Source organism: Lactuca saligna, chromosome 8 (assembly GCF_052625555.1).
Source record: "Lactuca saligna cultivar CGN05327 chromosome 8, ASM5262555v1, whole genome shotgun sequence".
NCBI classification, from domain to species: domain Eukaryota; kingdom Viridiplantae; phylum Streptophyta; class Magnoliopsida; order Asterales; family Asteraceae; genus Lactuca; species Lactuca saligna.
In genome coordinates this window covers 10,799,815-10,871,903 of record NC_136424.1, presented here as the reverse complement: position 1 = coordinate 10,871,903, position 72,089 = coordinate 10,799,815, and the positions used below count along the sequence as shown (strand labels likewise).

The 72,089-nt window shown below is 35.6% G+C and overlaps 3 protein-coding genes across 10 annotated transcripts; 1 reads left to right on the top strand and 2 right to left on the bottom strand.

Annotated features, from left to right (window-relative positions):
* The first annotated feature begins 32,065 nt into the window (after positions 1–32,065).
* LOC145012529 (receptor-like protein EIX2) lies at positions 32,066–35,990 on the top strand. The gene is made up of 3 exons (XM_078971330.1): positions 32,066–35,238; positions 35,429–35,524; positions 35,642–35,990. Exons 1-3 carry the CDS (start codon positions 32,067–32,069, stop codon positions 35,713–35,715), a joined length of 3,342 nt encoding a protein of 1,113 aa, XP_078827456.1. The 5' UTR covers position 32,066; the 3' UTR covers positions 35,716–35,990.
* A 4,399-nt stretch (positions 35,991–40,389) lies between these two features.
* Positions 40,390–49,197, bottom strand: LOC145009033 (uncharacterized). 8 transcript variants are annotated; one of them, XM_078967691.1, is made up of 14 exons: positions 48,879–49,197; positions 47,708–48,011; positions 45,686–46,019; positions 45,146–45,540; positions 44,792–44,832; positions 44,543–44,689; positions 44,382–44,430; positions 44,231–44,313; positions 43,746–43,827; positions 43,048–43,112; positions 42,402–42,938; positions 42,222–42,303; positions 40,555–40,935; positions 40,390–40,480 (listed from the first exon to the last, which is right to left on the bottom strand). In XM_078967691.1, exons 6-11 carry the CDS (start codon positions 44,582–44,584, stop codon positions 42,804–42,806), a joined length of 456 nt encoding a protein of 151 aa, XP_078823817.1. In that variant the 5' UTR covers positions 44,585–44,689; positions 44,792–44,832; positions 45,146–45,540; positions 45,686–46,019; positions 47,708–48,011; positions 48,879–49,197; the 3' UTR covers positions 40,390–40,480; positions 40,555–40,935; positions 42,222–42,303; positions 42,402–42,803. The 8 variants fall into 8 exon arrangements, with proteins under 8 accessions (XP_078823817.1, XP_078823814.1, XP_078823816.1 ...); XM_078967688.1 differs by lacking the exons at positions 40,390–40,480; positions 40,555–40,935 and adding an exon at positions 41,894–42,064; XM_078967690.1 differs by lacking the exons at positions 40,390–40,480; positions 40,555–40,935 and adding an exon at positions 41,894–42,055.
* Positions 49,198–58,817: 9,620 nt separating this feature from the next.
* LOC145008401 (receptor-like protein EIX2) lies at positions 58,818–62,552 on the bottom strand. Its single transcript, XM_078967030.1, has 2 exons — positions 59,408–62,552; positions 58,818–58,950 (listed from the first exon to the last, which is right to left on the bottom strand). Exons 1-2 carry the CDS (start codon positions 62,542–62,544, stop codon positions 58,923–58,925), a joined length of 3,165 nt encoding a protein of 1,054 aa, XP_078823156.1. The 5' UTR covers positions 62,545–62,552; the 3' UTR covers positions 58,818–58,922.
* Positions 62,553–72,089: the final 9,537 nt, after the last annotated feature.

Below are 72,089 nucleotides of genomic sequence, written 5' to 3'. Positions count from 1 at the left end.
AATCATCCTTCAAGTTGCTATGGTGAAGGCAACCCAAAAGGACCATGCACCACCGAATATAGTTATAGCCTTAGACACTATTCCAACAGTCTCCCACTTGGATAAGTCTAGTAACTATACAAGTACAATACGGTTTGCAATCGTAGCTCTCAAAGACGCTGTCAACTCTGATCTAATCAATCTTGTCCTTTAGATAAGGGATCGTACAGTCCTCTGTTAGATATCATGCTGACAATCCTATGGAATGGTTAGTCTAGCATTTAGATTTCTCGATCTTCGATTTATTTGACATAGAACTTAATCGAACACATCAATTCAGTTCTGACCGGGCCCGGCACATAAGTCAAATCAAATCATCGAGTGGCCAAGATATCTCTTCTATCCTCTTAGGATAAAATTTACAGATAAACTTCGACTTATATGCATTTACTTATTCATTAACCAACTATACACAACAATGCGTTTTATAACATCAAGTTACTGATTTGTTTTCGCATTATCAATGCACAATCAATTAACAAATAATAAACCATATATCTAGGTTTTAAGACCATATGATATTATCGTCTTGCGATCACCTTTTATATCGTATTCCATAAGGTGATTCCAGTAAGCGCGGGTTTATTCCAATGCTCAAAACCAGTTCATAAGCACTCATGAACGTTGCAGCAACCCTTGCCATGTCTAACACCATTTAGACATTCTACACACCAATTCATGACAATCTTCATTCATATCTACTCCCAACATATGAACGATTGTGGACCATTTGAATAATTCGATTATTCCTAATAAACTCAATTATTCTGGAAGTCAAAACATGCAAAGTGAAACAATAGTTAAACAACTAACATGTGACAGTAACTTTACTCATAAATAAAACTCCTTTATTTAATCATCAAATGTTAATTACATTTATCTATTATACGTTTCTAATACTATCTAATCTATACTAATATCATCCTTCAGCCCAATACTCCTAGCATGCTGCAAGTGCTTAACCCTACTCAGTCCCTTCGTAAGCGGGTCTGCTGGGTTATCTTCTGATGATATCCTCTTCACTACGAGTTGTCCTTCTTCTACACGATGTCTAATGAAGTGATATTTTCTGTCGATATGTCGAGATCTACCATGATCCCTCGGTTCCTTGGTCAAGGCAACCGCACCTTCGTTATCACAGAAAATCTCCATGGGCTCCTTTATGGCCGGCACAACTCCAAGATCACCGATGAAGTTCTTCAGCCATATTGCCTCCTTCGACGCTTCGCTCGCTGCGATGTACTCTGATTCGCACGTTGAATCAGCTACGGTTTCCTGCTTGGAACTTTTCCATGTCACTGCTCCTCCATTTAGGGTAAAAACCCAGCCCGACTGCGAACGATAGTTGTCCCTGTCGGTCTGAAAGCTGGCGTCACTATACCCTCGCACCTTCAAGTCATCACTCCCTCCAAGGACTAAGAACCATTCTTTCGTCCTCCGAAGGTACTTAAGGATGTTCTTCACCGCAATCCAATGTGCTTTGCCAGGGTTCCCTTGATATCTGCTAACCATGCTCAAAGCGAAGGCTACATCAGGGCGAGTACAAGTCATAGCGTACATGATTGAGCCAACTGCGGAAGCGTATGGTACTCGGCTCATTTCTGCTATCTCAGCTTCGGTACTCGGACTTTGAGTCTTACTCAACTTGGCATTTCCTTGTATCGGTAGTTCTCCCTTCTTTGAGTTTTCCATACTAAAACGTTTTAGTACCTTCTCCAAGTAAGTATTCTGACTAAGTCCAATTAGTCTCTTACTTCTTTTTCTTACTATCCTTATTCCCAAAATGTAAGAAGCCTCTCCGAGGTCCTTCATAGCGAAGCACTTCCCGAGCCAGGACTTAACCTCCTGCAGAGTCGGGATGTCGTTTCCTATGAGTAATATGTCATCGACATATAGAACGAGGAAGCTTACTATACTCCCACTGGCTTTGACATATACACAAGATTCGTCTTCGCTTCGTACAAATCCAAACTCTTTGACTTTCTCATCGAAGCAAAGATTCCATCTGCGAAACGCTTGCTTGAGTCCATAAATGGACTTCTCAAGCTTACACACTTTATTCGGATGCTTCGGATCCACAAACCCCTCTGGCTGAGCCATGTAAACATCCTCAGCCAACTTTCCGTTAAGGAAAGCGGTCTTGACATCCATTTGCCAAATCTCATAATCATGAAATGCGGCAATTGCTAGCATCACTCTAATAGATTTAATCTTCGCAACTGGTGAGAAGGTCTCATCATAGTCAACTCCGGGAGTTTGAGTAAAGCCCTTCGCAACCAATCGCGCCTTATATGTGTGTACGTTCCCATCCACGTCGGTCTTCTTCTTGAAGATCCACTTGCACCCTACGGTCTTACGTTCGGGCACGTAATCGACCAAATTCCAAACTTGGTTATCGTACATGGATTGGATCTCGCTATCCATCGCCTCTTTCCATTTCGCAGACTCCGGGCCTGCCATGGCTCCCTCATAGCTATTAGGTTCATCAAGATTTACTAGTGTACCATCACTAATATACGTGTCCCCTTCGGTAGTAATATGAAAACCATAAAACTGGGGATGAACTCTAACTCTATCGGAACGTCTAAGAGGTAAGGATTCGTCAATCGGTTCAACCGGAGTTTCCTCCTCGGGTTGAATGCCAGCGGTAGAGGTTCCTTCATCTATCGATTCTTGAATCTCTTCAAGTTCGATTTGCCTCCCACTGTCTCCTTGGCTTATGAGTTCTCGCTCTCGGAAAACTCCTCTCCTCGCAACAAAGATAACATTATCTTTTGGTCTATAGAAGAGATATCCAAAGGAAGTTTGCGGGTAGCCGATGAAAATACATCGCTCACTTCGAGGTTCAAGCTTGTCGTGAGTATCTCGTCTTACGAAAGCCTCGCAACCCCAAACCTTGATATGTGCCAACGAGGGAGCTTTCCCCGTCCACATCTCGTGAGGTGTTTTGGCAACCTTCTTAGTAGGGACTCGGTTAAGGATATGGGCGGCAGTCTCTAAGGCATACCCCCAAAAGAAGATAGGTAGTGAAGCACGACTCATCATAGAGCGAACCATATCCAATAAGGTTCGATTACGCCTTTCTGCCACACCATTTAACTGCGGTGTCCTAGGAGGCGTCAATTGCGAAACTATTCCACACTCCTTGAGATAATCGTGGAATTCAAGACTTAGGTACTCTCCTCCTCGATTGGATCGAAGCATCTTGATTTTCCTGCCCAATTGATTCTCCACTTCATTCTTGAAATCTTTGAACTTTTCAAAGGTTTCTGACTTTTGCTTGATTAAATAGATATACCCATATCTACTATAATCATCGGTAAAAGTCACATAGAAGCGGTTCCCATCCTTCGTGGTTGATCTAAAAGGTCCACATACATCGGTATGTATTAGGTCTAATAGTCCCTCACCCCTTTCACAAGTACTCGTGAAGGGTGACTTAGTCATCTTTCCAAGTAAACAAGACTCGCATGTGTCATCTTCCCTAAGGTCGAATGACTCCAACACTCCATCCTTTTGGAGTTGGGATATGCTTTTCTTGTTGACATGTCCAAGACGATAATGCCACAAGGATGCTTTATCCATACTAGTGGAAGAATCAATATTCAAAACATCATTTCCTAAGTTATCAACAATCATAACAGTTTCATATATTCCATTACATGGTATAGCTTTAAAGTAAAAGACACCATTTAGATAAGCCAAAATAGAACCATTCTCATTATTAAAAGAAAATCTAAATCCTTGTCTATATAAACCATGAAATGAAATGATGTTTCTAGCCATTTCTGGCGAATAGCAACAATTGTTCAAATCTAAAACTAAACTATTCTTAAGCACTAAAGAATACACTCCAATCTTGGTCACAGGCGACGATCTTCTGTTCCCCATGATTAGATTGGTCCTTCCTTGCTCCACATCCCTACTTCTTCTTAGTCCCTGCACATTAGAACAAATGTGATAACCACAACCGGTGTCAAGAACCCAAGAAATAGCATGATTAGAATCGTTAGATTTGATTGCATATATACCTGCGAAAGATGGCTTGATCTTTCCTTCCTTGATGGCTTGCAGGTAATCCGGGCAGCTTCTCTTCCAATGTCCTATCTTGTGGCAGTGGTGGCACTCTGCCTCCTTCGGGTTAGAGCAGGGCTTAGAGGGATCAACTTTGGTCCCACTAGAAGAGGAACCATCTCGGGCTTTCACCTTTCGATAGTTATTTGAAGAAGCTTTCCTTTTCTTTCCCTTCCCTTGACCAATAGCCAAGACAGGAGCAGCGGATGGATTGGGAGTTGGTGCAACAGACTTGTCCTTGAAATTGCTCTCAGCAACCCTCAAGAGACCTTGGAGTTTACTTAGAGTGACCTCCTCTTTGTTCATGTGGTAGGTCATCCTAAATTGATTGTACATCGGAGGCAAAGAGTGAAGCACCATGTCGATCGCCAAGTCTTCGCCGAAGTCAACATTTAACTTGCGAAGGCGGTCGACATACCTTTGCATCTTTTGCAAGTGCACAGTAAGAGATTCTCCATGACCCATCTTGGCGGAAATCATGTTAGTGAAGATCTCGTAACGCTCTTGTCTCGCGTTTTGGTGGTACCTCTCCAACAAGTCTTGATGCATTTCGTATGGATACATGTCCTCGTAGGACTTTTGGAATTCGGAGTTCATGGTGGCGATCATGATGCAATGTACCTTCGTTGCATCTCGCTCATGAGTTTCAAAGGCGGTGATTTCGGCGGGAGTAGCAACTTCGGGGTTGATTTTCTCGAGCTTCTCATCGAGGACATACTCTTTATCCTCATAGCGAGCAATGGTGCGAATGTATCTTATCCATTCGCCAAAGTTCGTTCCATCGAAGGTGACCTTTTGGCAAAGGCTCATCAACGTGAAAGAACTAGCAGCAGCGTTGTTTGCGTTTGACATCTATAGAAAGGACAAAGATTGATTAGAATAAGAATCCCTAATTATCACCCAATAAGAAAAATTAGGGCTAGGATCCAACAATAACATTTACATACTAGAAAAGGGATTCCGTAATCTATCATGCAAATAAATTGAAGGTAAGTGAATGACGATTCACTAATTCTCCATCACAAAACTTAAACTTTTAGTCCTAAGTGTTTTTGAGAATTCCTAGATTCGGATGAGATTCATTGAACTATTCAATGGCATGTTTAAATCTCGATATGCCCCTCTTGTTTGTGACTGGGATGCCGAGGATCACAAAGTGGGTGTGAATTACCATGCAAATTCACATGGTGCCTTCATTGTAACGATCACCTATTCGATGTGCCGGTAAACCACACACGCTCCATCGAACTATGATGAACAATGAATCACCCTTTGCCACCTTCGCTTAGAACCAATTAGTGTGCCGGTAAACCACACACGCTCCACTAACATCTTAGCAAGGTACAAGGTGTAATTTCATGGGATTGCATCAATTCACTTTTCCTAAAGTAACTAAGATTGGGAAATTTAAAAAAAAAAAAAAATTTTAGTTACTTCGTATTTCTTATCATACTTTTAATGAGAGGATGAGGTTGCCCTATCCTACCCGTTCGGCTAACGACCCTCCACCAATCAAGCAAGCGGTGGGTGTGAGTGTACACCCATTAAGCGCCATTTTATAGGCCGCAACCTTATACCCACCTTATAGATCGGCTTCGTGAATGAGGCCTACTAGCGGTAAGACTAGCATTTAGTTATACATATATATATTAATCTAGTAATATCATATAAGTATAGGGTTACATTTTAAACTTTTCATAATTTAGGGTTTGAAATTTAAGATGTCTAAATTAAAACTTTTAATCACAAATATAAATTTCAAAACTTTAGGGTAGGTTTTAAACATTTAAAACATGAAGGATCAAATAACAAATAATTCCAATTAACAATTAATATTCTAATTATCTTTATTTGATTTATCTTGATTTCTTTGAAGATAATTACCAAAATAATTAATCATTATCATATAAGGAAATTAAATATTTTATTGGATGATAAATATCTTTAATTAGATCAAGATAATAGTCATATTTATCAAAAAATCGGATTTACATTGATCTAATATGATTAAGGTAAGTTTCCATAAGATAATTATGAAAAAATCCCGAATTTGGCCATTCCTGACGCCTAGACTCGCCGAGTGCACAAGGGGACTCGCCGAGTCAGGCCTACTCGACGAGTCCACCTTGGAACTCGACGAGTCAGTGACTCAAAACCCAAAAAATCGAATTTTGCAGGTTTGTTTCAGTTAATTAAGCAACAATTTAAAGAAAACCAATCTAGGCTCTGATACCACTGTTGGGTTTTAGCCATAAGAACTTTCCTATGTGCGCATGCAAAACCCTATTGCTTGGATCTAGGCTTTCTAATAAACATGCTTTTGAATCCAAGACTTCTAATGGCTAATTAGGTTAAACAACAATATTAAAACAGATCTAGAATCATACCTTTGAATCCCTTGTTGATCTTGTTTGTCTTGGAGCTTCTAGAGTCACAATTGTCACTCCTCTAATGGCTTACAAACACCAATAGCAAGCAAGATGATTTAGGAGAGAGGAGAGGGGAGGAATTCGACCAGAGGTTCCTTGCTTTAGGTTGTGTGTCGAATTCCCTCACCCATAGGGGCTATTTATACTATTAGACTCCTTAAGGGCTTCACCCTAAACCCTAATTGGATAATCTTCTCTTAAGGCTATCCAAATCCATTCCATAGATAACCCTATGGACGATTTTGAGCTATCCTAAAGCTCTTAGAATCCGTCCAAGGTGTATCCTAATGGATTTATAGTCTAAAGTCTAACTATCAAACAATTGACAGTTTATACCCTCTTATTTAATTAATCTCTTTAAGTCACCAAATTAATACCAATTAATTTATGACTTATATTAATCAAATAGCTAAATATTATTCCTTATAATATTCACTCTCTCTTAATAAATCATCCTTCAAGTTGCTATGGTGAAGGCAACCCAAAAGGACCATGCACCACCGAATATAGTTATAGCCTTAGACACTATTCCAACAGTTCATAGATGACATTCTAATTTACTCAAAGAGCCAGCAGGAGCATGACAAGCACTTTCGAGAAGTATTAGAAGTTCTAAAGAAAGAGAAGTTGTATGCAAAGTTCTCCAAATGTGATTTTTGGATTTGAGAAGTCCAATTCTTGGGTGATGTGGTTAACCAACAAGAATAATTGTTGACCCCACAAAGATTGAAACTGTGATGAAATGGGAACGACCAAATGTCCCACCGAGATTCGAAGCTTTCTGGGATTAGCGGGATATTACCGTAGGTTTATCCAAGGCTTTTCTTCGATAGTTGCTTCATTGACAACTTTGACCCATAAAAGAGCTACCTATACATGGAGTGAGAAACATGAAGAAGCATTCGAGAAATTAAAGAGGAAGTTGTGTGAAACATCAATTCTTTCCTTACTTGAAGAAGTTGAAAACTTCGCATTCTATAGTGATGCATCTGGAGTTGGGTAACATTCATAATACATATCTAGATAACAAACTTGTTTGAAGTGTTCATATGTGACCATTATGACTAGTTGTAACTTGCTACGTCCGATCATAATAGCTATATATAAACACTTCCAACAAGTTTGTTACCTAGATATGTACAAATTTTTTTTACCTACACAAGAACAAAAAAAACAAGTAATTACGATGATAAATATTACGGTTGTCAAAATTATACCACGAAAAACCAACTAACATGTTACCAACCAAATCAAAAAGCTGGTAGCCAACATGTTTGGTTGGTAGTACCGTACCAATTGAGCAATATTGGCACAGTAATAGTATAGAAGTTTGAATACCATGGTAAGACCATACCAACTAATTCATTATATATATATATATATATATATATATATATATATATATGTGTGTGTGTGTGTGTGTGTGTGTGTGTGTGTGTCATATGGTCGCATTATTCAATAGTTACCTCGTTAAAGCACAAAGTTAAAATGTTAATTTAGCTTTACTTCAAATGAATTCTTTTGCAAATAAAAAACACTACATAACTAATTTCTTTACTAAACGTCAAAATTATCTTATGTCTTTGTTTATTTATTCCTTAAAATAGAAAAATAAAATAAGTTGGTATATATCATTACCAATTTGTATCAATCAAACTTATTAGTAGCCAAACATATTGGTACTAGGGACGAGCATTAGGACCGTCGGAACCGGAACCGGATCATAACCGGAACCGGAATTGGTAACAAGGTCCGGTTACTGGTTCTCAATTTTTATGAAAACCGGAACCGATTTGACAATTTTTCCATTTTTTAAAATGTGCATAACTCACTCATATGAAGTCAGAATTATTTGATTTTTTTTTCCCAACATGTAATTCGGAGTTTGTAGTTCATTTTTTACTATAAAAACATATGTTTTTGTTTGATATTAAATCAGATACATGCCCCGAAAGAAAAAATATCGATGGTGCGTTTTTTCTATTTCAACATTTTTTTGTTTTTTTTTTTTGAATCTCACTTTTTTTAAATGTGCATAACTAATTAATATGACGTCGAAATTACATAATATATTTTTTTTTCCAACATGTAATTTGGTGTTTATACTTCATGTTAGACTATAAAAACAAATATTATGGTTAGATATTGAATCAATTATAGACCTCGGAAGACAGCATATCAATGCTGCATATTTTCTGTTTCAACATTTTTTTTTGGAATCTATCCCGCTTTTAATAAGCTCATATGAAGTCGGAATTATTTGATTCTTTTTTCATCATGTAATTTAGTATTTGTACTTCAATTTAGAATGTAAAAATCATAATTTGGTTAAATATTGAATCATGTACAAGCTCTGGAAGATAACATATAATCTATAATACTTAAATCGGTTCTAGTTTGAAAAATAACCGAAAAACCGGGACCGGAACCGGAACTGGTACTAGAACCGGTGGTTCGGTTCCCGGTTCTTATAAAATAGGAAAACCAGTTCCGGTTCCGAACCGGTCCGGTTCTAAAGCTCATTCCTAATTGGTACCAACTATACTTGTTATGGTTTCGATAACAGAAATTTTATACAAACAATAGTTGATACGGTAGACGGTTTAGAAAAAAAAAAAAATTAGTATCATACCAATTTCATCCCAATAATTATATTTTCTTCGATGAAATAGAAGTTGGTAAAACAAGACCACCCTTGTGGTGGTGTCATTTCAACGTCTAGACAATTGGAGAAGTATATTTCATTTGGAGAGGGTGTACGAAAAAGACAACTGTATTGTATTGAATTGTATGTGGTGAAAAGAAAGGCCACATGCCTTCAAATTTAGTCTTGTGGTGGTGTCATTTCAACGTCAACTTCCTAAGAAGACGGAATGAAACAAGTCTAAGAGAGATTCTCACAAGCATATGGAAAGTCTCCAACAAGTCAATATATTTATTGGGTTAACTTAAAAAGCTTACTTCATATTTTTACAATTTTACTTTATATATTTTTTAAATTACTTTTTATATTTTTTTAAAATTACTTGATTATAGCATTATCGTTCAAATACAAAACAAAATTTATTTTTATAATTATATAGATGTTTTACAATAAGGGAAATCTTCAGAAAATTCTCAATATTTACAGAAAAATTACACTTTAATCTTAAGATTTTTTTTTTTGAACGAAAAAATCCTGAAACCAGCAAAAATTTACAGTTTGACCCTTTCTAACCATTTGAAACCGGTATCAAATTAATTTATGATTATTTCGTAAACTAACAAAAAATATTGAGATTTTTCTGTAAACAAAAAATATTATGACTTTTCTGTAAACTAAAATATTATGATTTTTCTACAAACAAAACACTTATTATTATTATTATTATTATTATTATTATTATTATTATTATTAAAAATATTAATAAGAATATTATTTTTTGAACTTCTTATTATTAATATTGTTACTAATACATATAAATGCATTTAAATGAAAAAATAATATTAATGACATTGTTTAAGGGTGGCTGTGGTGCAGATGATGATGTTTTTAGCATTGAAATCATGAATGTTTGCTTGTATATTTTTACTTTATATATGGTCATTTCACATTTGTTATTATTGTTTTCAATTCAGAATAATAATACTTAACAATTTAAAAGAAGTTGCATATTTGTAAAATTGTTTAAAAAAGTTTAAAATAGAAGGATTAATCACTTTGTATACAAAAATGTTTAAGATAGAAGTATTATTTTCCTAATCCAACGGATCCACTACAAACATCTACATAGGTAGTCTATAACAAAATTCAAAAATATTAATTACAATATATTATTTAATAAAAAGTAATAGGATATGTTTTTTGGATTAATACTTTCGAATTTTGATTAATACTTTTAAATTAATCCTATTACTTTTATTAAACAAGATATTATATTTAATACTTTTGAATTTTGATATGTTACCTATGTAGATGTTTGTAGTGGATTTGTTGGATTTAGAAAGTAATTCTTCTACCTTAAACAATTTTATATCAAAAGTGAGAAACCCTTCTACCTTAAACTATTTGTAAACAATTTTACAAATATGCAACTTCATTTAAACTGTTAAGTATTAATATTCTAAATTGAAAATAAAAATAACAAATGTCAAATGACCATATACAAATTAAAAATATACAGGCAGACATTCACGATTTCAATGCTAAAAGCATCACTATCTGTAACATACACGTTCTGAAATCATGTATTGTTAGTATTAAAAGTGAATAAAATTGAGTGTTGAGTTCTAACATATAGTTTTTACTAGAAATGAAGTAAAACTATGTTTAGAACCACTCATAAAATATTGGAAGTTTTATGAGATTCCAATTAATAGCCAAATAATGAAAAGTTAGCGAAAATATAAATTTTGAAATAAGTAAAATTTTATTATTTTATGTTGTAGAGAATCTCGCTAGAAGTGTTTGGCGAAAACCTCGTCGAAATCTGAGTTATAACGAACAAGTTATGACCAATCGAAGATCCGCGACAAAACCGATACGGCGCTGAATGACGTAAAAAGTGAGTTTTTAATAAACTACATTTTAACCTTAGTGATATAAATTAAAGTCGTATTATTTGTTAAACCGAGAAATTCGATAAAAAGAATGCCAAAATCTGACTTCGTATGAGGAAGTTATGATTTTTCAAAGTTTCAACTTAGCAGTAGACAGCTAAAAACTCGAATTTTAGATCGAGTGATATTTGACCAATACATCCTAAACGAGAATCCAATGTCTCGTCATTTGTAGTACAACGGTAAAAAGTCTGACGAAAACGGATGTCGGATGAAGAAGTTATGAATTTTTAACAGATTTTCCTGTCCCTCTCTGTTAAAAATAATAATTTTAAAAATAAATTCAAAATTAGCCGACGAAATCTAAACGAAAGTTGTAGAGCGTAATTTTAGCTACACGTGCATATAAAGAAAGTTAAAAATAGAGCTCGTATGCGAAAGTTATGGATTTTAGAAGTTCGGGGCTCAATTTCCGAGAAATCTTGCATGAATAGTATCGGCCACGTCACCTCGCACGAAGCAGGTGCGTCACCGGAGTCGTGGCCTCGCCTCGCAGCGCCACCTACCCCTATGCATGTCCGAGTCTTGCTTCGCCACCGCCGCCCCCCTCTCGCATGTGAGCCACGTGTTTCGTTTCGCAGGAGTCACGTCCGAGCCACACAGCAGCCTCGTGCCCCTCGCTGCTGATGCCACCGAGTTGCTTCGCTGCCTGGTTCCTTCCCAGCCGACTTCGGATTCGCACCTATATAAAGGGAGGCTACGAGCCTTCCCGGGTAACTTTGAATTTTTGACACTTTTCACCTTTTTTTCCATATTTTCTTCATTTTGACTTTCCCCGAAGCCCCGGTATCAATTTTAGCACCCGAAACACATCCCGAAGCTCCCGAGAAGCCCGAAAATTTTATCTTTTCGGTTTTGAAGCCCTACCTTCGGAGAGCCCGGTTTTCAATTAATCTCCCGGTTTTCAACATAGAAAGTCATATTTAAAGTCGAAATGCTGTTCAAATTACTATTTTAACCCCCGGTTAATTTAAGGTGAGTTCAATATATAGGAACAATTGTATATTATGTGTTATATGTGCTATGTGCTTCTCAGTGTTATTATTCTGAGTTATTTTCCCGTGTTATTTTATTCGCTATGTTTATAGCAAATATAATACCTTTGACCATGTGATCAGTGAAAGGACTTAGATTCACATTGGTACTGGTACGTAGCCTCTAGCCATGTAGAGCATGTCTCTGTAAGAGAATGACTTCTATTCTATGGCATTGAAAGAAAGTTTGATAGGAATGGTATGTAGCCTCCGACCATGTAGAGCATGACTCCGTAAGGGAATTGAACTCTACTCTATGGTATTGGCAAATTGTTAAGCATGGCGTGAAAACCTGAAATCTACCAAAATGCTAAACAGGACGTGAAAACCTGAAATATATCATATTGATAATCAGAAATTATATGTCTTCTGTGCCATTTGGGCCAAAAATTTATTGATGCATATCAAGTATTCAAATCGTTATGTCTCATTGATCGTAAATCTTTGAATCAAATCTTGAGTTGATATTGAAAGCCTGACATATAATACGCATATGCTATTGTTGTTCTTGTTCCCTTTTGCTTCTGTCATATTGGTATATATAAGGCATAAGATTATATTGTATCTATTTATTGAATTCACTAAGCGTTATCGCATAAGATTATATTGTATCTATTTATTGAATTCACTATTTTGACTTTCCCCGAAGCCCTGGTATCAATTTTAGCACCCGAAAAACGTCCCGAAGCTCACGAGAAGCTCGAAAATTTTATCTTTTCGGTTTTGAAGCCCTACCTTCGTAGAGACCGGTTTTCAACATAGAAAGTCATATTTAAAGCCGAAGTGGTGTTCAAATTACTATTTTAACCCCCGATTAATTTAAGATGAGTTCAATATATAGGAACAATTGTATGTTATGTGTTATATGTGTTATGTGCTTCTCAGTGTTATTATTCTGAGTTATCTTCCGTGTTATTTTTATTCTGCTATTTTGATAGCAAAAGTAATACCTTTGACCGTGCGATCAGTGAAAAGACTTAGATTCACATTGGTAATAGTATGAAGCCTCTGGCCATGTAGAGCATGTTCCGTAAGTGAATGACTTATATTTAAATGGCATTGGCAGAAGATTAAACAGGGCGTGAAAACCTGAAATCTACTGAAATGGTTAAACAGGGCGTGAAAACCTGAAATCTACCGAAATGCTAAACAGGGCGTGAAAACTTGAAATATATCATATTGATAATCAGAAATTATATGTCTTCTATGCCATTTGGGCCAAAGCTTTATTGATGCATATCAAGTATTGAAATCGTTATGTCTCATTGATCGTAAATCTTTGAATCAAATCTTGAGTTGATATTGAAAGCCTGACATATGATACGCATATGCTATTGTTGTTCTTGTTCCCTTTTGCTTCTGTCATATTGGTATATATAAGGCATAAGATTATATTGTATCTATTTATTGAATTCACTAAGCGTTATCGATTATCCCTCTCAACGTTTGACAATTGCAGGTGATGAGTATCCAATATAGTTTTATACTGCTGAAAGATTTAGAATAGTTAATAGTATTTCTCTGTATTTTAATGTTCATGTACGTATATGAATAGTAGATTCCTGGGTAGACATGAAATGTAATAAAACTTAGTCGGTTTGTATCCAATCTTTTGTAATCATTTTATCAATTTAAATATTGTTTTATAAATATGCATGTAGCATGTTTTGAGGAAGTAACTTAAGAAATTTTTTCTGAAATAGTAGTTTGGGTCTTTCATAAATACGAAAGTTGGGGTCTTTCAATCATGGTACCAGAGAAATGGTTTAAGTGAACTAAATATCACAGATTGGTATTTAGACTTAAACTATTGGAAGCTCAATATATGAGCTGATTCATAATAAGTATATGGATACAAACCATAGGAAATATTTAAGTGGGGGGATTGTGTAGTGATAAACCCTAGTATTCTAAGAAATTAAGTTACTTCAGAATTTTAAGAAAATTAGTTTAAGTGAACTAGAAATTTTAAGAGTTTTTAAACTTAAACAAGAATTATTAAGTAAAGATGATACGATATATTTCAGGTTGAATACCTAATTGAGGCAAGCACTAGAATATTAAGAGGATAAATGCCTTATATTCTATTATGTGCTAAATGATAAATGAATATAGAGAGGAGATATGTCTTATATTCTATTATGTGTTATTATTTGAGAAAACTTAAGGTCTGTTGCCGACATTGGTTTAGTAAATTTTAAGAATTTTCATAATAGAATTTTTCGAAGTGATAAAGAGACTTATGATAGTTGACATTGATAAGTTTATAAATAAACGATCGCGAGATATCGTAAAATAATAAATATGAATTGTTATCGTAATAATTATATAAATACCAATAGAGTGGTAATATACATTTAAAGTATGTTTGATATATAATAACATCTTTGGAAGAAAGATGTGCGTTTGAAACACGTTTAGGCAATATAAATGTGTTGGTGCAAATCCATGAAGTTGTTCTACCGCTGTTCAGATCGAAGCAGTGATTGTTTAGAGAGTCGGAAGAACTGAAGATGACGATCAATACTTCAATAGTATCTCAATTGAAGTGGTACAAGATTAGAAGAATTAAATGAAGATTAAAAGAAAGACTAATGAAGTTTTCAGACTCAATCGGCCAAGACTTTGTGATGTAGTATGTAGTTCGAGTAGTAACCCTATAAAAGATGTTCAAACTTAGTATTTAATAATACTAAGTGATGATTGACTTCTATCCCATCCTTACAGAAGTTTCATTGTGTGTTAAGCCGAATTTAACATACAAGATTGGGATGGTGAATTGAGTCATTTAGTGGTAAATGGTTAAGCAACTTACTTGTTTAAGTAAGGTAGAATGCTTAATTGAAGAAGAAATACACCCATAGTATCGTATGAGAAGAGATGTTGTAGTTAGGAATGATAGAGAACCAAGTTGAAGCTAGTAGAGCTTGCTGAGATGCAACTAAGATGCAGATTTCTTAGGATAGACTCCTATGAAGTAGACTTAGACTTACTCATATACAAGAATAATGATGTCAAGGAAGAATAATGAAATGAACAAAAGAGCATGATGGATTGCATGAGTTAGAAGATGATGCAGGTAGTAGAAGACCGTTTGTCTCCATGCTGCTAAAGTAAATTTTGGAATAGTGTGTCTTGTAGAGTAGACACTACTCAAGAAAGAATTAATATGAAGAAATGGAAGTAAAATTTCTATCGACCTATGGAAAAGTATTAGGATATATTAAATCGAGCATATGCATGAGAAGAATCCTAAAAAGCGAGTATAAGTAATCCAATATATGTTTGATAGAAACGTGAAAACCGTAGTTGAGTCTACGAGAAACTATTGTACGTATTTGTTTGAACACATTCATGTGTGATAAGTTGCTTTGTGAAAACTTTTGAATGGTGACTCGGGAACTGCGAGACAATACTTGGGACGAGTATGAGTAGGTGTGAATAGTAGTAGAGGCATATACTACTGGAAGCACATGACTCACACTTGGATCAGGAAAAGTCACAAGGTTACCAAGAAGCTAGTAAATGATTCCGTTTTATTCATGTGTTTCGTTACCTTCGATTCGGTAATGACTAAGAAGACAAGTATTGTTCAACTCTTAAAGAATCGATTCTGATTAGTACAAATCCGCAAAAGGAGTTAATTGGTTTAGAGAACCATGTCTTATATAGTGACAAAACTTTAGTAGGAATACTGAAGAAGTAAATGGTCGAGATAGTCGATAGAAATATAACAATCTTCATTAAAGAATTGAGCAATCAATAGCCAGAGATGTGACATGCTATGTGGTGTTACTGGCCACAAGAAATGTATCCGCCCTACTCTTACTAGTCAAATGGCGGGGAGTCAAGTTTTCGTTCAACAATCAAAGAGTACTCCAACTAAAAAGGAGGAGGTGTCAAAAGCTAAAAGATGTGTATATCCGAAAGGATGAATTAGAGATACATGATGCTATTTTTTCTATTCTTAAGCATCCATGTGTTGATCAAACTCTTTTTGTTTTCGCTATTCTATCAGCTCAATTTATTCGATCTGATTCTAATACAAGAGTTTGGATCGTTATGTGTCTTGTGCGAGATAAAATCAAAGATCATTAGAATATGATCATTCTAGTTGTTGTTATAGACAAAGTAAAGACCTTATCTTAGGTTTAGTCTATAAACCAAGAAGGAGCAGGAGTCTGCAATGAGAATTGAGTTTTAACTCAAAGATTAGGATCAAATGTTCAATAGAGAATGAAGTGCGGGTGCAAATTTGAACACCGCTAGTAACTAGGAAGTTTGAAGAATTTGACAATCGTTTGGCAAACTAAAAGTTAAATATAATACATTTTAGATTACCACGGAGGAAGTAAGATAGGACTCGGATGTTGTGACTAGTAATTTTCTGGTAAACTTTAGATCTTCTCACATCTTATTTGATTATGATGCCTCAGATTCTTTCGTGCTTTATAAATTCGCACATTCTTTTCAAATTGCTTGTTACGCAATTGTCCAATCATTTCATATAGATAACATAGGAAATATATCATTACTTGTTGATAAAGCCTATAGAGTTAGTGTTATAGGAATTGAAAGTTATAATCTTCCTACTAACCTAATTCCTATCTTTGATATTATTCTCGACATAATCCCTTTGGATGATCACCTCGCAGAAGGCTTTTCTGATGGATCTGACTCTGAGCCTGAAGTCAACAACCTACCGCCAGTAGGTTAAGCCCTAAACAACAACCCACTACCAGCTTTCCCAGGTCCCACACCCTTATGAGCAACCAACTTGAATCGTTGGAGTGACGAACAGGGTCAACTCTTACCTTACTTTGGGGACCAAAGCTTTTACAATCTCAGTGAAGGTGGATCTGCGGATCGAGCTCTACCAGTCATTATCTGCAGAATACCTCGTAATGGTGAACAAGGTCGAGCAGCTATCGACCTAGTCATAGAGATTGATGCCAACTCTGGTGTCAACACAGTCCGCATCCGCCGTCTTGAAGAAGAAATGGAACGGACCAGGAGAACCAATGAGACCCTACAACAACAACTAGATGCCTCCCGAGCCGAAGTAATAGAACTTCGAGTTCGTCAAAAGGCTCATGAACGACACCTTCAAGAGGTGGTTCGTCAAGTGGCAGACCTCAGGGTTCGCCCGAGGAATTCTCATCGCCGTTAGAAGATGTCTAGTACATCTTTGTCTTTTGGTTAAGGAATATTCCTAACTTTAGTATCTGTGCTCTAAGTAGCACTTGTCTGTAAAATATTCCTAACTTTCAGTACTCTAATTAGAAATCTAGGAACTGTCAAACTTTTCCGTATGGTATGATGTAAGACCTACTGTTAGGTCGATTTTCCTTGAACTTATTACATCAGTAATACCAGTATATTAGACAGCTACCTAAGCTGTCGGAAAAATCTGTACACTTGTGTTTTCCTACTAATCTTCTATGTTGTGATCTCAAACACTCATTCAACTGTTGGGCTATGGTTAGTTAGTCCATGTGTCACTCTCACCCCACTTACAATTGATTCTTACCATTGTGTTTATCTTTATAAACTTATAGCTGAAAGATGCCTCCTCGCAAATCTCCCCAGAATAACCCTGCACCACCACCTCCTCCTCCTCCTCCTCCTCAGGTCATCGATATTGCAGCCCTGAATGCTGCGGTAGCTGCAGCAGTGGCAACTGCCATGGATTAGTATCACTCTACTGACGCCAGCAGAGGCAGAACCCCTGTTGACTCTATTCCTGCTGAAATCCCAGTGCACTCGAGAGAGTGATCCTACAAGGATTTCACCAACTGCAAGCCGAAGTCCTTCAAGGGAACCAGCGGAGTCATTGCCCTCTTGCAATGGTTCGAGAAGACTAAATCAGTCATCGAAATTTGTTCGTGCCCTGCTGCGAGCAACGTCAAATATGCCGCATGCACCTTTGAAGAAAAAGCCCTGACGTGGTGGAATGGCCATGTTAAAGCACTAACTCTCGTAGTAGCCAATGACATGGGTTTGGAAACCATGAAGGACCTCATGATTGAGGAATACTGTTCGAGGGGAGAAATCCAGAAATTGGAGCAGGAGCTGTGGAGCCTAACCATGAAGGGCTCCAACATAGTCGCATATACCGCCAGATTCAGCGAATTGGTGGCCCTCTGCCCCAATATGGTTCCCAATGAAGGGAAAACGATCGAGAGGTACATATGGGGGCTAGTGCCTCCGTATCAGGGAAATGTCCTATCATCAAACCCTGCTACCTTCGATAGTGCCAAGCGATTGGCACAACGACTCATTGACCATGGAGTCAAATCCCCATCAGCTACAACAATCCTAGCCATCTCAGAACCCTCCAAACCTGCTGACACTAAGCGGAAGTTCTGGGATGAGATGAAGAAGCAGCGAGCTGCCAAAAAGCAACAAATTGTGGCTGTGCATGCCGCAATAACCCCTGCTGCTGCTACTACTCCGGTGAGGCAGTATGCTGGAAGTTTGCCTAAGTGCAACAAATGCAACTTCCACCACAACGGCCCCTGCCGTGAAATGCAGTGCTCTAACTACAACAGGAAAGGACACACTGTCCGTTTCTGTAAATCTTCGGCGAGGCCGATCACCCTGTTGGGTTTTAGCTATAAGAACATCCTATGTACTCATACAAAACCTAATGCATGGATCTAGGTTTCTCTATTGTACATGCAATTCATCCAAGACTATAAACCCTAATCCTAGCATATGATAATCGATATTAACATAATAATGGGTTTAAGATATTACCTTGATTGTTATGTAGCAATAACAATCACAATTCCTCCTTGTAATGACTTTAGAAAGCTTAGAGTCACAAATGTCACTCCTCTAATGGTTCACAAACACCAAGAGCAAGAGGATGAAGAAGAGAAGAGAAGAAAGCTACCCAAAATCGTCCAAAACCCTAGAGGATCTCATCACCACGTTTTTGAGGCTTAAGGGTGCTATTTATACATGTAGGCTATTAGGGTTTTAAACTAGGAAACCCTAATCTGACTGCTTAAGCCCTAAGCAACCCATGGATTCCTTTCTTAAAGGCCTTGGACGATTTCTAATGGGTTTCCCATAGAATTCGTCCAACCTTATATAATAAGGTAATCCATAGCCCAATTGCAATTATCTCTTTTAGCCACAAAATTAATTATCAATTAATTCTTGACTAATATTAATTAAACAATATGATTTCTCCTTTAATATATTATTCCCATAATATATTAATAAATCGTATTTAATCCTTTCTCTCTATAATTCATCCTATCAAGTTGCTTTTGTGAAGGCAACCCAAAAGGACCATGCACCATCGGGTCAAGTACATACCAAAATATTTATGGACTTAGACACTAATCCAACAGTCTCCCACTTGGATAAGTCTAATAACTATTCTGCGTATGACTTTAGATCCTGATCTGCAATCATAGCTTTCCAAAGCCGCTGTCAACTCTGATCCTATCAGATACGCGTGTCCTTTAGATAAGGGATCATATATTCCTCCATTCTAGATATTGTATAAGACATGATTTCTAATCATTCTCTCTGTACCATTTCTCGACTTCCGATTTATGATGACCGACTAATTGAACAAATCAAATTAGCCCTAGCCCGACCGAGCATTTACGTTTGTCATCTCTAAATCATCGAGGGGCCGAAAGATATCGCTTTTATCCTACTTTGGATAAAAGGAACGGATAAACTTTGACTCAATGCTCGCTTTCACTCACTCACCAAATGACACACAACAATATGTTTTATAACACCAAGTTACTGTTGCGTTTACATATTATCAATATGTAACCGACTCGCAAGATACAACTCATACATCTCGGTTTCAAGAATATAAGATGTTATCGTCTCACCAATCACTCGTGATAAAAATCCATGAAGTGATCCAAGTGAGCGTGGGTTTAATCCAATGCTCAAATCATATTCATAAGCACTCATGAACTTTGCAGCAAACATTTTCTTATGTCTAGTACTCTTTAGACAATCCACACACCAATTCACGACAGTCTTCATTCATATCTAGCTCCAACATATGAACGACTGTGGCCCGTTCAAATAATTTGACTGTTCTTACCCAATTAAATTATTCAGGAAGTCAAAACATGCAAAGTGAAACACAAGAATAATACTAATCCCATATGGCCTCAACCTTTGAATATAAATAAAACACCTTTTTATTTATCACCATATCGATTACTCATTATTTGTCGTTTCGAGTGATCAACTTCTTACTTGAATTATTACACTTGTCCCATGCTCTTATCATGCATGCAATGTTTACCTATGGTTCTTACTTTGTGAAATAGATCAAATACACACATTCCAAGCCTACTCATTTCACAACTCCTAATCCTTTTTTCACAAGTGAAAAAATATCAAATTCTTGCCACTTATAGTATATGTTAGATTCTAACATTTTATGCAATGATCCTTTTGTAATGTCATTGCACTAAGGTCACAATGACTTTTGCCAATGAATTACAAAGCTCTCTATCAGAAAATTGTTACAAGGCAATTCCATTGATGTGATGTCTCTCACTCAAAGTACATTCCTTTGAACATCCTTTTGCATAAAATTTCTAATCTAGACATAGATTTTCAATATCTAACTCCCAATATGGAAACGTTTCCATATTTTCCATATGACAACTCATTCTTAATAAAATCTTAACTATTTATAATAATGTCGATATACTCCATCCAATACTATACTTCCAACTACTCACAAACGACCAATCCTCGGCGAACTTTGGATTGTCCTTTGATAGTTGTTTAATTATCTTAGTCAAAACCGATTCTTGTCCTTTTTCCCTCTAAATGCGCTAGAAATTTGGAAAATTTTAGAATGGTCAAATATTATAGCATTTGCAATCGATCCTATACCTGAAGCGTATGGGATACGATTCATAATGTCTTACATAAAGATTTGATACTTTATCAATCTTCTGCCATAATATTTTATATGTCACATTCTCACAATTCGAACAATGAAGAGGGATGCCACAATCATAATCAAAATTTTGAGAACGCACTATGTACTCTTGACTAAATTTATTAACATTCCATAACCTAAGCCTTTAGATTTGAAATAAAGCATAATATTCTCTCCCTTAAATATAACAAAACAACTATTCAACCTTTACAACTTTGCAAAGTATGACTCTTGTTTTATATAATTAATATTGCTAACTTGCAATACTTGCCTTAATAATCATACAATCATAACATTTATGCTCCCACTATCATGATGATTATTATAAACATAACACTTATGCTCCCACTAGCTTTGACATGTATTAAGAAACAACTTAACTTTCAGAAAAACAATACCTATTGAATTTCTTAAGTTCATGTTTCTAATATCTAATGCTTTGATAATCCTTTATATAAGCTTATACACCTTTCCTTTAGATAGTTCATATGTGTGTCTAAACAAATAAGATGAATTGCCAAATCTCACAATTCGAATTATGGAAAGGGATACCGTAACCATAATCAAATTTGAGAGTAAAATTTTACAATCGCTATCTTCTTAAAATCTCTCTTAGTGGAAGCATTTCCTCACAGTCATATTCATGAAGGAGAAAATCTTATGACACTTAGATTTTAATGGTGTATGTGTTCCTATCCATGTGAATTGTCAAAACCAAAGTTTGTGACAAATTCAAACTCTTATGGACGGAACTTTCTTGATCTCTTTCCTTATGGTAACACGGCTGCCCACCATGTCTTCCAAGTAGTTAAGCGGCCCAACCTTTCCTATCAATGTACTTTTCATTGATCAAGGTCCTTGCCTTTTTTGCATTCAAATGAGAACTCATAGAACTCACATGCATAATTAACTCGATTGGAACGGTGTAGAAACGAGATAATGTCAACACGATAGGTTGTAAACCTCAAGTCGTGTGCTAGTGATGTTCGATAAGGTTTATTTTGATTTGTTCTTGAAACCTTTCAAGACCATTAAGACTCCCACTAACTCCTTGACATATAAGATTCTCTTGTCAATAAAACATTTCTTGATAAACAAATATTCAAGAGTTAGTGTAGTTTTTATCAAAACAAAACACTTCACAAAATTGGTCCTAGTTGATCTTTGTCTTATCCAAGACATCACAACTTTCCAATTTCAAATGTGCAAGAATAAGAAAAACTTTTTCCATATTCTACATTTGATAAGTGTTATAAACCTTCTTAAGACTTGTCACTCAATATCACAATCTTAACTTTAAGACTTGTTTTGGAACGAAGTATGGTTGACTTCTTGATTTAACCATTTCTTCAATTCTTGATTCCTCTTCTTAGACATACAATTGCACTAAGACTCACTTGGAGGATCAATTGAGATATGGTTCTTAATCATTAAGACCTATCACAAAACAAAATAAAAGGTACTCTCCCTTCTTCTTAGAATAGAGAAACTTTTATCTTTCTGCCTACTCGATTCTTCTTATTCGTTCTGCTATTGATTTAAACTCTTACAATCAACTAAGAATTACACTTAATCTCATAAGTGTAATCATATTTACTTAACCTTAGTAAATCATGACGACTGTCTTTGTTACTCTTGTGGTGGACTTGATCAACACACAACCTTGTGTACTTGATCTCCTATTCCTTCACTTGACACTTTGTCAACGAATTAGTCTAATTTCCAAATATGAAACTTCTCATTCATCATGCAACACTTGTTGCATGATTCCAAGTCTCTATCCAATTGAAACTTGGGCGATGAGAAATTTTCCCTATTTGGTAAATTCTTGACATTTCCACAAACAACATAATTAAGAATCACATCCATTTGTTGTAAATATACGAACATCAATTTTTCATAACGATTTCATTGCAAGGAAATAAATAAATAAACACGTCAAACAAAATTTATTTTATTTATAAAAGCAGCGGAAAACATTTGTCCTTACAATGCAAAATCAACTGAAAAACTATGTAATAAATATTCCTAACAACTCTATCTAAGCTCAAAATCTAATCTTCGAATCCATGTCTTCGTGATTAGATTCATCTTGTTATTTCATCAAGCTTCCTCTCTTTTCATCGATCCTATAAAACATTCAAATGCAATCTTATCACATTATGTATTAAGAATCAACGAATAGAAACGTAATCGAGTTAGATAGTGGATTTTACCTGAAGCACAACCAATACACTTTTAAAATACTAGGTGGTCTAATTTAACAATTATACCTTTAATTCAATTAACTTGTAAACCAAAAATTTTATGGATTTATTAAACCTCTTTTAATTATAAATCTTAATTAATTAATAAAACCATAAGGGTGTGATTTGAACTTTTCAAAAACAATACTAGGGTTTTAGAATTTAACATTACTAAATTAAACTTTTAATCAACTTTTAAATTCCAAAACTTGAGGGCAAGTTTTGAAACATTTCAAAACATTAGGGTTTTAACTATTTAAATTTCAAAAACAAAACTATTAAGTGCAAATTTAAACTATAAAACGTAAAGGGGAAAAATTGAAACTTTTCAAACTTTCTCAAGAATATTCTAGATCACATCATTCAAATAATGCAATTCACTATTAATTGGTGGTTATCTAATTAGATCTAGTTCAAATTCTTGCAAGATAATGATCAAATAATTTACATAATTTAACATTTATTAAATAAGGTAACAATTATCTAATTAGATGACCAAAATCTTTTATTTTGACAAGGATAATCATAAGGGATTAACAAAATTCGAATTTTTATTAATTTAAACAATTATGGCAATTATCCTAAGTCAAAATAGGTAAAAATCCCTAAAATCCGCCTAACTGACGCTCGAACTCGTCGAGTTCCTCTATGGACTCGCCGAGTTGAAGCTACTCGCCGAGTCCACATTGGAACTCGCTGAGTTCATCAGTCAGGGGGCCAAAAAATCAATTTTTGCAACAAGAATGAATATACTAGGCATCAATACAATACAAACCAATCAAGGCTCTGATACCACTGTTGGGTTTTAGCTATAAGAACATCCTATGTACTCATACAAACCCTAATGCTTGGATCTAGGTTTCTCTATTGTACATGCAATTCATCCAAGACTATAAACCCTAATTCTAGCATATGATAATCGATATTAACATAGTAATGGGTTTAAGATATTACCTTGATTGTTATGTAGCAATAACAATCACAATTCCTCCTTGTAATGACTTTAGAAAGCTTAGAGTCACAAATGTCACTCCTCTAATGGTTCACAAACACCAAGAGCAAGAGGATGAAGAAGAAAAGAGAAGAAAGCTACCCAAAATCGTCCAAAACCCTAGAGGATCTCATCACCACGTTTTTGAGGCTTAAGGGTGCTATTTATACATGTAGGCTATTAGGGTTTTAAACTAGGAAACCCTAATCTGACTGCTTAAGCCCTAAGCAACCCATGGATTCCTTTCTTAAAGGCCTTGGACTATTTCTAATGGGTTTCACATAGAATTCGTCCAAACTTATATAATAAGGTAATCCATAGCCCAATTGCAATTATCTTATAATTACAATTCCAGTCCCTTAAGTTTAATTAATCTCTTTTAGCCACAAAATTAATTATCAATTAATTCTTGACTAATATTAATTAAACAATATGATTTCTCCTTTAATATATTATTCCCATAATATATTAATAAATCATGTTTAATCCTTTCTCTCCATAATTCATCCTATCAAGTTGCTTTGATGAAGGCAACCCAAAAGGACCATGCACCATCGAGTCAAGTACATACCAAAATAGTTATGGACTTAGACACTAATCCAACACACCCAAGTCCCCGGCTCTGGTGTGAGCCAAACCTGCTATGGATGTGGCAAGGCGGGCCACTATAAGATGGACTGCCCCAAAGCAAAGAATGCTGGCGGAGCGGGGAGAGTACTAGCAATAGGCCATGGGGAAGCAGTTGCTGACCCGACAGTGGTGACTGGTACGTTCCTCCTCGATAACTCCTATGCATGCATTCTATTCGATAGTGGAGCGGAGCGAAGCTTTGTGAACCATAAATTTGCTCGCATGCTTAAACAACAACCACACACACTTAGAGAACATTTCACAGTAGAAATGGCTAATGGAAAGACAGAAAGCAAAAATAGCATATACTTAGGATGTACCTTAACTCTAGATAACCATTCATTTCCAATCGACCTTATGCCGATCTCAATTAAAACCTTCGACGTTATCATCGGCATGGATTGGTTGAGTCTTCATCGCGCCGACATCATGTGCTTCGAGAAAGCAGTCCGTCTAAACCTCCCGTCTAACGAAACTCTTATCGTCTACGGCGACAATTCTGGTGCGAGTCTTCGTATTATATCAAGTATTCAAGCGCAGAAGTATCTACCTAAAGAATACCATGCATTCCTTGCTCATGTTGTCGATACGAGCCTCGAAATGGAAGAACTAAAGAACATTCCAGTAGTGAGCGACTTTCCCGACATCTTCCTAGAAGAGCTACCAGGATTACCTCCGCAATGAAAGGTCGAGTTCAGAATTGACTTAGTCCCAGGAGCTACCCCAGTAGCCAAGTCTCCCTACCGATTAGCACCAGCAGAGATGTAAGAACTATCTGGTCAACTTAAAGAACTGCTCAGCAAGGGCTTTATAAGACCAAGTTTCTTGCCTTGGGGAGCATCGGTCTTGTTCGTTAAGAAGAAAGACGGATCATTCCGTATGTGTATCAACTACAGAGAACTCAATAAACTGACGATCAAGAATTGTTACCCTCTGCCTCGCATAGACGATCTATTTGACCAACTACAAAGGGCGAACTACTTTTCCAAAATTGATCTAAGATCCGGATATCACCACTTACGAGTGCTAGAGGAGGATGTTCCGAAGACAGCCTTCCGAACTCGTTACGGACACTACGAGCTCGTGGTGATGCCGTTCCGATTGACCAATGCGCCCACAGTTTTCATGGATCTGATGAATAGAGTATGCCGACCTTACTTGGATCAGTTTTTCATTGTCTTCATCGATGACATCCTGATCTACTCCCGAAGTAAGGAAGAGCATGGCGATCACCTGCGACAAGTTCTAGGAACCTTACGAACGGAGAAGCTCTATGCGAAGTTCTCTAAATGTGAATTTTGGATCCAAAGAGTCGAATTCTTAGAACACGTGGTAAGCGAAGAGGGAATCCACGTGGACCCATCCAAAATTAAGGTCACGGAGAACTGGTCAGCACCGAAGACGCCTACCAAAATTTGTCAATTTCTAGGTCTCGTTAACTACTACCGCATATGCATACGGAACTTCTCCCGAATTTCGAAACCTCTTAGAAAACTGACCCAGAAAGGCGTGGCCTTTGACTCGGAAGAGAAACAGGAGAGAGTTCCAAACGCTCAAGCGAGCCTTGTGCACCGCACCAATACCATCCCTCCCCGAAGGGATAGAAGGCTTCGTTGTCTATTGCGACGCGTCAAATCAAGGGCTCGGTTGTGTTCTGATGCAACGGGGTAAGGTCATCGCCTACACCTCGAGATAGCTGAAGACACACGAAGTTAACTACACCACACATGATCTTGAGCTGGGGGCAATTGTGTTTGCCCTAAAGATCTGGAGACATTACTTGTATGGCACGAAAAGCACTATCTTTACCGACCACAAGAGTTTACAACACATATTCGATCAGAAGGAGCTCAACATGCGACAACGACGATGGGTCGAACTACTTAATGACTACGAATGTGATATTCGTTATCATCCGGATAAAGCCAACGTAGTAGCAGACGCCCTAAGTCGGAAGGAATATTCTGATCGAAGAGCCAAGTCGTTGACAATGACTATCCATTCACATTTGTCTAAGCAAATTCAGGCGGCCCAGCTGGAAGCCATGAAACCTGAAAACGTGATGAGTGAATCCATTATAGGAATGGATAAAAATTTAGAAGCCAAGGGTGGTCAGAGCCTTATATTTCATGAATCGGATCTGGACACCGAAGCACGGTGGTTTCCGAGACTTGGTCATAACCGAGGCGCACAACACTCGGTATTCCGTCCACCCAGGTTCAGATAAGATGTATCTGGATCTTAAAAAGTTATACTGGTGGCCTAATATGAAAGCAGAGATTGCTACCTTCGTAAGTAAGTGCCTTACTTGCGCAAAGGTTAAGGTCGAGTACCAGAAGCCCTCCGGTTTACTACAACAACCAGAGATTCCAGAATGGAAGTGGGAGTAGATCACTATGGATTTCATAACCAAGTTGCCCAAGACAACCGGTGGACTTGATACCATATGGGTCATCGTCGATAGTTTGACCAAGTCTGCACACTTCCTGCCTATCAAAGAAACTGACAAGATGGAGAAGCTTACGAGGATATACATTAGGGAAATCGTACGACTGCATGGTGTACCTATATCCATTATCTCCGATAGAGATAGTAGGTTCACCACCAAGATTCTGGAAATCGCTACAACATTCCCTGGGAACAAGGCTGGACATGAGCACGGCCTACCATCCACAGACCGACGGGAAAAGTGAGAGGACCATCCAAACACTGGAAGATATGTTGAGAGCCTGTGTGATTGACTTTGGAAAGGCATGAGATACTCATTTAAACCTTGTCGATTTTTCCTATAATAATAGTTATCACACGAGCATCAAGGCTGCTCCATTCGAAGCCCTCAATGGCCGAAAGTGCAAATCCCCTATGTGTTGGGCTGAAGTGGGTGATACCCAATTAGCAAGGGGCAAGTTTCTGACAGTACTCTCACAGGCCCGGAAATCATTCGAGAAACAACAGAGAAGATCGTTCAGATCCGTGAACGATTGAAAGCCTCTAGAGACCTCCAGAAGAGCTACGCTGATAAGCGAAGGAAACCTTTAGAATTCCAGGTGGGAGACCGAGTCCTTCTTAAAGTCTTACCCTGGAAGGGCTTAATACGCTTCGGTAAGCGTGGGATGCTTAATCCGAGATATATAGGGCCCTTCGAGATTCTCGCAAGAATTGGCCCTGTAGTTTACAAACTCAACCTACCCAATGAACTTCGTAACGTACATTCTACATTCCACGTCTCGAACTTGAAAAAGTGTCTGTCCGACGAGACTCTTGTTATTCCACAAGACGAGATCGAGATCAACGAGAGCCTCAACTTTGTGGAGGAACCAGTAGAGATCATGGACCGAGAGGTCAAGCAGACAAAGCAGAGCCGTATCCTGATAGTGAAGGTTTAGTGGAACGCCAAACGAGGACCTGAATTCACTTGGGAACGAGAGGATCAGATGAAACTAAAATATCCTCATCTTTTCGCTTAGTTATTTTGTAACTTCTTATTTGCTTAAATTCTAATTTCGGGACAAAATTCCTTCTAATGGGGGGATGATGTGACAACCCGAAATTTCCATTATGTACGAACATTATCAAGTCAATAGAAGTTAGAACAGTCGCAATAAATTTTCAGACTTTTCCGTATACGTTTGAGTATTTCAGGGTTTACACTTAAGGAGATATCAGGAGAGTGGGTGCACTAGGGTATTGTGCAACTGTGTTATTCCAAAACTCTATTAAATTAAAGTTCATTTCGTGAATAAAATATTTTCTGCCAAAAATCCCAAGACTATATATAGAATTCTGAGCCATATTCATTCATTAGTTACATTTCCAACTAGAGAAAAGCCATTTTCTCTCTCACGGATCTTCGAGTTTTCATCCCAAATCGTGAGTACCTCTCTCCAATTGTATTATATGGCTTATAATGTGCTTAATAACATAGATTTCATAGCAAAACAGCAAGATTCGAGAGTTTACCGCCCAAGAACACCTTGGGGAGTAAACTCTTTTATAAGGGTAAATGATGCCTAGTCCCTTCCCCTTGTTAAGTAACTACCTTAGACTTGTATGCAGGTGTATATAAGACTAGAAATCACCCATGAACACCAAGAGTAAGGTGTTCACGTCCCAAGAAGTTCTTGGACCGTAAACTCCAAACTCAAAGGCCAAAGAGTGCCTTAATCACTCCTAAAGCCTTGGAACAATAGCCTTGATTTACTCCAAGTTATTTAGGGACTTTAAAACATCAAAAACCCATCCCCATGAGAGATTACGGTCGTAATCTCTAAGGGAAATGGTCCCAGGTCCGTGAACTCCTCAAAGAAGTGTATTAATGCCCTAAACCCTTCCAAGGATTAAACCATCAAGTAGAATTGCTTCTAGGGATCATGTAACACTTCAAAACACAAAATGTCATTAAGCTTAGGAGCTTACGGCCGTAAAATCAAGAGTTTACGACCGTAAACTCCTTGTGTGAGGTTTATTGAAACGTAAACTCATGTATAGGGTCCTTTGGAACCCTAAACCCATTAGCCTTGTCCCACAACAACTTAGATGCAATCCTTAGGACTTATAACACTTATACAAAGTGTTTTCATGTTCTAGAGTGTCACAACTTAATTTATTAGTTATAATTTGACTAATTAGTTATATATATGTTCATTATATGATAACTAGGCTCGTGCGTGTGTACAAGTCTCCATTTTCCACCTAGCATTGTAACCAACATTTCAATCCAATCCACTCACTACAAGTGAGTTCATACCCCTTTAACTAACCTTTGAAATACTTTTAAATGTTTTAAATGCTTTTATGGGGGGTGGGGGGGATACAAGTTGAATACTTATAGTTATTACATCAATCACATGTGATTAATACCTACAAAACCAATGATTTTACTACTGTTCAAACTGTTTTACAAACTCTTTTACTTATCAAATACTTTTACTTAAACTTTCTTATACTTATTATAAATTGCATGCCCGTATATGTATAGTCATATAAGCAATGTTTAAAAGGCTTAGGAAGGCCGTCCGCCCTATTTCCTTTTCGCGCTTGAGATGTGGTCTGGTGGGATATCGGGTAGCCATTCGAAGGTCGTTTCAATATTAATTATATATCATGTGTACATATATAGTCATAAAATTTCTTCCATAGTTATACGTACCAATTACATCATTAGTATGTTACCATATGGGTAGCACAGGATAAGACTTATATTATTGTTAGAACAATGAGATGTCCAATAAGTCAGTTCATTCATGAGTCAGTACTTATTACTATGAGAACATATACATTACATTACTATGAGAACATATACAACTATACTAGAAAGAGAACATATACAACTATACTAGAAAGAGAACATATACAACTATACTAGAAAGAGAACATATACAACTATACTAGAAAGAGAACATATACAACTATACTAGAAAGAGAACATTTACAACTATACTAGAAGAAGAACATATACAACTATACTAGAAAGAGAACATATACAACGATACTAGAACGAGTAACAATACATTACATATACATGAATACGTTAACAAAATTGTGATCCACTGTATCCGAGCATGCCTTCAATGTCATGGCCCAAGTTGTAGCCAAAGTCTCTTGGAGGGAGAGTGTGAGTTTGCATATAGATTTATACCGGATTGACTATCCTACACCTTGCTACTAGCTACAGCCAGACCTGCAGGTCTGCGGGTGCCAAACGTCATACCTTATTATGACCTACATTGTCGTGTTACCTAGTCGATAGTATGATACAATTAATCACATAATACCTTAATATAAATTCGGTTTAAGGTTAGTTAGTACAGCAGTAGTTCCTATAATACAACACTACAGTAACTACATTAATTTACCCTTTACATATATATAGTGATCATTTCACTTAAACATTCATGCACAAACTATATTTTGACAATGATAGTTACAAAGGGAAAATTACACACTTTTACAATAAAAGAACATACAAAACAAGTTACGCCTTGGTAGAAGGCTACTTTTAATAGAAAATATAGGTTTTTCTGAGAGCTTCAAACCTTTACAAACACTTACAAACATTCACATACTTTTATCACCAATGTTTACAAACTCATACTTAAAACCATGTTCAAACGTTTTGATACAAACACCGACACTAAAATACTTATGAACTCACCAGCTTTAATGCTGATACTCGCTTTCAAAATAACTTGTATTCTCATGTCATCAGTAAACAGGTACCGAGGTCAGCTTTTGAGAAGATGGAGCGTATTCGAGACTCATCTTATTATTTTGATTTACGTTTTTGGTGTCTATAACTGTACAGAACATGCTTGTATTATAATTATATATTTAATGCAATTGATGATGTTGTTTGTTTATTTACTGTTATACTGTGTTGTGATACTTTATATAACGTCCTCCGCTCCAGAACGTTTCCGCCGTTCTCGGTTTTGAGGTGTGACATATGGGGTCTATTATTTTTTTAATATATAAAAAATAAATACATAAATAAAAAAATTAATTAAAAAGAGGACAGTAGTCTTTTGAGGTAAGATGAGGACCAAATACACAACAAAAATAACACTACGGATCATCCGAGTTAAAAAAATAAATTAGGGATCAAACACACAAATTATCAAAACCACATGGACCATTCGTGTAATTTATTCTTACATTTTCGGTTTGTTCACATTTGGGTAACTGTATTTTTTTGTACACATTTAGGTAACGAACTTTTTGAAAGTGTTCATATATGACAATTATCATTGGATGTAACCTGCTACAACCTGTCATAATGTTCGTATGAAAACACTTACAAAAAGTAGATATATACAAAAAAAAAAAAAAAATTATCTAAATGTAAACAAACCGAAAAATTAATTACTTTAATAAGTCTATTTCTTTTATTTAATTGCCGCAATTTTTTTTTTTTTTCTTCGTGAAAGTCGTTGGTGTAATGGCAATACTCTAACCTATTTTTAATAATATTTGGTGGATAGGCTCTTGATTTGAGTGGTTCATGAGTTTTCGAATAATATATATTTTTTCTATATATAAGAGCAGCTGAAACATAACTTTTTGGCATTAATCATCACTGCCATGAAGACTCTCACACGTATTGCTGTTTCTTCTTCTTCAATTTGCCTTTGGCTTCTCTTCGCTTCATCACTTTACACCTCGTGTTTCTGTAATCAGAACTCACATCAAGTACAATGTCTAGCCACCGAACGATCCGTGCTTATCCAGTTCAAGAACAACCTCGTCGACCGTGCCAACCGCCTCTCTTCTTGGTCCGGCGACGACTGTTGCAGTTGGTCCGGTGTAGTCTGCGATAACTCCACCCACCACGTCCAGGAGCTTCGCCTCCGTGGACCTGACGATGGAATTCACGGCCATTGTCATGGAACATACGACACAGACGAAGAGCTCGAAGAAGCAAAAAAACAAATGTTAGGAGGAATCATAAGTAATTCTTTGATAGAGTTAGAACAACTCCGGTACCTTGACTTGAGTTGCAACGACTTTGGAATCACCCAGATTCCAGCAGTCGTCGGCTCTCTTCAGAATCTGAGATATCTTAACATCTCTAGGTCGCAATTCGCGGGGGACATTCCTCATCAACTCGGGAATCTATCTGACTTGCTTGTTCTAGATCTTCATGACGATCCTGCACTCGGTAATCTTCAATCAGAAAGTTTAAAATGGATAGAGAATTTGAAGCGCTTGCAGTACCTGGATATGAGTGGCATCAACCTCGCCGAAGCTTCAGATCACTGGCTTCAGGCGATCAACACTCCTTCTTTGAAAGAAGTGCACTTTTCTTCATGTGGCTTAACTCAAATTCCTAGTGAACCAACCAGAGTTAGTTTTACTTCCATTAACGTCTTAGATCTTTCGTATAACATCTTCAACGGTTTGTTGCCTGGGTGGGTTTTCAGTCTTCATGATTTAGTTTCTTTAGATCTTACCAATGGCTTTATTGGTGGTCTAAATCCCGGAACTCGTAGTGGTTTCGATAGCATGCCTTCTTTGACGAGTCTTCGTGTTTCCGGTAACACTTTTGTTAATTCTTCTTCCATACTAAACAGCTTGTATAGCTTAAGTAATCTCCGTATTCTTGATGTTAGTAACTGCAATATCACTGATCCCATTCTTGGCAACCTTCAAAACCTGTCTTTCGTTGTTCATCTTGACTTATCAAACAATCAAATCGTTGAGGTGATACCCAAATCTTTAAGTAATCTTTGCAACTTGACTACCCTTGATCTTCAGTCTAACAATTATTCCGGAGATGTGACTGAGCTTCTTGAAAGATTTTGTGAATGTGAGTCACCTAAACTTGAATTGTTAGCCTTACGTGGAAATTATGTCACTGGTCAACTACCAGAAAAACTAGGAAGACTGAAGAATCTGGGCAGCATTGATATTGCATACAATAAGTTAACAGGGATTCTTCCACGCTCTTTAGGAAGTTTGTCACTCTTGAAAACGTTACAGCTTAATATAAATCAGCTCGAGGGTTCGATCCCCGATTCTATTGGTGATCTATCCTCGTTGAACTTTTTGGATCTTTCGTTTAACAAATTGAATGGAAGTCTTCCTGAAAGTATTGGAAAACTTGGGAAACTTAGTTTTCTAACGCTTCATCACAACTCACTAACAGGTGTTGTGACTGAAGATCATTTCGCCAATCTAACAGCCTTGAAAACTTTATGGGTTGGGGATAATAAGTTAGTGTTTGACCTAATCAACGACTGGATTCCACCTTTCCAGCTCGAAGTGTTGCGAATTGGTTCTTGCGATATTGGCCCACTTTTTCCATCGTGGGTTCAATCGCAAACAAACTTGGAAGGGTTGGATTTAGCAAATGCAAACATATCAGACACCATCCCGAAGTGGATCTGGAGTACTTTCTCTTTTGTAACGTACTTCAACATATCCCATAATAACATTATGGGAAAACTGGGAGATGTTAGTTTTCTTGCACCAGGAGCAGTATTAGATCTAGGTTCAAACAATTTCTATGGTGGATTACCTCGTAATTTCAATAAACCTGACTTGGATTTCCTGGATCTTTCATACAATAATCTTTCTGGGTCTCTAGATCAGTTCTTGTGTGATGGCATTCAAGAATCACGACAGTTAAGAGTTCTTAATCTTGCAAACAATAACATGTCAGGTCGCATCCCAGACTGTTGGATGAATTGGGAGTCTTTAGTGATCTTGAACGTAGAAGAAAACAAGTTATCTGGCAAAATCCCGTCATCTTTGGGAAATATTTCATCCCTGGAATCACTAGACATGCGAAATAACAACTTGTCCGGGGATTTACCCATGTCTTTGTTGAATTCCAAGAGCTTGTTGATTGTTGAGCTTGCAGAAAATGAACTCACAGGGAGAATACCATCATCAATAGGAAGAAATGATACATGTTTGAAAATTCTTAGTCTTCGTTCCAATAAATTGGAGGGTGAAATCCCGGATGAATTATGTCATATCACTTCTATCCAAATCTTGGATCTTGCTGACAACAATCTTTCTGGGTACCTACCGAAATGCTTTACAAATTTCAGTGTCATTTCTGGAAAAGAAACCTCCACTCCCATTGTTCTTTATGATGCCCTTTTCCAGAATCAAGTACTTGGAAGTGCATTACTAGTGACAAAAGGACGAGTTTCTTTATATAACACCATTCTTTATCTAGTGACAACATTAGACCTTTCGGGTAACAAATTTTCTGGTTCAATTCCAGATGAACTTATGGCACTTTCGGGCTTACGTTACCTGAATCTTTCACAAAATCAACTAACAGGAAGAATTCCTAACACGATCAGTGAAATGAGACAGCTGGAATCATTAGATTTGTCTGTGAACAATCTTGATGGAAGGATTCCTTTGAGCTTGTCGGGTTTAAGTGCTATAAATTCGTTGAATGTATCGTACAACAATCTTACAGGAAGAATCCCCACAAGCACTCAGCTTCAATCCTTCAATGAATCTAGTTTCGTTGGGAATGCACTTTGTGGAGCTCCTCTTGCAGCGTGCCAACCAGATAGGGACGACAACAACCGATCTAACGACAATGATGATGAATCTGATTCTGATGGCATCGATTGGATCTTAGTGATATTTACAATCGTTGGATTGATTGTTGGTTTTTGGATCATGATTGGTCCGTTGCTTGTCAGCAAACGATGGAGAGAAGCATATTATCATTTTCTAGACAAAATGAGGATCAAGCTTCGAGATTTCATTCTTCTAGTATTCCCCTGTAAGTCTTGACTGAAAATTATCGTTTTCACTTAGGTTTTTTGTTTATTAGTTAAATAGTGGTATACTTTTTAGGTTTTCACATGCAAATAAAACTATATATTTTAAAATATAAGAAACTGGCAACTAGAATGTTATCATATATATAGGAAAAAAAGACATCATGCATGATGTGTGATTTGATCATGTAGGTTTGAAAATGCGTGAGCCATTTCATGAAACTCGCAGCTCAATCGACCAAGATCAACGATTTGATTTATCCCAATACATCTTTGATGAGCGTGATGGTTAGTATTTAAAATTTAATATTCATTGATCTTCATTTTAGGTATTCTTGATTATCCTATCAGTGATATTGTAGTTTGAGCTTTAACTTGTTGCTCATTGTAATTAATTAATTGTAGGTTTTAAACATCATACATCATCTTACGAAGCTAGCAGCTCGACTCAACCACCTCATCAACCTGATTCATTGTAATTCATTGATAATCAATCAACAAGAATGCCACAATTGCAAGAAAAATAGTTGCTGACCTTCGACATTTTGGTGGTAGTACGTAGTCATGCAACTTGGTATTGATATGGTTCCTCATGCATTGTCGTTTCTAGTTGAGCTAGACGTTATGTATAATTATAATAGGTCCGGTTTAGCATATTCTTTTTGTCAATCCATGTTATCTAGATAAAATAAATATAGAATTGTGTTTTCCATAGCCACTTTATTCATGGAACCCATAAAACACAAAAGGAATCACTACAAGAATAATGTCTATTAGTTACGATAGGCGTCGCCACTAAAAGTCCCGATTGTTGCTGCTAAAGGGTCGTCGTTGTTGGTTCGTCGCTAATGCCCAATTTGTCGCTGCTAATGCTTATCGTCGCCGCTAATACCATGTCGCCACTAATACTTTTTGTCGCCACTAAAAGTATCGCCGCTAATTGTAGTTTTCTCTTTTTTTAGTTTTTTTTAAACATTTTTTCCATATACAAAACCAGTGTTGTAAAACTCGCCGAGTTGGCCGATTACTCCTCCGAGTACTCGCTACTCGGCCCCTTACCGAGGCGAGTTACAAAATCCCGAGTACTCCCCAATCGGCCTATTTACTAAATTGAGTAGTTTTGTAAAACATGGTCAACTCGGTGATTAATATGTATAATATACTTAATGATTTATTATTTAACACATACATATGATTATAACTACATATATCTCTTAAATTTTCAATAATTATTCGCGAAGTAAGACCCTTATGTGATTTTTCAGCTTTTGTGTATTCACATGTATCTAATTTTGTTATATATTTCAATCAACTTATGATTTTAACTTATGATTTTGACATATATAATTTCCCTAAAAATATTTCTACATGAATTACCGAATCCGAGTACTCCCCGAGTACTCCCGAGTACTCCCGGGTACTCGCTACTCGGTAGTCGGCCGAACAGGTACCAAGTAACGAGTTCTGCAACCTTGTACAAAACAAACCATATAAAATTATAAAAACTGTTATAAATTTTAAAAACATATAACCAAAAACTCATCCATACATACACAATACACATACAAAAACATATACATACATGATACACATACTAATACACAAATACATATACTAGTCGCTTACCCGCGCTAAGCGTCGGGCGACAAAGAGATTCTTTCGGAATATAGTTTTATCAGTGATGATTAGTTTCCTTTAGACGTGAGCTATTCATTGCGGCCATTTGGTAGACTATTTTGTGTCGAATAGTTCATTTCAACGGATAGTTTCTTGCTAGGTACATAGTCATACAATACGACAGAAGTTGAGTCTACATTTGGAATTTCATCTAATAGTTCATACTTGATTTTACAATATATATAAATAACAACAATCTGCAATCATGTAGTTTTGTATATTTATAACATGTCCAATATATAAACTACACCTATCTACAATCATGTTGCTTCATCTGCTAACCCTGCATTAAACATCAAATCAGCGTGTATGATACATATTTGAAGAAATTGTAAAATAATAAGTTGTTGATTGTACCTTGTCAAAAGTTTTTCCGGTTTTACTAATACCTTGGTATTGACACGTGATATTCCTCTGGATAACGCCACATAAAGTTGGCCATGTGAGAATACCGATTTTGGCAGATAAACACCTAGTCACACAACAAACATAGCACTTTTATTTGTAAAAAATGTTAAAAATGATATTTTTATAAAGTAGAATGCTATTTTCTGTATATTTTCAAAAGTTTTATTGGTAAATTTCATTTTTCTATAAAAGGACCAAAATGCCCTTTATCCAAAATAAATACGAAAATTAATATTTTTTGAACAGGGGCAAAACGGTCAGATTTGTTGCAATATTTTTTTTGGAAACACATAATCACACAACAAACATAGTACTTTCGTTTGTAAAAAATATTAAAATTGATATTTTTATAAAGTAGAATGCTATTTTCTGTATATTTTCAAAAGTGTTATTGGTAAATTTCATTTTTCTATAAAAAGACCAAAATGCCCTTTATCCAAAATAAAGACGAAAAATAACATTTTTTGTTCTTTTTAACCCACCTTTTGCACATATCACAATTAATAACTATTTTAATCAAATCGGGGCAGAACAGTCTTTAAAAATCTGTTAACAGCGATCTAGACTTTCCCAAACAAAACGTACTCACACTTTCAAAACATTATACTTTTGTTTGTAAAAAATGTCAAAAATCATATTTTTATAGAATACAATGTTATTTTCTGGATATTTTCTAAAGTTTTATTGTGTGAACTTCATTTTTCTATAAAAGAACCTATAATTATCGATATGCAGTAAATTAATAAACTTTTAAGATTTCCTTTTGACTTGGCCACTAAAAAATTAACAAATATCAACACCATATATTCAAATTGCATATGATGAAGTAAAAAAAGAAGTAAAAAAAAGGAATAGACAGGACTGGACTTGACAAAATTTCTAGGCTACTCTTGATGATGAGAATGATAAGGACATTCATGACATTTTTCACAAAAGAGAGAAGGGCATAATGGTCAGATGGTCTTTTTGGAACACTTAAAGTAGGTAAGAGTTTTAGATACCTTCAACTGCTTCCCCTGCTACTTTTGAATGTTGTTTAACCAAGTCTTCCTTGATACTAGTATTTAGAAGAGCTACTGATAGTTTATAGGATAAAGTCTTGACACCACCCTCAAGTTCTTCCTGTGGTATTTCAGACTTTGATGTGACTTCGGGTGACAAGGAACTTTGATTTGAATATATCTTTTGAAGATTCAAAAACAAAAGTATAAGATTTTAACCAACACTTGGAAAAGCAAAAATCAGGGAAGAAAAATATAACAAAACCAAGATATCATAATTGGTCTATTTCAAAAAGATTTATGAAGCATTAATTAATCTTGAATTGTATAAGAACAAATAATACACACATTATATTATTTCTACTGCAAACATTAACACAATTTTGACTTTGAAAGTCAAACACGAACGTATTGCTTTCCAAATTCAAACTCAATTCGCAATTACAAAAGGTTTTACTTTCTTACTCAAATTGTTCAAATCTTCATCTTTTCTTGTATTCCGATGTAGTTATCTTAATTTCTAGTAAATTTCATAGTAATTTTGGATTTATATGTGATGTGTTTGACTGTAAAAGTTAAACTATAACATGAAGAGGAATCTTATTCTGATGATAGCTCAAGGAAGAAAAGCTACTTAATAAAATTAAGACCATATTTACCAGCCAATAATTACATACTACTATTAAATCATAGGATGCATTGTTTGGGCAAAATCAGCATCGAGCAAGGAAAACATAGATGAGAAGAGTCTGATAGTCAAATACTTCTTTCTCCGTTTTGGTATTACTTTGACTAAATCGAAATCTTATTCACGTAAAGAACAAAGGGAGTAGAGAAAGAGGGGAGAACCTTGACGGCAGGAGTGACGGCTTGGCCAACAAGACCAGGTTCCGAGTATGAACACTAAGCTGACTGATTTAGTCCCATTCACTTCCGTGCTCCTTCGAAGATCATTTTGTGTACCATCCGAGGTCAGGTGGCGACAGTGGAGATGCGGAGAACAATGAATATGCACGCACCTAAGTTAGAAATTAAATGGAGAAGATGATGGTAAATTCCAAATATAGATTAGAGGAATCTATTACCTGGATCAGAAAACGGAGAAGATGATGGCGATTTCCAGATCTGCTTAGCATCTGGTCAAGAAACAAAAAGACTCGTCAACACCGTTAAAGATGCATAACATTGCTACCACATGGTGGTGGCCAGCATCGATGAGTGGTGGCGGGGATGGACAACAAGTTAGGTTAGAGAGAGGGAGGGTGACGGATGAGAAAGAGATCAATTCAGAAATTACCCTGAAAGCACCAAATCAGTCATCAATTGTTAAACATAAACCACTTTCAAGTAAATAGAGATGTAGAGAAAGAGAGAGAGAGAGATTCAAGAAATAGAAGGCGGTGATGGAAGTAACTCAATGTTCGAGAGAGAGAGAGAGAGAGAAAGAGAGAGAGAGAGAGAGAAAGAGAGAGAGGCAAGAGAGATCACTGCATCTTTGGAGGGGGAAGTCGGCAACTGTGGACCTTCGGTGGGAGATATTGGTGGAGATGATCTTTGGTGGAGACGATAAGAATTGGTTTGATGGCGGCTATGTTTAGGAGATTAGGGTAAGATCTGTGTAGTGTGCAGTGTAATACGTATATGATCCGTGTAGTGTAATACGTATAAGATTGGTTATATGCTTAATATTATTGTACATGAGGTTATATATGTTGTACCTCTTAATTTTCAAGAAATGGGCAATATCCTTAATAATATACTAGCCGTTTACCAGCGCTAAGCGCCGGGCGACAAAGAGTTTCTTTCGGAAGATAGTTTTAATGTGATGATTAGTAACTTGTAGACGTGAGCTATTCATTGCGGCCATTTGGTAGACTATTTTGTATCGAATAGTTCATTTAAATAGATAGTTTTTTGCTAGGTGTATAGTCATACAATACGACAAAAGTTGAGTCTACATCTCAAATAATTCATCTAATAGTTCATACTTGATTTTACAATATATATATATATATATATATATATATATATATATATATATATATATATATATATATATATATAACAATAATCTGCAACGATGTAGTTTCGTACATTTATAACATGTCCAATATATAAACTACACCAATCTGCAATCTTGTTGCTTCATCTGTTAGTCCTGTATTAAATATCAAATAAGCATCTAAGATACATATTTGAAAAAATTGTAAAATAATAAGTTGTTGATTGTACCTTGTTAATCACATAACACTTCTTTGTACACAACGTTTGATGTAGATTTCATCATTATCAAATGTTGTTTCCAGCTTTACTAATACCTTGGTATTGAAACATGATATTCCTCTGGACAACGCCACATAAAGCTGGCCATGTGAGAACACTGATTCTTGTAGATAAACACCTACATTTGGAATTGTTTGTCCTTAAGCTTTATTGATTGTCATAGAGAAACTAAGTTGAATTGGAAACTGCTTTCTCTTAAGTTTGAATGGGAACATCTCTTTGTCAGGCGGACATAGAGGAATTCTTGGTAAAAACACTCTTTTTCCAGCATGTTGGCCAACAACTATCTCTGCATCAATAACATTTTGTTGGAAAGCTCGACATATCAACCTGGTGTCATTAAATCAATCACATTTTGTTGGAAAGCTCGACATATCAATTCAATCTACTCTAATTATGAAAATCTTTTTGCCACATGTTACATTCTCATTTATTTGGCCACATGTTATTTTGTGGTTATTTTCAATTAAATTTTGTACACATGGCATGTTGTGGTTTTTTTTTCCATTTTAATAAATTCCTCATAATATTTTAATGTAATAATTACAATAAATGTAATAATAAATGCATATCAATTTTAATAATTGACTTTCTTTCTAATTCCAAGATTTCTAAATTAAAACTTCATTAGTTTCTTTTGTTTATTTATCTAAATTATTTGTTTAAACTTAAAAGAAAAAAAAAACACGTTACTTTTAATAATCCAATAATTTTCTAATTTTTCTTATAAATTCAAACTGTTTCAAATGTTTATAATTTTCATATTCAATTTTTTTTAAGTGAACCCATGTAATATATGGGTTTTACACCTAATGTAATAGTATGGTAATGAATTCAAGTGATTAGGGGACAAAAAATGGAAAACCATGAATTATTAGCATAATGTTGTAGTTTGAGACACGCATTTGAATTATGTTATGAAAAAAATAATCTTCAATGCAAGACATTTTCAAAAAATATCAAAGGGGAGAAAAAGTTTAAAATGGATGATTGAAATGATCATAGTTGGCCTATTGAATTATTGTAATCCTAGATGAAAACACTTGAATTTGGAACATAATGAAGGGTAAAGCGGATCTTGAAGATTGAGGTTAACTTACCTACATATATTTAGGAGTTAATCATATTTAAAAGTTTGATTTAATAATATTCAGATTTATGTTGTTCATATTTGAAGAGTTGATTAATTCCTTTATACTTTCTCAGCTGTAGTCATGATAGCAAAAAGACATAAATGCCCTTTTATAACTGGAAATAGCCTTAGGACCAAAAGTAGGCAATGCAGATCTACACAATTCCAACCATCTCAATTCATTGTATATTTAAAATTTAAACACCAGTCAACAAGTTTTCATTCCCACATTAACAAAATGAAGAAAAAAAATCTTAAAACTCAAAACAAGCTAACACGGAGCTCCACAAACATCTATAACCCAAGACAATCCAACTCCTGTTTATTCTTGATTTAAAAAAAAAAAAGAAACGAAAAATCAATATTACATCTGGAAACAATCACAACATAACAAGACTATATTGTAGCATTATACTTTCAATTTTCATCATTTTAGAACACTATAATTTGAAAATCTACCAATTCTAGCAGTGAAAGGCTTTACCTTGTTAGTAATATTATTGGAAAGCCAATCTAGACCCTCATATAGACCTTCTCCAGAGGTAGCACATGTCTTCTGAATGTACCTGTCACATAAAAATAAAAATATTTTTCCAATAACATTACATTTTTAATTAAGTAGGTTGTTATTTCTGTTATTAAAATTGTAATATTTTTGGCTTACCAATGTCGTTGTCGGAGAGAATGTAGGCCAAGCTTATCAGTAATCTCAGCAACATTCATGGCATTTGGAAGATCTTTTTTGTTGGCAAACACAAGCAACACTGTGTTTGGCCTGTATATGACTACAGTACCAAAAAAAAGTGCATTTTTGTCCTCTGCCCAAAAGTGGAACAAGATGGGACAGGACTTGCCAGTACAGTACTGAACATGTTGTATTGCGTTTGGCAGAACATGTTATACTATGTTTGACACGCATTACAGATCATGACTGACTGAGACTCATGTCAATGGAACAGAGTGTCATTTGGAACAAAAAAAAAGATGTTTCATCTGTTAACCCGAAAAAGGTGAGACAGGGACTTGGTCTCGATCTCTTGTATGTGAAAAGACGTAAATGCCCTCATCATGTCTGCAGTACCTCATTAAGCATCTTGTGGAGCTCATCTTTAGCCTCCCCAACACGGTCACGATCATTGCTATCAACCACAAAGATAAGCCCTTGTGTGTTCTGGAAGTTGTGCATCCACAAAGGTCGTATCTGAAGAAAAACCAAATAAGTTTCATATTTATCCAATTTTGGAGATTTTTAAAAAAAATTGATAAAAAGAAACCCATATTATACGAATTGATTAAAATTTTACGTTGACCTTACCACCAACATCCCAAACAGTGAAGCTGATGTTCTTGTACTCAATAGTCTCCACATTAAATCCTGCAAAGATTCAAGTTCATTATAGTATAAACATTAATTTTATTACAAAGTATTCAGATTTTTATCTTTTTCTTCATGAAAGATATAAGAAAGTGAAAATGAATGTAGTAACATATACTAATAGTGGGAATTGTGGTAACAATCTTTCCCAACTTGAGCATGTACAAGATTATGGTTTTACCAGTTGCATCACACCAACCATCAAAATACGCATCTCTATCTTAGCAAACAAGCGACTAAAAAGCTTGGTAAATGACAACCCCATGTTGATTAATTTGATAAACAAATAGACAAACATAAGCTTAGAACATGTCAAATAACTTTATATCAAATGGGAAAAACTGGAAATATCACAAGTGCTCAAATGAAGATTGTGAAATCTCATGTTTGATTATATGATGAAATTTCAGTAGATGATAATATGTCATACAATATCAGATTATGCATGGGGAAAAGAGGAAGTCTAATTTTGTGATGCTTGAAGATATTGCATTTGACCAAAAAGTAACACAATACCCACTCTGCCCTATAATAATTTGTCCACAAACATAAATTCTAAAGACAACTTATTTGTGTATGTCACTAACACTTTTCATCAAGATGATTAATAGCATGTCAGTCCGATCTACTAACCTTTTAAGTTGTGATGTTCATGGATGAAATTTGTCTCCAATTCACTACAGCAGCAGCCAAACAACAACTTTGGGTTTAGGATCTAAATCAGGAGAAAATAAGCATGAGAATGAAAATAAAAATAAAAAAACAACTTTGATAAAAATTGAAATAGTAAAACATTAACATAAGTTTTTTTATATTAATTCCATTAAACTTTAGTAAAGTTAACTGCTATAGTCAAAATGGAATGGTTAACAAATTATTAAATTAATTCATTCTTTCCCCTGCATGGTAAAATCACAAAAATTCAATGAAGCTTTATAACCCAATCTCATTAGACAATGATCAGAGAAAGACTAAATTGCCCTTTCATCTTGTTTTTGTGAATACCATCAAAATGCATAAAGGGACCATAATACCCTTTTATAACCTTATCAAACCATTCTTTTATTTAACAACAATAATAATGCTATTAGCCTATAATAGAAAAAAGATAGTAGTACCATGCTTCTTCCAGCAGCAAATGTGGCTCCAATTTCCTCATTTTTTGGACTCTTTGGTTGTTGGCAAAGCAGGAGGTACCCATCTAGACAAACAAAAAGTATAAAAGTATTGCATATTATTAAAAAAGTTATGATTTTTATCCACCACTACCAGTTATCATGATGAAAGGTTCAGTTCGCCACCTACGTAAAGTATCACCCTGCATTTGAGAAACCAAAAGTTATTCTTTCATTCACCATAATTTTTCTTTCAAAATCTAGAAACAAACATGGGACATGGAAAAAACAAGTAATTAAGGAAAGTATGTGTACCTGAGCAAAGGAATAGAGCATCCAAACATACAAAATTTGCATTCGTCATTTGTTGGTCAAACCTGGAAGTCAAAATCGTAACATACTTTTGCAATCGGAATGGAGCCTAATTGGAATTGTAACATATTTTTGAAATTGGATTCAAGCCTGTGTTTGGAACGATTGAGGTTAATCGGAGTATTATGAACATATGTTTTCGATTGCCAGTCATGCAAAAGGTCAAAATTGAAATACAGTGAAAGACCTTACCTATGAAAGAATGAAATTAGGATTGATTTGAGCAGGTGTTCCTGCGAGTCAACCAGAAAAAAGTCAAAAATGATGTATTAGACCTGAATTGGTTTGATGGAAAAAAAAGTCAAAAGTTTTAGTAATCTGGAATGGAATTGTTGCTTTGTTTGATCCCAATTTGAGTTTGTAGTTAACAAAGAACATGTGAAAGAAAGTAGAAGAGGAAATCAAGAAATAATCGAATCTAATAACCTCATATTTTCAGTGAAGAATGCAGTCAAACAAAAAAATTGAACACCAAAACCTAACAATCGACCTTCGTTAACCATAACCCAACAAAGAAACAGACAAAAAATTGGAAAAACCACTAACCGAAACCAGACTAAGATAAATTGCAGAAGAAATCGATGTAGGTTTCTGCCTGGGAGTGAGAAATAGATTACGATCCATGGTGTAGAGTCAGTGACTATTGTGGTGACGCTCGCTTCTTGGTGAAGATGATGGCGGACGAAATCTGCGATGCGTAAACCTTTTCATGAAAGCAGGAAGAACAGATAGGTAGAAAATGTAATGGTGGTTGGGTGCGTTTAGGAAGAACTGATTTAGGGTTTTAGTGAGTAATTGGATCAGGTCCTCGGTAGGAGACGTTGGTGGAGATCTCTACATCTTTGGTGGAGACAATGAGAATTGGTTTGATGGCGGCTGTGTTTAGGAGATTAGGGTAAGGTCCGCGTATCCCATATGAGTTCTGTTTAATATTATTGTACCTGATGTAACACATGTTGTACCTCTTAATTTTCAAGAAATTGGTAATATGTTTAATAATATAGTAAAGATATATATATATATATATATATATATATATATATATATATATATATATATATATATATATATATACTAGCCGTTTACCCGCGCAAAGCGTCGGGCGGCAAAGAGTTTCTTTCGGAAGATAGTTTTATCAGTGATAATTAGTTTCCTTTAGACGTGAGCTATTTATTACGGCCATTTGGTAAACTATTTGGTGTCGAATAGTTCATTTCAACGGATAGTTTCTTGCTATGTGCATAATCATACAATACGACAGAAGTAGTTCAGCATCTTCATCTTTTGTCTCCATGCGTTGCTTCGTATTTGCATTTCCATGCAACTGTGATGCCTCCTTCACAATGTAATATTGGGGTGGAAACTCTTCTCCCTTGAAATAATTATCCAACATATCCTTCACTCCAGCAACATATCTCAACTGCAAAAAAAGATATATAAAAACTGTTGATGATTTGTTATATAATATAATATTTTTTTATGAATTGAAAAAGGGGAAAAGGAAAAAAAGTAAGTTATTGCATAAATGATTGTGTAAAAGTAAGATATAAAAACGTTCTGAAATAATTCACATAGGTATATTACACAACTTTAAAAAAAATATTAAAAAAGTAAGTTGTTACATAAAGGACTATGTAAAATATCCGATTAATTTATGTCTCCAAAATATAAATTTACAAATTTCTCAACCATATCCGTAATATAAAATAACTAAACATTAAACTTTTATATAAAGAAACTTAATCAATAGAAATAATCAACATTACCAAAAATGATAAGAATTATCAATAATAATAGAGGCAATTATCAACAACATTGTCACTAAATTTACTTATTTGAAAGCTTAATATTAATTAATTAAACCATGACCAAGGTCCAACAAAAAAAAGATCTTTGTGTATAGAACTATTTAAACAGACTCTTATTATCAAATGTAGCCTTTTGTGGTGTAGCATTACAAAAGTTTAACCAATAGACAATATAATGAATCAGTATACTTATACATGCAACATATATGATTCTGGTTGACTGACAATTTTAATGAATAGTATAAATAAATTCAGGAAAAGTAGAATTGATCATCAGGCTTGGATTTCTAAAGAAAATTATTGGATCAATATCCTACTAATATTATATAACACAACTGAGTAGAGAGATGAAATATAACTCACATTCTTGAAACTCCCGAGTTGTTAAAAAAACAACTACAGTCTGATGTGAAAAAGAAAACAAATAAGAGTTCTTCTCATCTCTTTTGAAAAGCGACCCAAAAACAAAGTAGAAAAAAAATCCGTAGCAATCTTTTATTTGGCTTTGTTCAGATAAGAGTGGTCTTAATTCTTCAAGATTCAAAGATATTTAATTTAACAGGTAATGTTTTGCGATCTTAAATATAGAAAAAAAAATCTAATAACAGATTAAAGCCTCCCAAACTGTAATCTTAAGTTATATAGACTTCTAGTCAGCTATTTGTTCATCTTGAACAACAACAAGAGGTATATTTGATTTTCAAGATCAAAAGAACTGATTAACAGCTTCAAATTTGGAGTTAATGCTTCAAACTTTTCAAGAAAATTTGATAGCTACCTAGCCTACCTTAAATCTTATAAGAAATCACTAAAAATTTAAGAATCCACTTTTAAAGTGGATACATCTACTATATTAGCAATTTGCACAAAACAAAAGAGAGGTATAGTTTGACTTTTGATATCAAAAGAACTAACTTATAACTTGAATTTGGAAATAATTCAACTTTTCGAAAAAAATCAGATAGCTACCATAAACTTTGTAACATACACAAAAAATTGGAAATCTTATGGTGTCAAAAATGAGTAATAAATTCCATTTCAAGTTCAAAGTTCCAAAATTAGGTCGTTGACCTTAATGTATGACAAGACTGGAATAGACAGCACTGGACTTGACAAACTTTCTAGGCTACTCTTGATGATGAGATTGATAAGGACATTCATGTCATTTTTCACAAAAGAGAGAAGGGCATAATGGTCAGATGGTGTTTTTGGAACATATAAAGTAGGTAATCCATTCAGTTGGAATATTAATGAAAAATATAAAATATAACACAGAAAGAGGAAAATCAATCTAAATGACCTGCTTAGACTCATCTTCGGAAGTGGTATTAGTTCTGCCATGGTTTATCCATGGTCTACACTTAATATACTTTCTTACATCTTCATCATCAATGTAGTTAACCCCTGGTTCATTCTTTGTTGTTTGTGAACTATTGTCTACTCTTTTTAGGGAAAAAGCTATAAGTGACTCAAAACCTGGTGGAATAGATGGAATTTCCATGTTCTCCTCTTTAACATGATGCCTGATGAGTTCTGTCCCCATCATGAATTGGTTTGCTCTTGGGACTCTTATTTCAGCTTTTTTGATATTTAAAACATGCTATCTGCATCAGCATTATCAGTAATAAGAAACACAACATGTGGTTTTATGCAGTTAAGCATTTATAATCATCAACAACACATAAGCAGGGGCGGTCCTACAATGGGGATAGTGGGGGTAGCTGCCCCCACAACAAAAAAAAAAATTAAAAAATTGGTTTTTTTCCAAAAAAATATTTTTTTTAACCATTCAAAATTATATATTTTGAACCTTCAAAAAAATTTGCCCCCATAAAAAGTTCAATTATTTTTTCCCCCCACATCGAAAATTTTTTGGGTCCGCCCCTGCACATAAGCATGTTCTATCAACAACTTATGAAGCTATTTGAAACCTGAAAGCAGTCTTCAAAACTCAATAATATAGGATCAATATAACTGAGACAAATATGTGATTATGAACAACTAAAATTCTAGCGCACTTGCATGTTCATAATCTCAAAAGTTTTTGCATCTACCTAATGCAGCTCAGTTCCAGATGTTGAAGATAGCTTTTAAAGCCTAATGACAGAATAAGCGAAAGACAAGTAGATTTAATATTCACAAACAACTAATCAGTTCAAAAACATATTAGATTGAGATCAACAGCACATCCCAGTCGGCAAGCATCAATCGATGAAATTAGGGTTACAAAACTATATAACGGATTTGCAATTAAAATAATATAGACTTGAACAGGTCTAAATCCGTAGGTTTGCTAGAAAAAAATGTGCATCAATAAAATAACCACATAAGGTTTACATCCAAGAAATCCCTAGATTGGAACAAAGTTAGGGAGCATCTGTGTTAATAAATGCGCTAAAAATAGAGAAGAACACAATCATATCAGCATATAATCGTTGCTTACATTGGAAAATATGATTTTATTTTCATACCTATAGAAGAGTTGATTATAACCTAGTGTATGTTTCGTTTCGTATGACATGGCAAAATCAAAGTATCCAAATGGGAAATTGAGCAGGGTTTTCTTTGGATCTTAGTACCCGGGGTAGAAGTAAACGGAAAATCTGTCCACCAAGATAATTCCAGGCCTGGAGCATAAAGCCTTTATGATGGCAATCGAGAGAGAGAGAGAGAGAGAGAGAGAGAGGCGAGAGAGATCACTGCATCTTTGGTGGGGGAAGTCGGCCGACGTTGGTGGAGATCAATGAATATTTGGTGGAGACGATGAGAAATGGTTTGATGGCGGCTATGTTTAGGAGACGAGGGTCCGTGTAGTGTGTAGTATAATGTATATGATCAGTGTAGTGTAGTGTAACTATGCTTAATATTATTGTACATAAGGCAATATATGTTGTACCTCTTAATTTTCAAGAAATAGGCAATATCCTTAATAATATAGTATATATATATATATATATATATATATATATATATATATATATATATATATATATATATATATATATATATATATATATATATATATATATATATATATATATATATATATATATATATATACACAAATACATACATAATACACATACATATACAAAAGACACATTCTACATGTAAATAAGTTCATAGAAGAGAGAAGGAGGAAGAAGGAGCTGAAGGGGGTTATATCTGCGAAGGGCATTAGCGGCGACGCCTTTTAGCGGCGACACGTTGAGTAGTAGTAGCGACATATAGAGTATTAGCAGCGACACCTTTGGGGGGAATTTTGATGGTCAAATTTTTTTAGTATTATTGGCAACATCTTTTGGGGGAAACTTTGGCGGTCAAAATTTTCGAGTATGAACGGCGACACCGTCGCTGCTATTGGTATATACATTATCGATTTTCAGTCGTTGGATTAGTGACAAAATCAACGGCTAAGGTTTCACCTCGTATTTCGACGCGGATTGGGGTCGTAGGCATTAGCGGCGACGCTTTTAGCGGCGACAACCACCTTTAGCGACGACACATAACGCGAAAATTATGTGTCGCCGCTAAAGGTGGTTGTCGCCACTAATGCTCATTATTCTTGTAGTGAATAACAAACAGAAGAGTAGATATATATAGATTTAATAACTTGAGCATAAAATATAATATTTGATTTGGAGATTTAATAACTTGAGCATAAAATATATTATTTGATTTAACGAATAGGGTGAGGTTCAATAGCAAACCATAATTAATCAAAAGCTAATTTTTTTTTTCAACTTTTAAAACTTGTTTTTTATAAAAAAAAAACTAAAAATACAAAAATTCATAACTTTTATCCTTTTTTCCAATGATATCAAATTCGATAAAAAAAATGTTTTTTTTTTCCGTCAAATTCACAATGTGAATCTAAATTCACATGCTAAATCCGAAAAATATATTTAACATTCACAATGTTAAGTTATGAATTTAGATATTTTTAGTTTTATTTTTCGATAAAGAATAAATTCTAAAACTTGAAAAAAAATTAGTTATTTGGAGAACCAATAATTATAATTCTTTAATATATCGGAGATTAAAAAGTTGTGCAAAGTCTTTTGTCGTTTAAAATATTATATGTGGTTTATTGAAAAACCATTATATTTTTCCATCAATAATATCATTGTTTTTTTTTCATAAAATATCTACAACGTGAAATTTGAAAAGAAAAAAAAAATACTAACATGACATTTGAACCAAAAATTCCTTATTATTTTAAATAAAAATGATACAAAATTCACATACTTTTTTTTTTGTTATTCCAATAGATTGAATTTTCATTATGGTTTTGAAAACATTCTTATATAAATATTTAATAAAAAAATATATACTTTTCATTTTTTTTTTTTTGGTGATATTAACATTGTGTTTTTTTGTTACAATTAAGTTATTATATTTCCAATTTGTTGTAATTCTGAATAGTTGGTCAGTTTGCTTACACTACAAGAAAAAATGGTATTAGCGGCGACAAAAATCGCCGCTATTGCTCACGGAAGTTGCCGCTAATACATTTATCGGCGACACGTCGTCGCTACTGCCATGTAGTTATTGCTCAAAAAGTCTCCGCTAATGCTCACTATCGCCGTTAATGATAATGTTGCCGCTAATGCTCTATGTCGCCGCTCTTGCCTTTTTTTATTTATTTTTTTAAAAGCAGCCATTTTCGACTGTTCAAAAACCGATACATGTTGAATGCAATAATACCGATAAGTTAAACGCAAAAAAAACGATTACATAACATCCAAATTTTATAAGACCATACATACACCAAAATAAATAACAAAATTCTTATAAATGTATGTTATACTACAATCTCTAATAAAAGATAAAACTAATACAACGTTTCATCATCACCGCCCTTCCTTCCTATAAGTTCCACAATATTCTCAAGATCATTGGACATTGATCGAAGATTCTCCAACCACATAATAAATAACAACATATAGATTTGTAAGTTAGCCTATTAACTTAAGCCAAACTAAAAAATATCAAATGATAAGAAAACTATCAATTACCAATTTATCTATATATCAACAAACTATCAAATTAAAGAACCAACTAACTAACACTAACCTTCTAAGTTAAACCAACAATCAAACTAACAAACCAACAAAGTAATAATTACCAATTTATCTACAAATACACATTACATAGGAACTATTATAGTAATTTAATTTAAATAACATTTTCAATAATAACATCCTACTTGTTTTTTGTTTCTTTTTTCCATTTTGACATTGTAGTTTACACATTGCATACAAATACACTCCAAATTGCATACAAGTACACACATACATACATTATACATATATATACATACTTTTTATACACATGAAACAACCATTAACACACACTCCAAATTGCATACAAATACACACATACATACATTATAAACACATATACATACTTTTTATAAAAATAAAACAATCATCAACATACTCCAAATTGCATATAAATACACACATACATACATTATATATATATATATATATATATATATATATATATATATATATATATACACACACATAAAACAACCATTAACACAATCCAAATTGCATACAAATACATACATACATAAATTATACACATATATACATACTTTTTATATACGCACATATATGAAATACACACACACACACACACACACACACATATATATATATATAATACACACAAATGCACACATATATACAACAAATTACAAAAAAAATGCACCTGTTGTTCCCAAAATTTTGCCCTCTTTCAACTGGTGGTGGTGGTGGTGTAACTTAAGACAACAAAAACCAACAAAAAAAAACAATTAGGTTTGGAATTTTGGTCAGAAGAGAAAGAGAAAGAGAAAGGAGGGAAGAGGGAAAATACCATCATCGTAAAAATAGTCATAGTGAAGGATAAATCCATGATGAAACAATTTTTGTGCAACTAATCACAAATACAAGTAGAAATCAATAGTAAAAGAAGGAAAGAAGAAATGAGGAACAAAAGTACAAACCATAGAGGAAATCGACAGCAACAGTGTCGGAATTAATGTTACACTTTAATCATCGGAGATGTGGAAGTGGGGAGTTTCCTGTCGTCTATAGGTGTCATCGGTATGTCTTCTAGCCTTTGGGAAACTCGATTGAGCGAAAATCTTCGAGGAGACTGGATATAACACAGAAAAATGAAAGTTGTGAAAGCAGAAAGAGGGTGTTATTTGCGTCGACCTTTAGCGGCGACAAAAGCCAATAGTGGCGACAACTAACGAGGGACCTATGCGACATCTTTTTTTCGACCTTTAGCGGCGACTATTTTCGCCCTATAACGGCAAAAAATTGTCGCCAGTATTGGTTTTGTGCGAAAATGAGGCCCAGGCCGTTGGATTTGATACTCGATCAGATGGCTGAGGTTTACCAGAAGGGGATAACACATATTCGGGCAACAAGGCATTAGTGGTATTGGTCGTGTCGCCGCTAAAATCCCTTGTCGCTGCTAATGCCTTGATTTCTTGTAACGTCCATATTAGTCGGTTTCCATTGGTGACATGTCATGCTAACTTAATACTATTTGTGTAACACCCGGTTTAGAAAGTGCTCGGTTATGGTCTTGGGGGCCAAGGGTAGGGGCGATACGGTCTTTTATGGGTCTCGGGTTTTATCCATAATATTTTAATACTTGGGTGTGTAGCTAGGAGTGTAGGGCATCTTGCCACCTTTTCGTGGATATAAAGTTTGTCGGAGACGGACTTAGAACGAAAAAGTTATAGTACTTTAAAGTTGTTGACAGAATTGGTCCCTGGATGGAAGGTGGACACGAGAGGCTCGGGGTAGAACGCCCAGCATACTGGAATTACGCCCAACGTAGTGCCCAAGACCTTCAAACCCTAATTATGCACTAATTAAGCAACTTCAGACCTAAGGCTCTTCATCCTTTCAGCCTCCACTGTACCTTAAGCCCTTTTTCGAAACCCTAGCTCATATTGGTGTGTTCTTGTGAGTTGGTAACCCTTTTGAGAGCATTTTGGTGTTGCTTTGGTGTTTTGGAAGAGGATGAAGTTTGAAGAAGGAGCAAGGATTCAAAGGAAGCTTGTAGATCCAGGAGATTAGCACCATTTCCGACTCATTTGAGGTATCAAGCTTCAAACTTAACCATGGCATGCTTAGTTAGAATGTTAGGGGTGTTTTATGGGTTATTTTGACTCCATTGTTGGGGTTTCTTGTATCTTGTTAGTTTCAGAGCAAAAGACTCGTCCTTTTGAGTCCTTAGAAGCACTTAGGGCCATAAAAATGCAACCTTTATGGTTCAAATGGACTCATGCAATTGTTAAGACCTTTCATTAAGCTCTTCTGAGCTCTAGAGTCCCATTAAGTCATTATGTAAGTAATTTTTCCAACTTTACGTTTTAAGTCATCCATGGGAATCAGATTTGGGGATTTTGACCGTTGACTTGAAGAATTAGGTGCTTAATAGAAAAAAGAGGATAGTAGGGGAGTACGTTGGGTGTACAACCTGGTACACGCAATGTACAGGTCACAAACCCAGTACGCCCTATGTACAGCTGAGTACGCCCCGCGTACTCAGTTAGAGTGGGCTTCGCACTAATGGGCCTCAGTTTGGGCCATTCTTTGGACTTGACTACTTTGCGCCTTAGTAGGCCATCTGGAATTGAACTTTTGGACCAAAGAAACATTATTGGGCCTTTAGTTAAGGCCCATGAGAAAGGATTGAGCCTAATTAGAAATTGAGCCACTAATGGGCTTCCATGGATTTTATGGTTTGGGTCTTTTGTATTTTGGCCTTCGGACTTAGTTATTAACCAAATTAGACTAGGGTAAAATGGTCATTTTACCCTAAGGATGATTATTGATTCGTACTAATTGTCGTGTTGGGTAATGGTAGTGTGGGGATTCGTGAGACCAGCAGTTCGGGGATCCGCCACCGACAGTCGTGTCATGTTTTTGTCTGACACAACACGACACGACAAGGTTTTGTATAACACGAACACGACACGACACGATGTCGTGTTTTTTTTACATTAACACGAAAATGAACCAATTAAAACACGACAACACGACACGACACAAAAAAGATAGTATTACATAACTATTAGTGTATTTCATTCATACTTAAAGATATATAACACGATAAAAACGACAAACACGAAAAACCCAACAACCACATGCTTAATCGTGTTAATTTTCTTGTCGATTTATGAACACAAACACGACACGACACGACATCGTGTTTTTTAATCTTGACACAAACACGAATTCAAATTTTGATTTTATCCCAATTTCGTTTCGTTTCGTGTATTTTTATCGTATCGTGTCATAATTTGTCATAATTTGACACCCATATCCGACAATAAAAGAAGGAAAGAAGAAATGAGGAACAAAAGCACAAACCACAGAGGAAGTCGACAGCAACAGTGTCGAAATTAATGTTACACTTCAATCATCGGAGATGTGGAAGTGGGGAGTTTCCTGTTGTCTATAGATGTCGTCGGTATGTCTTCTAGCCTTTGGGAAACTCGATTGAGAGAAAATCTTCGAAGAGAATGGATAAAAACACAGAAAAATGAAAGCAGTGAAAGCAGAAAAGGGGTGTTATTTGTGTCGACCTTTAGCGGCGACAAAAGCCAATAGTAGCGACAACTAACGAGGGACCTATTCGACATCTTTTTTTCGACCTTTAGTGGCGACTATTTTCGCCCTATAACGGCAACAAATTGTCGCCAGTATTGGTTTTGTGCGAAAATGAGGCCCCGACTGTTGGCTTTGATACTCGATCAGATGGCTGAGGTTTACCAGAAGGGGATAACACAAATTCGGGCAACAATGCATTAGTGGCATTGGTCGTGTCACCACTAAAATCCCTTGTCGCTACTAATTCCTTGATTTCTTGTAGTGTTCAGGTTATTCGGTTTCCAAAGGTGACATGTCATGCTGACTTAATACTATTTGTGTAACACCCGGTTTAGAAAGTGCTCAGTTATGGTCTCGGAGGCCAAGGGTAGGGGCGATACGGTCTTTTATGGTCTTTGGTTTTATCCAAAAGATTTTAAGACTTGGGTTTGGGTGGCTAGGAGTGTAGGGCGTCTCGCCACCTTTTCGTGGATATAAAGTTCGTCGGAAACGGACTTAGAACGAAGAAGTTATAATACTTTAAAGTTGTTGACAAAATTGGTCCCTGGATGGAAAGTGGACACGGGAGGCTCGGGGCACTATGCCCAGCATACTGGAATTACATCCAACGTAGTGCCCAAGACCTTCAAACCCTAATTATGCACTATTTAAGCAACTTCAGACCCAAAGCTCTTCATCCTTTCAGCCTCCACTGTACCTTAATCCCTTTTTCGAAACCCTAGCCCATATTGGTGTGTTCTTGTGAGTTGGTAACCCTTTTGAGAGCATTTTGGTGTTGCTTTGGTGTTTTGGAAGAGGATGAAGTTTGAAGAAGGAGCAAGGATTCAAAGGAAGCTTGTAGATCCAGGACATTAGCACCATTTCCGACTCATTTGAGGTATCAAGCTTCAAACTTAACCATGACATGCTTAGTTAGAATGTTGGGGGTGTTTTATGGGTTATTTTGACTCCATTGTTGGGGTTTCTTGTATCTTGTTAGTTTCAGAGCAAAAGACTCGTCCTTTTGAGTCCTTAGAAGCACTTAGGGCCATAAAAATGCAACCTTTATGGTTCAAATGGACTCATGAAATTGTTAAGACCTTTCATTAAGCTCTTCTGAGCTCTAGAGTCCCATTAAGTCATTATGTAAGTAATGTTGCCAACTTTACGTTTTAAGTCATCCATGGGAATCAAATTTGGGGATTTGGACCATTGACTTGAAGAATTAAGAGCTTAATAGAAAAAAGAGGATAGTAGGGGAATACGTTGGGTGTACAAGCTGGTACGCGCAATGTACCGGTCACAAACCCACTACGCCCTGTGTACAGTTGAGTACGCCCCGCATACTCAGTTAGAGTGGGTTTCGCACTAATGGGCCTTAGTTTGGGCCATTCTTTGGACTTGACTACTTTGGGCCTTAGTACGCCATCTGGAATTGAACTTTTGGACCAAAGAAACATTATTGGGCCTTTGATTAAGGCCTATGAGAAAGGATTGGGCCTAATTAGAAATTGGGCCACTAATGGGCTTCTATGGATTTTATGGTTTGGGTCTTTTGTATTTTATGGTTTGGGTCTTTTGTGAGTACCACAAGAGCAAAACCCATGATACCACCGAATATTATTTTCGTCATTTGTTTTATCCAAAGAAAAATTAAAAATTAAAAATTAAAGAATTATTATTTTTTAAATATACATGAAGTATTATAATAAAATATTATACTGTAAATATTTAAATCGAATTTTTTGAATATTAAAATATTCTTTAGAATATTAAACTATAAATATTCAACAATTCTAATAGAATATTAGAATATTCTAACAAATCTAACAATTCAAGTAGAATATTAGAATATTTTAATATACATACCAATTTTAGTAAAATATTAGAATATTCTGGTATTCTAAAAATTCAATTTGATTATTTACATAGTAATATTCTATTAGAATATTTTACTCATATTTTGAAAAAAAAATGGTGATTTAAAAAAAATGGATAAATTAAATAACGAAAATAATATTTAAAAAAATTTTTTTTGGTTTTTCCTTTTATTTTGCAATTTATAATTTTATTTTTTATTTTTTTGTTCTCCAAGATAAATGTCTAGGATCGCATTCACATGTCTCACAAAATTAATATGGTCTCAAATTAATATATATATATATATATATATATATATATATATATATATATATATATATATATATATATATATATAATCTCCATCTCTAATCTGTTACCCGCTAAGGCGGGGAATCTCCAATCCATTTGGGTCGGGTCCCCACTGGTAACGGGGAATCCCCGACCCGTTTGCATCCCTACATACATCATTTTACTTTCAAATTTCTAAGTGTACACGTTTGTTTTGAGGATACCGTTGTAAGGTAGTGATTCTATCAAATCTTTCTCTATATAAAAATGAGTCCATGTTGTTTCTCCAAGATATAAGTATTGTTGTGTTGTGTATTAATAATATTTGTTAAAAACGATGTTATATCATGTGGGTCTGGATTGAGAATTTTTCTGTTAGTTTATTTTATTTGGTTTAACTAAAAAAGTTTTCTTTAGTAGTTTCAAGTGGTTTTTTTTAAATCGTTCCTGATTTTTGTTTAAATTTGTTACAAATTTGTTTTATCATATTGCATTCTTAGTCATCAACTTGCATCTGAGTAATTTTTTGACAAGGAAATGTTCTAAGCTTGGAGAAATTTTTTGAATGCATTTTATTGCATCTTTAGCACATTTATTCCATGTATTTATCTTTAGGCTTTAAATCTCATGAATTTTGCATATTTCGGCACTTTTGGCTAAATTTTTGGAACCTTTTGATTTTGCAAACATTCTTTTGAGTTTTTAGGTGCCTTGAAGCTAGGAACACTCTCAATGTGTTATTGGAAAGTTGTTGATCAAATATTATGAATAACGGAGTTGATGTGCAAAAGTTGAATTTTTTTGAAGATTTTGACTTTTATAGAAGATTAAACGACTAAATCATGTGATGTTTGTACTTTGGCTCGATCGAGTCTGTCAAAATACATGTTTCGTCACTCAATAATTTTGACTCGGTTGAGTCAAACTTTGCCTTGAATTTGACTCGATTGAGTCAGGGTTAACATGGTTAAAAGATCTATCAAAACTGCATTTTTGGTCTTCGGGTGAGTTGACTTGGTCGAGTCTCTCTCATGAGTAATTTTGACTCGGCCGAGTTGGGGGTGACTTGGTCCCACCCTAGGATATTATTTTTTACCTTGGTAGTTTCATGAAACTATTTTCTTATAAATATTAAAAAGAAAATGTTCTAAACTAATCAAATGTCTAAAGACTAAAATATTTTTAAGATAAAAAGAAAAATCCATCTATATTTTAAATTTTTTCATCGATCATCACAAAAAGTTTCATTTTAAACCAGATTACTGTCAATTCTATACATACATACTACAAAATTTTTATATGATACAAACTTTGCTTTTTTGTATGACCTCCACCAAAATTAATGAAGTTATTTTTGTTGTTAGGGATCTTAAAATCCCAATTTCATAACACAAAGAAAATTTATAGTATGAAATTGATGCAAAACAAAAACAAAAACAACCAAATGTTCAAGAAAATTTTTATTATATTCAAGATACCTATAAAAAGGTTTCAAACTTTTTTATATAGAAGAATATAAATTTGACAGGTGTGCCAAATTTTGAAAAAGTGAAATTCACATTAAAAGATAATAAATAAAAACAGAAATTGCACGAAAATTGACAAAAAAAAAAAAAAAAAAAAAAAAAAAAAAAAAGAAAGAGAGAGAGATTTAGATGCCTAAACAGTGGAGTTTGAGGGACTTGAAATTTCTTACGGATCAAAAATTACATCCGTTTTTAAGTTGATCTTCTATTGGCCTCATTCGTCATGTTCCTATTTGTCCATAATTCTTCGGCGATATCTTCAATATGTTCCATATTATAAATTGAAGTGTTAGATTAATAAATGAGAAATTTTCAAAAATAATTGTTGTAATTTGTGAGGAATAGTAAAAAAAAATTACTTAAAAAGAAGGATCAATTTTGTAACAGATAACAAATAACGATTTAAGTGATAGTTATATTATAAAAACTGAAAATATTTGATAAGTTTACAAAAAGCCTTATATAAATATGGCTATATCTTTCTTTTTTCTTACAGTTTATTCCTCCCAAAACACTTTTACTTGTAAAGTTTCTAAACTTCTATTTTCATCATATTAAGATGAACAAACTTTTAAGAAATATACATATATAATCTTCGTGAGTATACATACATTTACTTTGTTTGTATTTCAAAACCTAGAAAGTAACTAGTAATTTTACTCGTAACATAGAATTCAAGTGAAAAACTACAATTATGGGATACGGCATACGTACATGGATACGAGAAGAATGAAATTTGCAAGCTTGATCCCCATTTCCTCTAGAAAATGATAATATGCATCTCTACGTCGTTTGCTGACAATCAACGTGCCAATTGTGATCCAGAAACCAACAGCCAATCCAACGATCATACATATCACTAGGATCCAATCAGTGCCATCAGGTTCGCCATGATCGTCATTAGCTCCCTTTGTATCATCAATTTTTTGTCGACACCCTGGAAGAGGAGCCCCACAAAGTGCATGATTTCCAATGAAACTAAATTCATTGAAGGTTTGAAGCTGACGCCCTGTCGGGATTGTTCCTGTAAGATTGTTGTATGATACGTTCAACAAACTCAAAGCCGTTAACCCAGCCAAGCTCAAAGGAATCTTTCCATCAAGATGGTTCACAGACAAATCCAAAGACTCGAGCTCTCTCATTTCATCAAAAGTGTTGGGAATGTTTCCTGTTAATCGATTTTGAGAAAGATTCAGGTAGCGTAACCCTGAAAGGGCCATAAGCTCATCAGGAATCGAACCAGAAAACTTGTTATCCGAAAGGTCTAATGTTGTCACTAGATAAAGAATGGTGCTATATGAAGAAACTCGTCCCTTTGTCACCAACGTGGCACTGCCTAGAAGTTGATTCTGGAAAAGAGAATCGTAAAGAACAATCGGACTGGACGTTTCTTTTCTAGAAATGACACTGAAGTTTGTAAAGCATTTCGGTAGGTACCCAGAAAGATTGTTATCAGCAAGATCCAAGATTTGTATAGAAGTGAGACGACATAATTCACTCGGGATTTCACCTTCTAATCCGTTGGAACGTAGACTGAGAATTTTTAAACTTGCATCATTTCTTCCTATTGATGTCGGTATTCTCCCAGTGAGTTCATTTTCGGCAAGCTCAACAATCAACAGGTTTTTGGAATTCAATAAAGACATTGGTATTTCATTCGACAACTTGTTATTTCCCATGTCTAGTGATTCCAGGGTAGGAATATTTCCCAAAGATGATGGGATTTTACCAGATAACTTGTTTTTCTCTAGGCTCAAGATTACTAAAGATTCCCAATTCATCCAACAATTCGGGAGACCACCTGACATGTTATTGTTGGCTAGATTAAGAACTCTTAGTTGTCGCGATTCTTGAATGCCATCACACAAGAACTGATCAAGAGACCCGGAAAGATTATTGTATGAAAGATCCAGGAAATCCAAGTCAGGTTTATTGAAATTACGAGGTAATCCCCCGGAGAAATGGTTTGAGCTTAGATCTAATACTGCTCCTGATGGAAGAACACTAACATCTCCCAATTTTCCGACAATGTTATTATGGGATATGTTCAAGAACGTTAGTGAAGAGAAACTACTCCAGATCCAATTCGGGATGGTGTCCGAAATGTTTGCGTTTGCTAAATCCAATTGTTCCAAGCTTGTTTGCGATTGAACCCACAAAGGAAAAAGTGGGCCCAAATTGCAAGAACCTAAACTCAGCACATTGAGTTGAAAAGGTGGAATCCAGGTGTTGACTAGGTCAAACGCTAACTTATTGTCCCCAACCCACAAAGTGTCCAAATCTGTTAGATTCGCGAAATGGTCTTCCGTCACAATACCTGTTAATGAATTGTGATGAAGAGTCAGAAAACTCAACTTCCCAAGTTTTCCAATACTTTTCGGAAGACTTCCATTCAACTTGTTATACGAAAGATCAAAAAATTTCACGGAGGATAGATCACCAACTGAATCTGGAATCCAACCCTCCAATTGATTTGTATTAAGCTGCAATGTCTGCAAGAGTGACAAACTTCCTAAAGAACGTGGAAGAATTCCTGTTAACCTATTGTATGCAATATCAATGCTGACCAGATTCTTCAATCTTCCTATCTTTTCTGGTAGTCGACCAGTGAGATAATTGCCACGTAAGGATAACAGCTCCAGTTTAGGTGACTCACATTCACAAAATCTTTCAAGAAGCTCAGACACATCACCAAAAAACTTGTTATACTGCAAATCAAGAGTTGTCAAATTGCAAAGATTACTTAAAGATTTTGGTATCACTTCAACGATTTGATTGTTTGATAAGTCAAGATGAACAATATTCAAAGACGGGATTTGAAGGTTGCAAAGAATGGGATCAGTAAGATTGCAGTTACCAGCATCAAGAAAACGGAGATTACTTAAGCTAGACAAGCTGTTTAGTATGGAAGAAGAATTAACAAAAGTGTTACCGAAAACACGAAGAGTCGTCAAAGAAGGCATACTATTGAAACCACGACGAGTTCCAGGATTTAAACCACCAATAAAGCAACCAGTAAGATCTAAAGAAACTAAATCATGAAGACTGAAAACCCACCCAGGCAACAAACCGTTGAAGTTGTTATACGAAAGATCTAAGACGTTAATGGAAGTAAAACTAACTCTGGTTGGGTCACTAGGAATTTGAGATAAACCACATGAACAAAAATGCAGTTCTTGCAAAGAAGGTAGAGAGTTGATCGCCTGAAGCCAGTGATCTGAAGCTCCGGTGAGGTTGATGCCACTCATATCCAGGTATTGCAAGCGCTTCAGATTCATCTCTATCCATTTTAAATTCTCTGATCGAAGATTACCGAGCATAGGATCATCATGAAGATCAAGAAAAAGCAACTCCGATAGATTCCCAAGGTGGTGAGGAATTTCCCCACCAAAATGCGACATTGAGATGTTAAGATATCTCAGATTCTGAAAAGAGCCAATGAATGATGGAATTGGACTGAATTCAAAATCGTTGCAACTCAAGTCTAGGTATTGAAGTTGTTCCAACTTGATCAAAGAAGGACTTATGATTCCTCCTAACATTTGTTTTGTTGCTTCTTCACGTTCACCATCATCAGGTCCACGAAGGTGAAGCTCCTGGACATGGTGGGTGAAGTTATCACAGACTACACCCGACCAACTGCAACAGTTGTCGCCGGACCAAGAAGAGAGGCGGTTGGAATGGTCTACCAGGTTGTTCTTGAACTGGATAAGCACCAATCGTTCCGTGGATATACATTGTATATGATCTGAGTTCTGATTACAGGAACACAAGGTGAAAAGTGATGAAGCAAAGAGTAACCAAAGGCAAGATGAATAAAAAGAAAATGTTACAAGTGTGAGAGCCTTCATAGCTGTGATGATTGATGCCAAAAAGGCTGTGTTTTATCTGATATATATATATATATATATATATATATATATATATATATATATATATATATATATATATATATATATATATATATATATATATATATATATATATATATAAAAGTTGAGAGAGAAAGAATAATTCCAAAACACATGCATGGACCACTCACTCAAAATCGAGAGGCTACCACAACTATACGTTTATTCGGGTTAACGACTTGATCATAAGATAATGCATTATGTCCGGTGTATGCGTCCCGTGTATACATATAGTCAGTAATCATAAAAAAAAAAAAAAAAAAAAAAAAAATTCAACTTAATCCACTTGTACAAAATTTTGATTTCACACTTAATCCACTTGTACAAAATTTCTCCTTGAAATCAAACTATTCATATATACGCAATGCCTTTTAATAAGTCAGTCAATGGAGATACGACCAAAGTGTGAAATAATGGGTCTAGAACCTTGTACCGTGTCCTAGTTGGAAATATTATGTACCGTGTCCTAGTTGGAAAATTTTGGTTACACGGGTCAAAATAGAATTGTGCCCCTTGTCTACGGGTAATGTATAGCTTCTGAGATTGGACGGAGCGGGTACGGGGAAAGGAAGCGGGAGCCTTCCTGCCCGGCGGAACACCGCACCGTCGGCGCAGGGAAGGTGCGTGCAGGAAACGGTGAGGGGAGCCTCTCCCACTATCTCTCTCCTGCTGTGATTGGCTGGTTTCGTTTTTTTTTTTTATTTTATTTTATTTTATTTTTTTTTTTTGAAAAAATACTGTTACACAACGGTAGAAAAGGTACTTTTTTTTTGGCTGGTAATAATTACTTTTTGTTTATTTAATTTTTTTTTTTTTTATCTTTTTACAACTACTATAAATACATATACATAACTTTTAAACACATCAAATACTCTCTATACTCTCTCTACTTCATATCAACCAAAAAAAAAAAAATCCCAACAAACAAAACCCAAGTTTCGATCGACGGAAAAAAAGTCATGGTTCGAGTATAAACATCTCTCTTCGCAACATTTTTGCTATCGATTCATCCCAGCAAGGAGTTTACCGCCCCCAACTCGATTCTACCATTCAATCGCCACTACAATTCCAATACCAAAATGTTGGTCAATATTACCCGATGCAAGTTCCAAATGTTCAGTCACAAATGTTTTCAAACTTTGTTGTGTTTCCAGATCAACAATCGCCAAATCAACCTCAACCCCAAACTCAAACTGAAACTCAAATCTAAACCCAACACCACCACCAACTTGTTGATGAATTGGATGACGAGGAAGAAGAAGACATGGTTCCCGAAAGTTAACCAACACCACCACCACAAAGACGTAAAGGGAAAAAAACAAGTGTGTGAGGGTGTCGCACAACCGGGAAGACAAAAGTCGACAGTATGGGTTCCACACGAAGAGCTAGTTTTGGTCAAAGCTTGAGTGGATATTTCTGAAGATTCGATTTAGGGAAACGCACAACCGGGAGAACATTTTTTGTTTCGTATTTTAGAACGATTTCGACAGGAGCTAGTAAAAAGTGACGACTATCGTACTAAACATCAACTTAACTCAAAGTTTCGAGAAATAGCAAGGGGGTTTCAAAAATTAACGGGTTGTACAACAACCTAAAAACCCAACGGAAAAGCGGCCAAGGCGACGAAGAAATACTTCAAGTAGCGTTGCAAATTTACCTTGAGGAAGTCGGAAAACCATTCAAGTGGCACGATTGTTGAAAATTATTGGTCCGAAGTCCTAGGTGGATAACATACGAGCGGGATTTTATTTTTGGAGTCCAACAATCAAAGCGAACGAAAACGAGCTCTAGTGGTTACACAACCTCCTCCAATGCTCGGGTTGGTGTAGATTTAAATCAGGACGACGAACTCGAGCTAGAAGAAATTGTCCGGCCAATGGGTAGAGACAAAGCGAAGAGAAAGGGAAAAGGGACTTCTTCGAGTGCATCTGATTTCAGCGTGGACGTTGAGGAAATGCGGAAGATAACATCGTCGTTTGATCGATAAAATTTTAATTTCTCCGAACGTTTGGTTTTCGACAAAGAAAAAGAAGAAACAATGAAAAATGAGCGAGCGGTGAGACAAGAAATGAAAGACGTGAAGTTTTTGATGTAGAACGCCGATCATCTCTCGGGACCGGCTCTCGAGCTCGTTATGAAGAACAGGTAAAAAAATCTGAAAAAATATTTTCCGTAGGCCATTGGTGGTTTGTTTGATTTTTAGTTTATGTGTGTTTTTTTTTTAATTGTCTACTTTTTTTACATTTTAGGTTTAAAGTAAGTTTTATTTTAATTAATGAAATGCTTTTGATTTTTAATTAAGTTTTATGTTTAATATTAATTTAAAATTATAATTTAAAATTTTAATTAAGTTAATTTTATTTATATAAAAAAAGGGTGAGGGAAGGGTTTCCCACCTACTCCTTGGCTTTTAGGTGAGGGAAAAGAGAGTGGGGAAGGAAGGGTATGGCCCACCAAAAGTGTGGGAACCATACCTCCCACTCCTTCTATCACTTTGTTTTGTTTTACTCATGCATGACCAACCGCAAGCAACTTTTCTGCTGTATGTTATATATTAACATGTGTTATTGCTCAGCGATTTTGAATTTTGAGAGAGGCAAACGTTGAGTTGAGTATTAATCATCCTCACAATTTATAGATTGGATTAGTAGTGTCAAATTAAGTGTTAGAAATCACCGTCGCAACTTGCAACCAACAAAAGTATTAATCATCGTCCACTCCAAGAAAAATATAACTGAATTTTTACAAATATTTGGTTACTAATTAATGCTTGAAAGATGGTCATCATGTGTCATTAAGTTTCATCAAAAAACCACTACAATAGCATTTAATATATTTACAGACCAAATCTAGTGGCTATGCACAACAAGAATTCGGAGTATTAGGAACGTCGCTTTTTGGGACGACATAAGCAATAGCGGTGACACCAGAATAGATGCGCTTGATGTCGCCGCTAAAACATCATTGTCATCGCTATTACTGTCGTCGCTAAAGATAACCACCGGAGATCCGTCGGAGACATGCTACTTTCAATCGTGACCCTTGGTTTGGCAAATAATCCAACGGATAGGGTTTGTTCCTGCAATACGGCATTAGAGACTACCCCTTTAGCGGCGACACGTCGCCGCTAAAGGTGTCGATCCGTTGACTCACCCTTAGATCAAATCTGGCCCTACAATTCCTACCCAATCCAACGGTTGGTAATCGCCAGAAAGTGTGCGTATGATTCCCTCCATTTTGTCGCCGCAAATAGCCCCGTGTCGCCGCTATTAGCGTAGCCCTTTATGTTCCAATTCGTCTTCCCCAGACGAACATTTCCTCTCCTTTCTTTCACACCGGCGATCTGAAAATTCTGTGGCGACTCCCACCGCTGATTGCGCTGCAAACTCTTCTCCCACCGCCGATTGTCCTCCAAAACCGAGTCCCACTGGCGGTATAACCTCCATAGCGACTGCCACCTCCAATTCCGACGGAACCTTCGATTTCGTGCTCATATCTCCGATGATATTAGTTTTCAGGACCCAATTGTGTTTGCATTCTTCTTTTAACTCACATTAACACCACCGATTCTTATTTGAAGTGATTTGTTTTTTTTTTTTTTCGTTCCAGCTCCTTCACCACGACTAAATCTTCACCACGTCTAGCTTTCATTTTTTCGGGCAAAAACAGGTTAGTTTGATCAGTTTCACTTGATGGAAACTGTGAAATTGTTTATTTTGAAGCTGTGAAATTGTTTATTTTAAAGCTGTGAATGATTATTTTGAAGTTGTGAAATTGATTTTGAGTGTGAACTGTGAAATTGTGAATTTGATTATTTGAAGTGATTTGTTTTTTTTCATTCCAGCTCCTTCACCACGACTAAATCTTCACCACCGTCTAGCTTTCATTTTTCTGGGCAAAAACAGGTTAGTTTGATCAGTTTCACTTGATGGAAACTGTGAAATTGTTTATTTTGAAGCTGTGAAATTGTTTATGAAGCTATGAATGATTATTTTGAAGCTGTGAAATTGTTTATGAAGCTGTGAAATTGATTTTGAGTGTGAACTGTGAAATTGTGAATTTGATTATTTTGATTTCTTTGGATTGATGGAAACTGGAAACTGTGAAATTGTTTTTGACGTAAATGACACCCAACGGTGGGTTGTTGAAAATGTTAATCATAGAAGAATTTGGGATCTACCGATGAATGATGTTGATCATGATCCCATTGAAAATGTCGACAATGATTCAACCGATGTCGTTCTTAGCAATGCTTCTTCTAATTTCACTATCTCAATTGACTTTAGCCAGTACTTTCAAAATTCTCAATCGGTTGAAGATGATATTGAAGTTGACCCACTGACGAGTATCATCAATAATGTGTCTGATTGCGAGACTGATTATGATGAGGAAGATTCTGATTATGATAGTGATGTATTGGCAGACACTGAAGTGTCTGGGGGCGAGAATGATTAAAAAAAATCTTTTTACATTTAATTAGTAACATAAGGTTTGTATTTGTTGTAATCATATTTTATATATATATATATATATATATATATATATATATATATATATATATATATATATATATATATTCATATTGTGTTATAATTTTTCAGGATGTTATTTTTTCGGATTGCATTGCTTCATCTCATGGTTGCTGTGATGAGTCATGGAGGTGACGGTGGTGACGAACCACCACATCCGTTCGGTGGGAGTTTTGGTGATCACCAAAACGATGGTAATTAAAATTTATTCTAATTCATTGTATTTCACATTGTATGTATATATAAAATTATTCTGACTAATATTTTTTTATGCAGTGGTGCCTCTGAAACGGAGAGGCATGGCGGTAAATAAAAAAATGCACAAACTCTTTAAAGCTAACGGTGAACGGCCTCTTAAGATAGAATTTAACGTAAATATTAACATGTCGATTGGGGAGGTGTACGAATGTTTTATTGGGGAGGTTGGGAGCGATATGTGGCGGGACATCGGTTTTGATAAAGACACATGGACAGAGGTTTCTGAAGTCGAAAGGGTTGGAATGTTGCAGTATCCTTCGGTAAATTATTTATAAAGTTATATATTTAATATTTTTAATTTTGATTTATTTTTAATTTCTCTATTTTTTTGTAGAGATGGTTTGATTTTGACGCGTGATAGTTGATTTTATTTCCTTATTTTTATTAGTTTATTTTAGATTTTTAGATCTTTTTATCATTATTTCATTGTATTTTATTTATTTTTCTTTAGTATGGATCGTACTGGTGCTTTTTATGTTGCATGAGGAATTTTGCAGGGTTTTGGAGCTTGTTGCGGTTGCGGGTTGAGTGGAGACGGGCTTAGTGGGCTCCCGAGGCATTATTGGGCTTGGCGGAATCAAAGAAGAAGAATTGGGCTTTGAAAGTTATTAGCTTGGATTATTTGGGCTTGTGAAGATGGATCATAAATTTCTAATTTTGGGCTTGGAGCATCTATTTGGTGGCTAAATGATGATTGGTGGATTCAAATTACATGGACAGGGGGGGACCAAAGGAATCTTTGGTAGTGGAAGGGTGGAGTGGTGGAATGAAGAACCAATAGCATTTCAGCAACATTTGCACGGGTGGAATTTTCATCACGCGGGTACCCACGCAACTGTGCCCAGTTTGGGCATTTTGGTCATTTGGCACACCATAACCTTTGGGGATCAGATCTAGAGGCTCATTCACGATTTTCCACCATTGGAGACCTGCAAGAGGCGATTTTGGGAGCTAGAAACCATTTCTTTTCATTTTTCCAAATCTTAGGTAGTTTCTTTATGCAATAAGATTATTGTTCTTGTTACTTTGTTGCCATGAGTGGCTAATACTCATATTTGGTTGACTTTGGCTGAAAACCAATGAATGTTTGTGGGTTTTGAAGGATTTATGTTGATTATCAATTTATTCCATGTTTATGATTCTAGTTTACAATTATTATGCTTACTTGATGCTTTGATCATGAGCTTAGTATTTGATTGAGCAATGGTTGATTTGTTTCATTGATTTTGCATTGGATCATTGAATTTATCTAGAACAAAGGCTTTATGATGGTAGAAATCATCTCTAGCTTATGAATCATAACTCCTTTATGGATGTGTAAGCATTTGACATCCTCTAGGAATTGGGGATTCCTTCATTCTTAAGGCTAATTGATTTCTTAGGATTAATTGCTTCAATTGACCCTTGATCTTGATTAAGAATTTGTGTTGTGGGCTTCCCCAACCTCCATACTACCTATGAGGAATCTTGGCATATCATGCTTCATGATTGCTATAACCAATTTGGGATGAAGGATAAGCTTTGTATTAGATCCTAATGATAAACACACAAATGTTCGTTGTGTTGAATTGCCTTAGTTAATCAATTATTCTCAACCTTTGAGCATCTCATCAACTTGCTTAATTTCAAGGTTTTTAGTTATTCAAGTATTTTAGTTTTCAAGTAATAAAACACCCCTTTTTAGTTTAAATGTAGTTAGTTAGTTTAATTTCACTAGTTCTATTGAATTGCATTGGTGATTGAATACAACCATTTCCCCGAGGATCGATACCCCTTTTTACCATTATATTACGTTTATTTAGCAATCAAAGGGTGTAATTTGTTTGGTGGGCTTGACATCCCATCAAGTTTTTGGTGCCGTTGTCGTGGAAATTGGTTATTATTATTTGATTGTTTATGCCTAGGTCTACAAGAACCGGTGAACTACTCTACAATCCGGAAATTGAAAGAGAAGCAAAAAGGTTGAAAAAGTTAGCTAAACAAGCAAAGCAACAACAACTAGTTCAAGCTTATTCCTCTTCTCCACTAATCAACATAAAAGTTCAAGTTCATACTTCAAGTGATACCGACACCGAACCGAGTTCTCCAATTGTTGGTCATTCCTTCGAAGACATTCCATTTGAAAACCACATAGCCATGAATCACACTCCACCTCATAATCCCAACCCAAACCCAATGAATACCCCACCCCATCAACCAAGACAACAACCACAAGAACCTCTCATTGATATGTCACCTTGGAATCAAGCCCCTCCTCAAAACCAACCTAATTATCAACTACCACAACCACAAAACCAATACTTCCACCAAAACAACCAACCTCAAAACAGTGCTTTTCAAGTTCAACAATAAGTACATTACCCAAATCAACCCAATTACCAACCCCCTCCAATGTACTAAAACCAAATGTACCCACAACAACAAGCCCCATACGACCAATATCCTAATTACCAAGCTTATCCACCACCAATCTACAATCCCCAACAATACCCTTACCCACCTTATCATCAACCACCCATTTACTTGCAACAATATCCCAATAACCCCAATCCACCCAATCCCCCTCAAGAGTTGACACTTAGACAAATGATGGAAACGGATGTTACTCACACACCGCTTGCTATTGTTTATCCTGTAAACCGTCGAGGGATTGAATTGAAGTCAAGTTTCATCCATCAACTAACCAAATTCCATGGGTTGGATAGAGAAGATCCTCAAAATCATTTGAAGTCCTTTCATATTATATGTTTTAGCATGTTGCCCAACAATGTGACATTGGATGATTTCAAGTTAACCGCATTCCCGCTCACCTTGGAAGACAAAGCTAGAGAGTCGTTATTCAACTTACCACCAGGATCAATTCACACATGGCAAGAGTTACTCAAGGCCTTCAATAGAAAATTCTATCCCACCTCCTGCATTTCAAGTCAAAGAAGTGACATTTTGAGGATTCGTCAAGGGGAAAATGAAACATTTCATGATTTTTGGGAGCGCTTCAACAATTTGTGTACAAGTTGTCCTCAACACAATATACCCAAACAACTACTTCTTCAATAATTTTATGAGGGTATGAATGAAAAAGATTGGAGGATGATTGATGCTTCAAGTGGTGGTCACATCTTCAACAAAACCCCTCACGAGATCCGATTACTTTTTGGTACCATTTCTCAAAATTAAAGGAATTTTGGGACTCGAAATGACATGAAGAGAAATTCTACACAAGTGCTTGGTGAAGTTAGCAACACTCAACACTTGGAATCAAAGCTCTTGGATTTGACTAATGTTATAAGTCAAATGATGGTGGGAAATGGTCAACAATAGATGGTATGTGGTATTTGTGCAATGACGGGCCATTAGACGGATAAGTGTCCCACACTTGGAAGTGAACCGGAAGATGTGAATGCAATGGGCGGATATCAAGGACAACCAAGACCCATGGGATTTCAAAACAATTTCAACCCAAATTGGAGGAATAACCAAAACAACCCTTATCCACCAAATTTTTTGATGAGACCCCAACATCCACAATACCAATCCCAAAAACCTCCATATCCACAAAATTCTTATAACCCTCCAAATTACCAACAACCTCCACAACAAGGCCAATCAAGTGGTACCCATAAAATGAGCCTTCAAGAACTTGTCACTTCTCTTGCTCAAAGCCAAACCCAATTTCAACAAGAAACCAAGAATACTTTCTCCAACATTCAAGCACAAATGGGAGACTTGACAACCACTCTCAACAAGATAGAACAAAGGGGTAGACTTCCATCTCAAACCGAGAAGAACCCCAATGTGAGTGCAATAACTTTGAGAAGTGGCAAAACACTTGGAGAAAGCAACCCTAAAAGAGTTTCAAGAGAATAAGAAGATGAGGTTATTGTTGTTGAGCCTTCGAAGGTTGAAGCTACTCCAAAGAAACCGGTTGTGCCAAACGTTGATCAACCCGACTCTTCCAACAAACCCATCAAACCATTGGTCATACCACCTCCCTTCCCTTCCCGGTTAGCCTTTTCCAAGAAGATAGAGGAAGAAAATGAATTATTTGAAACTTTTTGCAACGTCCAAATCAACATTCCATTATTGAATGCTATTAAGAAAATTCCAAGTTATGCAAAATTTCTCAAGGATTTATGCACCAAGAAGAGAAAATTCAAGGCAAATGAAAAGATTCAAGTCAATGCAAATGTGTCTGCGGTTATCCAAAAGAAGTTACCTCCCAAATGCAAGGATCCAGGAATATTTGCTATCCCTTGTACCATTGGTGATTTGCATGTCGAAAGTGTTATGTTAGATCTTGGAGCCTCGATCAATGTGATGCCATATTCGGTTTTTCAATCTCTCAATGTTGAACCTTTGGAAGAAACGGGAGTCATCATTCAATTAGCAGAAAATTCAAGTGTGTCTCCAAGAGGAGTGTTGGAGGATGTGTTAGTACAAGTTAATCAACTTGTTTTTCCGACGGATTTTTATGTCATTGATCTTGAAGAGAAGACTCCTTCCAAATCATCTATGATCCTCCTTGGAAGACCTTTCATGCATACCGCTCACACAATCATTGATCTCCATAAAGGAAAGATAACTATGGAGTTTTATGGAGAAACCATTCACTTCAACATCTTTGAAGGAATGAGGTACCCTAGCAACATTTCTCCATTGTATTGGGTTGATGTGATTGAGACAATAAACAGGATAAGC

Excerpts from the sequence above, each read along its gene's own strand:
- LOC145012529 (XM_078971330.1), top strand. The coding sequence starts at position 32,067 with ATGAAGACTCTCACACGTATTGCTGTTTCTTCTTCTTCAATTTGCCTT. Across the intron at positions 35,239-35,428 it reads CATTCTTCTAGTATTCCCCT|GTTTGAAAATGCGTGAGCCA; the intron begins GTAAGTCTTGAC and ends TTGATCATGTAG. Across the intron at positions 35,525-35,641 it reads CATCTTTGATGAGCGTGATG|GTTTTAAACATCATACATCA; the intron begins GTTAGTATTTAA and ends AATTAATTGTAG.
- LOC145009033 (XM_078967685.1), bottom strand. The coding sequence starts at position 47,953 with ATGATGGGGACAGAACTCATCAGGCATCATGTTAAAGAGGAGAACATG. Across the intron at positions 46,020-47,707 it reads CCGAAGATGAGTCTAAGCAG|TTGAGATATGTTGCTGGAGT; the intron begins GTCATTTAGATT and ends CTTTTTTTGCAG. Across the intron at positions 45,541-45,850 it reads TGAACTACTTCTGTCGTATT|GTACAATAATATTAAACAGA; the intron begins GTATGATTATGC and ends GTGTTACATCAG.
- LOC145008401 (XM_078967030.1), bottom strand. The coding sequence starts at position 62,544 with ATGAAGGCTCTCACACTTGTAACATTTTCTTTTTATTCATCTTGCCTT. Across the intron at positions 58,951-59,407 it reads TTCATTCTTCTCGTATCCAT|ATATCGCCGAAGAATTATGG; the intron begins GTACGTATGCCG and ends AACATATTGAAG.